The 72,089-nt window shown below is 44.8% G+C and overlaps 2 protein-coding genes across 2 annotated transcripts; both read right to left on the bottom strand.

The window, feature by feature from the left end:
* Positions 1-36,196: 36,196 nt before the first annotated feature.
* Positions 36,197-46,798, bottom strand: LOC100658583 (melanoma antigen preferentially expressed in tumors). The gene is given in 6 exon segments (XM_010593396.2): positions 36,197-36,763; positions 38,507-38,672; positions 38,674-39,126; positions 39,563-39,740; positions 39,743-39,881; positions 46,787-46,798. Coding segments are annotated over 5 exon segments (1,476 nt in total). The 5' UTR covers positions 39,855-39,881; positions 46,787-46,798.
* Positions 46,799-54,181: 7,383 nt separating this feature from the next.
* Positions 54,182-61,075, bottom strand: CFAP107 (cilia and flagella associated protein 107). The gene is made up of 4 exons (XM_003413158.3): positions 60,662-61,075; positions 59,339-59,452; positions 57,561-57,738; positions 54,182-55,811 (listed from the first exon to the last, which is right to left on the bottom strand). Exons 1-4 carry the CDS (start codon positions 60,770-60,772, stop codon positions 55,630-55,632), a joined length of 585 nt encoding a protein of 194 aa, XP_003413206.1. The 5' UTR covers positions 60,773-61,075; the 3' UTR covers positions 54,182-55,629.
* Positions 61,076-72,089: the final 11,014 nt, after the last annotated feature.

Genomic DNA, 72,089 nt, shown 5'->3' with positions numbered 1-72,089 from the left:
GCCAAGCACGTTAACCATTCGCACCACCCAGAGACTCCACATCACAAATGAACCTGTCCTACTGAGAAGACAACACGTACTACCAGTACAGCCCTGGGCCTTGGGCAAGAGGGGTCCCTTTCTTGGGTCCAGCACTTCAGAAGGTGGCTGTGCTCCAGCTGTACTCTGCCCCATGTGGTGAGGAATCTTTGGGACCAAGGGCATGTGCCCACCCAAAGCCAGAGGCACCCTTCTAGAACATGTTCTGGGAACCTGGACTCTCAGAACGCCCTGTGCAAACAACCCAGGTTCACTTCCAGAACCAGTGTGGGCCTCTTCCCATCATGCCTCCCATGGGGCAGAGTGGTCAAGGGAAAGAAGCTGGCTGGGCATGTGAGTAGAGCTTGGATGTGCAGGCTGGTGCGTCCACACAGGTGTGCTCAGGACCCCTAGAGGTGCAGGATGGAGCCAGAGGTAAAGAGAAGGGGGCAATTCACAGGTACCTTGGTTCTCACCACACTGCCATAATCTGTACACATTTCCAAGAATTTAAGAATTTATGACTTCAACCTGGTCTTCCAAGTCATTAAGAAGTAATCTTTGGCCCAGACTTAATTGTCTGACTGAGACTAGAATGACCCCGGAGGTCATGGTCCCCAGACCTTTTGTTAGCCCAAGACAGGAACTGTTCCTAAAGCCAACTCTTCAGACAGGGACTGGACTAGACTATGGGATAGACAATGATACCGGTGAAGAATGAGCTTCTTGGATCAAGCAGACACATGAGACTATGTTGGCATCTCCTGTCTGGAGAGGAGATGAGAGGGTAGAGGGGGTCAGAAGCTCGCTGAATGGACACGAAAAGAAATAGGAGAGGGAAGGAGTGTGCTGTCTCATTAGGGGGAAAGCAATTAGGAGCATATAGCAAGGTGTTTATAAATTTTTGTATGAAAGTCCGACTTGATTTGTAAACTTTCACTTAAAGCACAATAAAAATTAAAAAAAAAAAGAAGTAGTCTTTGGCAAGGTGATTGGATAGAACATTTTCTTGAACAGTTTGCTGTATTCATTTATGAGTTTGTAAATGTTTAGCTACAGGTGTGCAGAGGAGGGTCTATATGTTCTTATCCTGGCTTCACTGATGTTACAGGTGGGCCTGGATACCACAGCAGGGACCAAAGACCATCTACGTGTCCTGGCTCTTGGCCCCAGGACTAGATACTGTTTCTACCCTGGGGAGGCTGGCCCACGGGGACCTTTACAAGGAAGAAAGACTGAGCCACCCACATCCCATCGTTTTCCTCCGTGAGGAGGAATGGTTTGCACTGAGCTTCTCTGTTACCCCCTCCTTCTCCTCTTTCCCTCTTCCCCTCCTTCTCTCCCTACTCCTCCCCTCCTCCCCTCCTCCCTCTCCTCTGTTCTCCTTCCTCTCCTCCTCTTCCTCAGGCTTCCCTCCACCTCACTCTCCTCATTCTCACTCTCCTCCTCTTCCTCTCTCTCTCCCTCCTCCTGTGCTCTCCTCCCACCAGGTCCGTACAGGCTCAGATGGACAACATGACAGGCATGAATTCTAGGTGCAGTTGGTGGCAGGGAGTGGGTGGAGTTTCCTCCTTATGAAATTTAACTGGGCTACCAAGCACATCAAGACTTTTCGTCTCACCAACAACCTGCCCAGTCAGCTGAGCCAACCAGTCCGCCAGCCCTGTGCCTTGGCTGTAAACTCCTTTTTAGTGGCCTCCAGTGGCCTTGAGAGTTAAGTGATTTATTAATTGGCAAGTGGGCTCTTCAAACCCTGTTCTGTGAAACCACCTGAAGCCTACCCCTGAGGGTTTCATCTGCCTGCAGCTGACAAGGTGGCCTTGTTCCTGAAGACGCCAAGCCAGTAAACGTACATTCAGATGTTATATTCTTTTTCCACGTAAAAGATTTTTTAATCGGCTATTTGGAAACAAGGTCTATTTTTGAAAACATGCCTTGCCAGGGTGTAAGTGAGGTATCATATTTTGGCCTTGGGAAAAGCGCAACATGCTGTTTGGGTCAAACGTCACACCCACGTTTAGGATCATTACTCATGAACTTGTCACCGTGGCGGAGTTCCTGTAAGGGGACCCGAGCCAGGACTGGTTTTCCTAGAATCCGTCTTACAGAGTTTGCCGCTCAGTATGAACTCACCATTCCCTTCCCAGCCTGATCGTGAATAACCGCATGCTATTGTCGTTGTTAGTGCTGCTGTTAGCTGCTGTTGAGTCAGCATTGACTCATGGCGGCTCCATGTGCAACGGAACAAAACACTGCCAGGTCCTAGGCCATCCCCACGATTGCTTGTGGATCGGACCGTTGTGATCCATAGAGTTTTCATTGCTTGATTTTCAGAAGTAGATCACCAAGCCTTTCTTCCTAGTCTGTCTTAGTCTGGAAGATCCACTGAAAGCTATTCAGCATTATAGCAACACATGAGCCACCAATGACAGGCTGTGCATGAGGTATATTGGCCAGGAATCAAACCCAGGTCTCTTGCATAGAAGGTGAGACTTCTACCATAGGACCATCACTGCCATCTAATCACAAGGGAAATGTTACCAGGTGGAAACCCCAGGTTCTTGCTCAGCATGTCCAATATTGGCCCATAAACGAGAGACTGAGGTGGGAGAACAGGAAAGGCACATTTATTTTGTTGTACAAGGAGATGGAGTCAGTGGGAGCTGCTGCCGCCAAGACTGCTCCCCAAGGGTGGGCAGGCAAGTTACTTTTAAAGGGGTTTACAAGTAGGGAGTTCATATAAGTTATGTCAGCAACATTCTTAATCATAGTACGCACCATGGGGTTTACATAAAACCTCCAAGCAAAAGCAGGATTCAGATGCAAAGCTGGGGAGGGGGAAGGAAGCCAAGCAAAGGAAACAAGATTTTTAATACAGCACTGTGGGGTCTCTCTCTCACTAACCATTCTCCAAAAGAGCCCCTGGAGCTGGAGGGCCAGCCCTACTGCCCGTTTTGATCACTAACAGTGGAACATCAACTCCACCCATCACTAGCTGAGTGACCGTGGTCATGCCACAGCCCTTCCCCTCCACCCTGTGACACAGAGCAACCCTGACATCTTGGTGGAGTTGATGAGAACACAATGGCATGATGGGAGGGGACACCCCAGCTCAGTACCTGGCACATAGGACTCACCCAGCAAACGAGGGTTTCCTCCTTTCTTTGCCCCCTGGGGGTTCATAGGTGCACAGAGGAGGGCACTGTTTGAAGAGAACTGTGGAACCAGAGTACTGCGTTGCAGTCAGGGTATCAGGGGCTGAGCCCACAGCCTGAAGACCTCGGCAGGAAGAAATTTGTTTCTTCTCTTTAAAAACCAGTTGCCATCAAGTTGGCTGCAACTCGTGGCTGCTCCATGTGTCAGAGGAGAACTGCGCTCCCTAGGGTTTTCAATAGCTGAGTTTTTTGGAAGCAGATCACCAGGCCGTTCTTCCGAGATGCCTCTGAGTAGACTCAAGCAACCAACCTTTCAGTTAGCAGCCAAGCATGTTCGCTGTTCTCACCACCCAGGGACTCCTTTGTCCTCTTCACCATTTCATAATTAGCCCCTGGCTCACTGCTTTTGGCCTCACTGACACCGCTGCTTTTTCTGTGCTCATAAATCTGCATAAATGTCAGAGGCCGCTCTTACAAGTGTCACCTACACGTCCCCAGAGTCCCTTCATCTAGGAATACAAATGAGGCTATATAAATTCCCAATTTATGTTGTTCTGGTGGATCCCACACACCTGAACACAAGATTTCAGCCCAATTAATGTAGCCCCGTGCTGTCCCCCAGCACACAGACACTAAGGATTCTACCAGATGCCGTGGAGTTGATTCCGATTCATGGTGATCCCATTGTATGTCAGAGTAGAACTGAGCTCCATAGGGTTTTCAGTGGCTGATTTTTTGGAAGTAGATCACCAGGCCCTTCTTCCAAAGTACCCCTGGGTAGACTCGAACCTCCAGCCTTCTGGTTAGTAGCTGAACGTGTTCATTGTTTATACCACCCAGCAACTCCAAGTAGTTTTAGGGATGGGGAGCCTTTCGCTCGGGCTTACAAACCAGTCTGAACTGGCACCTGCTAAGTGTCCATTGCATTTGCTGGGGGTTACGGCTTCCCTGGGCAATGTGGCCTCCAACTGCCCTGCTACAGCTCCTTGGGGATGGCCTCCCCAGACCATCCTTGCTCTGCCCACTCTTTAATCCCAACCTACCAGTCCCTAAGGTGCTCTCACCGTGTGGCCTTCTCTATATCCCTCCCCCTCCCCGCTAAAGCCACACTGTTCTCACAGAAATGAGGACAGTGTCCCCTCCACAGGGTCGGACTAGTCCCTAGGCTAGCCTTAGGACCAGGCCCCATAATATCCTTCCAATTCCCCATCTCGTTGGCTCTTCCCCTACACCAAAGCCCCCCTTTGATCAAGCCTCCTCCATCCAGGCATTTCAACGTGAGCAAATAGCTTCCCTGGGCAGAGTTGCCACTGCCTGCAACCATGGCAGCCAGCCAGCGTCAGAACCCCGGATCAGGCTGCAGTAGGACAGGAGAAATGGACGTCTCTGGAACTCAGGGCCTCTGTTCCTACCCAATGGTGGAGGAGGCTGTGGAGTCCTGCTGGCAGCCAAGGGGTTCGCTGGACTCCACTCCCTGTTAGGAGCTGCCTAATAAGGCAGGTAAGATGTGCAGGTGCCAGTGCACCCCACTGTGGGATCTAGGCTGGCACTGTGAAACATTGCCCTCCATCCCCACCCAATCTTCTTTTCCCAAAGACACCTTCTAAACTATAAACTCCATGAGGTCAGGGCTAGTCGGGGTCATCCATCACTAAATACCTGACCTTTGACCCCGGCCTGGCAGACAGGAACCCCCAATTGTCAATGATGAACAAATACAGTTCCCTCCTGAAAAGGGCCACACCATGGCCTCCCTGAGAGAAATAAGTCCATGGGAGTGAGGAAGCAGAGTCCAGGCTGGGGACCTTGTCAGGAACCCACAGCCATTGACGTAGTTCTCCCCATCCCCCTGGAAAGCATCATTACCCCATTTTATTCTCTTCACAGAGAACTCATCACTATGTGGGTTTCTTGAGCTTTGTTTGCTTGTGTACTGTCTGTTTCCTGCTTGCTCTATTGTAAACTATGAGAGTGAGGTCAGTGTTTGTCTTGTTTATCCTCTATCCTTGAGCCTAGAACTACCTTGTGCTTGACAGGACCCAAGACATATTTGTGAAATGGATGAATGAATGGATGGATGGATGGATGGATGGATGGATGGATGGATGGATGGATGGATGGATGGATGGATGGATGGATGGATGGATGGATGGATGGGTGGGTGGGTGGGTGGAGGGGTGGGTGGGTGGGTGGTTGCGTGGGTGGGTGGTTGCGTGGGTGGGTGGATGCGTGGGTGGGTGGATGCATGGATGCACGGATGTGTGGATGCGTGGATGCATGGATGTGTGGATGGATGGATGTTGTTGTTCTTGTTAGGTGCCTTCCAGTCAGTTCTGACTCAGCGACCCCACATACAACGGAATGAAACACTGCCTGGTCCTGCACCATCCTCATGATTGTTGTTATGCTTGAGCCCGTTATTGCAGCCACTGTGTCAATCCATCTCATTGAGGGTCTTCCTCTTTTCTGCTGACCCTGTACCAAGCACGATGTCCTTCTCCAGGGACTGGTCCCTCCTGATAACATGTCCAAAGTATGTGAGATATAGTCTCGCCATCCTTGATTCTAAGGAGCATTGTGGTTGGATGGAGAGGAGGATAGATGCACAGATGGACGGACATGTGGATGGATGGATGGTAAATTTTTTACCCTTTCCAAGGACTTGGAAGCCACACATAGCATGTGAGGACTGTGGCCAGAGAAGACAAAAAATGAAAGTGTCAAAGGAAAATTCCACTTTCCCTTGCAGAGGGCACAGATCCAGCCCAGGGGTACAGAAATGTCAAAACAACTTGCGATGTTTCCTTCCTTAGCAGTTGTCCATTTCTGTCGTAGCTCGGACGCCTTTCCCTCTGCCCCAGCGTGGGCTGCAGATGACTGATGGGCATGCCTGCACTTCACATCTTGCCTTTCCTCTGAGAAGCCAGTAGAATAAGATCCTTTGTCCAGATTGTGAGGTCCAGTTAGATGCTGGCAGTTGCCTCCCCGCCTCTCTGAGCCACCGTCCCCCTCCTGTCCTCTTCTCCTTGGCATAAACGGCTGGGCACTGGGTGATTTCCATTCGTGACCATCTGACCCCTAATTACTTCAGTTAATTACTTGGACAGGCTTTCCCTGCAAAAAGGGCTGGATGTGTTTTTGTTTAAAACCCACGGATGGGGAGAAGGAGATGCTGTCCACCTGTCCTTGTCTCCTGCCTGCACGTGTAGAGGGAGGAGAGGCATTCACTGCTCAGGTTATTCGATTTCCCAAAGATTTGCTCTCTTGGGGATTCTGAGTGGTGGAGATCAGTCTGGCTTTGATCAGTTCCCTCAAAGAGCTTATTCTCTCACTAATCCTGAATCTTATAAAGGGACTGATTGCTTGTTGGGGAAACAAGTGTAATGACGGGGCGGGGGGAGGTCATCCTCATCTGTGCAACATGGGATTTATCACTTTTGTTATTTCTGGTCTCTCACTCTGACTCCCCAGGCCAAGAAAAGCCAGCATGAGGGACCCCAGCCCACAGTACGGAGTCGTAAGGGATCTAACAGCCAACAGCTCTCATCACCCCTCAAACCATCACACCCGTCCCCACTCTTTTCCTGGGTCCTAGGGAGGATACAGGTCCCTAGGTGATGCAAAAGGTTTTCCCTCAATTACTAAGCTAAAGATTGGCGGTTCGAACCAACCCAGTGGCACTGCAGAAGAAAGTCCTGGTGACCGGCTTCCATTACCCAGGAAACCTCTATGGAGCTCCGTTCTACGCTATAACATGTGGCATGACCATGAGTCAGAATCGATTAGACGGCAACAGATTTTTTTTTCCTTATTTTTTTTAGAGAGGGTACAGGAGTCCCTGGGTGGCACAAAGAGTTAAGCCCTTTGTGAAAGGTTGGCGGTTCAAAGCCACCCAGAGGCATTTTCTGAAGAAAGTCCCGATGATCTGGTTCTGAAGGTCACAGCCATGAAAACCCCATAGAGCGTAGGTCTACCCTGTGGAGTTAGAATCAACATGACAGTGATCTTTTTTTTAAATTGTACTTTAGGTGAAGGTTTACAGAGTAAATTAGCTTCTCATTAAACAATTAATACACATACTGTTTTGCGACATTGGCTGCCAACCCCACGACATGTCAACACTCTCCCCTTCTCGACCGTGGGTTCCCCATTACCAGCTTTCCCAACCCCTCCTGCCTTCTCATCTTTGCCCTTGGGCTGGTGTGCCCATTTGTCTCGTTGTGTTTTATGGGCCTGTCTAATCTTTGGCTGAAGTGTGAACCTCAGGAGTGACTTCAGTACTGAATTAAAAGAGTATCTGGGGTCTATACTCTCTGGATTTCTCCAGTCTCTTTCAGACCAGCAAATCTGGTCTTTTTTTTTTTCTTTATGAGATAGAATTTTGTTCTACATTTTTCCCCACCTCTGTCTGGGAACCTCTATTGTGATCTCTGTCAGAGCAGTTGGTGGTGGTAGCTGGGCACCATCTAGTTGTGCTGGACTCAGTCTGGTGGAGGCTGTGGTAGTTGTGGTCCATTAGTCCTTTGGACTAATCTTTCCCTTGTGTCTTTGGTTTTCTTCATTCTCCCTGGCTCCAGATGGGATGAGACCAGTGAAGTATCTTAGGTGGCCGCTCACAATCTTTTAAGATCCCAGATGCGACTCACCAAAGTAGGATGTAGAACGTTTTCTTTATAAACGTTTTCATTTGAGCTAGGTGTTCTCCAAGGCTATGGCCCCCAGCTCTCAGCCCAGTAATTCCATCCCTCAGGGAGTTTGGATGTGTCTATGGAGCTTCCATGACCTTGCTTTGGTCAGGTTGTGCTGGCTTCTCCAGTATTGTATACTGTCTTAACCTTCACCAAAGTTACCATTGATCTATCGTCTAGTTAGTGTTTTTCCCTCCCCACACCTCCCCTCCCTTGTAACCATCGAAAAGATTGTCTCTTTTTGTGTATAAACCTTTTTCATGAGTTTTTATAATACTGGTCTCATGCACTATTTGTCCTTTTGTGATTGACTTATTTCACTCAGCATAATGCCCTCCAGATTCATCCATGTTGTGAGATGCTTTGCAGATGCATCATTGTTCTTTATTGTTGTGTAGTATTCCACTGTGTGTACGTACAATAGTTTGTCCATTCATCTGTTGGTGGGTGCTAAGGTTGTTTCCAACTTTTTGCTATTGTGAATAATGCTGCAGTGAACACGGGTGTGCACATGTCTATTCGTGTGACAACTCTTATTTGTCTAGGATATAGTCCTAGGAGTGGGATTGTTGGATCGTATGGTATTTCTATTTCTAGCTTCTTAAGGAAGCCCCAAATTGTTTCCCAAAGTGGTTTGTACCATTTTGCATTCCCGCCAGCAGTGCATAAGAGTTCCAATTTCCCCTCAGTCTCTCCAACATTTGTTATTTTCTGTTTTTTTTGATTCATGGCAGTAATGTCAGGGTGAGATGGTTTCTCATTGTGGTTTTGATTTACATTTCTCTAATGGCTTTTTTTTTTTTTTTTTAATGGCTAGCGATCGTGAGCATTTCCGCTTGTGTCTGTTAGTTGCCTGAATGTCTTCTTCGGTTTTTTTTTTTTTTTTCAGGGAGGGTATAACAGGTTCCCAGGTAATTTGTATTTGTACTCGTCCCCCATTCTCCCTGTTTGTTCTACCTTCATCCTCCTTATCCTAGATGCTTCTTACCTGGGATTCATTCATTCAGTTACCTCCCTCTACAAAAAACAAACAAAAAAACCCACTGCTGTTGAGTCAATTCCAAACCATAGCAACCCTGTAGGACAAAGTAGAACTGCCCCATATGGTTTCCAAGGAGCGGCTGGTGGATTCAAACTGCCGGCCTTTTGGTTAGCAGCCGAGCTCTAACCACTGCACCACCAGAGCACCATTCATTCAGTTAGGAAGTATCAGTTACATATTTATCATGTGCCAGGCACTGGTCATACAGCAGTGAACAAGACAAACACAGCCTCTTACCACAAGCAGCTTTTATCAGAAAAGACGTGTAAACAAGGAATCACAACAAACGTGATGATGAGTTATGACAGGACGCGCGGGCGGTTCGGGGGGCATAGAGTGGGGGCCATGTCTGAGCAAGGGATCAGGAGAGGATCCCTGTGGGAGCGATGTTTAACCTGAAGCTGGAGAGTTGAGCAGGAGTTAGCCAGGTTAAGTGGATGTGTGTGGGGCATGGGGGTATGGAGATAATGTTCTAGGCAGAGAATAGGGAGAAGCCAAAAGAAGCTTAGAGGGGCTGGGCTGGAGAGTGAAAGGGAGGGAGGTCTTGGGCCCATCTTGGCACCAGGCAGTCCTAACCCTTCTTAGGCCCAGCCTGTCCATTTGGAAGCATATCATCAGGATGTCTTTCTTCCACGGAGCCGCTGGGTTTGAATGGACAACCTTTTGGTTAGCAGCCAAGCGCTTAACTGTTGCACCATCAGGGTTCCTTAAGAAAACCCCATGGAACAGTTCTACTCAGTAACATGGAGTCAGCACGAGTCAGAATAGGCTCAAGAGCAACCGGTTTGGTTTTTGGTTTTCTTTCTCGAAGAGTAATGTTTTCAAGGTTCATTCATGTCGTAGCATGTATCGGTACTTCATTCCTTTTTATGGCTGAAAAACATTCCGTTGTACAGGTATTTTTTGTTTATCCATTCATCAGTTGATGGACACTTGGGTTGTTTTCACTTTGGGCCTATTAGGAATAACTCTGTGAACATTTATATACACACTTTTATGTGAACATATGTTTTCCTTTCTCTTGGGTGGAATTGCTGTGTTTAACTATTTGAGGAACTACCAAATTGTTTTCCAAAGTAGCTGCACTATTTTATATTCCCTCCAGCGATGTGTGAGGGTTCCAGGTTCTCCAAATCCTCACCAACACTTGGCATTGTCTGTCTTTTTGATTATAGCCATCTTTGTGGGTGTGAAGTGGCTCATAGCTTCTTGTCCCCTCGTTTCACCCACCCCTCCCCTACCTCTGGCTCTGCCTACACAGTGTCTCCAGACTCCTTTCCAATTCCTCCTGGCGGCTGGTGAGAAAACCTCACAAGTCAACAAGAACCCCTCAAATCCAGGGACTCTGATTCCAACCCCCTGATCTTTTCTGTGTCACCGTAGAGAAACCCCTCCCCAGGACAGATGATGAGAACTGCTTGGGCCCATGTGTGAAGCTATAAGCTGGGTTCTTTCATATAAAACCTGCTCAATCAAGGCACACATAAAAACCTTCCAGCAGCGTATTTCTACTCCTCAACATCACAGTCTCTTCTTTTTTTTTTTTTTTTAATTTTTATTAAGCTTCAAGTGAACATTTACCATTCCAATCAGTCTGTCACATGTAGGTTTACATACATCTTACTCCCTTCTCCCACTTGCTCTCCCCCTATTGAGTCAGCCCTTACAGTCTCTCGTTTCGTGCCAATTTTACCTTCTTCCCTCTCTCTCTATCTTCCCATCCCCCCTCCAGTCAAGAGTTGCCAACACACTCTCCTGTGTCCACCTGATTTAATTAGCTCACTCTTCATCAGTATCTCTCTCCCCGCCACTGACCAGTCCTTTTCATGCCTGATGATTTGTCTTCGGGGTTGGTTCCTGTCCTGTGCCATCAGAAGTTCTGGGGAGCATTGTCTCTGGGATTCCTCTAGTCGCAATCATACCATTAGGTGTGGTCTTTTAATGAGAATTTGGGGTCTGTATCCCATTGGTCTCCTGCTCCCTCAGGAGTTGTCTCTTGTGCTCCCTGACAGGGCAGACATCGATTGTGGCCGGGCACCAACTTGTTCTTCTGGTCTCAGGATATTGTAGGTCTCTGGTTCAAGTGGCCCTTTCTGTCTCTTGGGTTCTTAGTTGTCGTGTGACCTTGGTGTTCTTCCTTTGCCTTTGCTCCCGGTGGGTTGAGACCAATTAATGTATTTTAGATGGCTGCTTGTTGGCATTTAGGACCCCAGGTGCCACAATTCAAAGTGGGATGCAGAGTGTTTTCATAATAGAATTGTTTTGCCCATTGATTTAGAAGTCCTCTCAAACCAAGTTCCCCAGACCCCAGCCCCTGCTTCGCTATCCTTTGAAGCTTTCATTTTATCTCGGAAACCTCTTTACTTTTAATCCTGTCCAATTAGGCTGACCTTCCTTGTTTTGAGTGTTGTCTTTCCCTTCACCCAAAGCAGTTCCCATCTACAGATTGATCAATAAAAAGCCCTCTCCCTCCCTCCCTCCCTCCCTCCCCCCTTTGTAACCACAAAAGTATGTGTTCTTTTCCGTTTTTTCTATTTCTCAAGATCTTATAATAGTGGTCTTATACAATATTTGTCCTTTTGCAACTGACTCATTTCGCTCAGCTAAATGCCTTCCAGATTCCTCCATGTTATGAAATGTTTCAGAGATTCGTCACTGTTCTTTATCGATGCGTAGTATTCCATTGTGTGAATATACCACAATTTATTTACCCATTCGTCCGTTGATGGACATCTTGGTTGCTTCCAGCTTTTTGCTATTGTAAACAGAGCTGCAATAAACATGGGTGTGCATATATCTGTTTGTGTGACGGGTCTTGTATTTTTAGGGTATATTCCGAGGAGCGGGATTTCTGGTTTGTATGGTAGTTCTATTTCTAACTGTTTAAGATAACGCCAGATGGATTTCCACAGTGGTTGTACCATTTTACAATCCCACCAGCAGTGTATGAGAGTTCCAGTCTCTCCGCAGCCTCTCCAACATTTATTATTTTGTGATTTTTGAATTAATGCCAGTCTAGTTGGTGTCAGATGGAATCTCATCGTAGTTTTAATTTGCATTTCTCTAATGACTAATGATCGAGAGCATTTTCTCATGTATCTGTTGGCTGCCTGAATATCTTCTTTAGTGAAATGTGTGTTCATATCCTTTGCCCACTTCTTGATTGGGTTGTTTGTCTTTTTGTGGTTGAGTTTTGACAGAATCATGTAGATTTTAGAGATCAGGCGCTGGTCTGAGATGTCATAGCTGAATATTCTTTCCCAGTCTGTAGGTGATCTTTTTACTCTTTTGGTGAAGTCTTTAGATGAGCATAGGTGTTTGATTTTTAGGAGCTCCCAGTTATCGGGTTTCTCTTCATCATTTTTGGTAATGTTTTGTATTCTGTTTATGCCCTGTATTAGGGCTCCTAGGGTAGATCCTATGTTTTCTTCCAAGATTTTTATCGTTTTAGTCTTTATGTTTAGGTCTTTGATCCACTTGGAGTTAGTTTTTGTGCATGGTGTGAGGTATGGGTCCTGTTTCATTCTTTTGCAAATGGATATCCAGGTATGCCAGCACCATTTGTTAAAAAGACTATTATTTCCCCAATTGACTGACACTGGTCCTTTGTCAAATATCAGCTGCTCATACGTGGATGGATTTATATCTGGATTCTCAATTCTGTTCCATTGGTCTATGTGCCTGTTGTTGTACCAGTACCAGGCTGTTTTGACTACTGTAGCTATATAATAGGTTCTGAAATCAGGTAGGGTGAGGCCTCCCACTTTCTTCTTCTTTTTCAGTAATGTTTTGCTTATCCGGGGATTCTTTCCTTTCCATATGAAATTAGTGATTTGTTTCTCTATTCCCTTAAAGTATGACATTGGTATTTGGATTGGAAGTGCGTTGTATGTATAAATGGCTTTTGGTAGAATAGACATTTTTACTATGTTCAGTCTTCCTATCCATGAGCAGGGTATGTTTTTCCATTTAAGCGTGTCCTTTTGAATTTCTTGTAGCAGAGTTTTATAGTTTTCTTTGTATAGGTCTTTTACATCCTTGGTAAGATTTATTCCTAAGTATTTTATCTTCTTGGGGGCTACTGTGAATGGTATTGATTTGGTTATTTCCTCTTCGGTGTTCTTTTTGTTGATGTAGAGGAATCCAAGTGATTTTTGTATGTTTATTTTATATCCTGAGACTCTTCCAAACTCTTCTATTAGTTTCAGTAGTTTTCTGGAGGATTTCTTAGGGTTTTCCATGTATACGATCATGTCATCTGCAAATAGTGATAGCTTTACTTCCTCCTTACCAATCTGAATACCCTTTATTTCTTTGTCTAGCCTAATTGCCCTGGCTAGGACTTCAAGTACGATGTTGAATAAGAGCGGTGATAAAGGGCATCCTTGTCTGGTTCCCGTTCTCAAGGGAAATGCTTTCAGGTTCTCTCCATTTAGAGTGATATTGGCCGTTGGCTTTGCATATATGCCCTTTATTATGTTGAGGAATTTTCCTTCAATTCCTATTTTGGTGAGAGTTTTTATCATAAATCGGTGTTGGACTTTGTCAAATGCCTTTTCTGCATCAATTGATAAGATCATGTGGTTTTTGTCTTTTGTTTTATTTATGTGATGGATTACATTAATGGTTTTTCTGATATTAAACCAGCCTTGCATACCTGGTATAAATCCCACTTGATCAGGGTGAATTATTTTTTTGATGTGTTGTTGGATTCTATTGGCTAGAATTTTATTAAGGATTTTTGCATCTATGTTCATGAGGGATAGAGGTCTAAAATTTTCTTTTTTTTGTGATGTCTTTACCTGGTTTTGGTATCAGGGAGATGGTAGCTTCATAGAATGAGTTGGGTAGTATTCCGTCTTTTTCTATACTTTGAAATACCTTCAATAGTAATGGTGTTAAGTCTTCTCTGAAGGTTTGGTAGAACTCTGCAGTGAAGCCATCTGGGCCAGGACTTTTTTTTGTTGGGAGTTTTTTGATTACCATTTCAATCTCTTTTTTTGTTATGGGTCTATTTAGTTGTTCTACTTCTGTATGTGTTAGTTTAGGTAAGTAGTGTTGTTCCAAGAATTTATCCATTTCTTCTAGGTTTTCAAATTTGTTAGAGTACAATTTTATGTAGTAATCTGATATGATTCTTTTGATTTCATTTGGTTCTGTTGTGATGTGGTCCTTCTCGTTTCTTATTCGGGTTATTTGTTTCCTTTCCTGTTTTTCTTTAGTCAGTCTAGCCAATGGTTTATCAATTTTGTTAATTTTTTCAAAGAACCAGCTTTTGGCTTTGTTAATTCTTTCAATTGTTTTTCTGTTCTCTAATTCATTTAGTTCAGCTCTAATTTTTATTATTTGTTTTCTTCGGGTGCCTGATGGATTCTTTTGTTGCTCACTTTCTATTTGCTCAAGTTGTCGGGACAGTTCTCTGATTTTGGCTCTTTCTTCTTTTTGTATGTGTGCATTTATCGATATAAATTGGCCTCTGAGCACTGCTTTTGCTGTGTCCCAGAGGTTTTGATAGGAAGTATTTTCATTCTCGTTGCTTTCTAAGAATTTCCTTATTCCCTCCTTGATGTCTTCTATAACCCAGTCTTTTTTCAGGAGGGTATTGTTCATTTTCCAAGTATTTGATTTCTTTTCCCTAGTTTTTCTGTTATTGATTTCTAGCTTCATTGCCTTGTGGTCTGAGAAGATGCTTTGTAATATTTCGATGTTTTGGATTCTGCAAAGATTTGTTTTATGCCCTAATATGTGGTCTATTCTAGAGAATGTTCCATGTGCGCTAGAAAAAAAAGTATATTTTGCAGCAGTTGGGTGGAGAGTTCTGTATAAGTCAATGAGGTCAAGTTGGTTGATTGTTGTAAGTAGGTCTTCCGTGTCTCTATTGAGCTTCTTACTGGATGTCCTGTCCTTCTCCGAAAGTGGTGTGTTGAAGTCTCCTACTATATATGTGGAGGTGTCTATCTCACTTTTCAATTCTGTTAAAATTTGATTTATGTATCTTGCAGCCCTGTCATTAGGTGCATAAATATTTAATATGGTTATGTCTTCCTGATCAATTGTCCCTTTTATCATTATATAGTGTCCTTCTTTATCCTTTGTGGTGGATTTAAGTCTAAAGTCTATTTTGTCAGAAATTAATATTGCTACTCCTCTTCTTTTTTGCTTATTGTTTGCTTGATATATTTTTTTCCATCCTTTGAGTTTTAGTTTGTTTGTGTCTCTAAGTCTAAGGTGTGTCTCTTGTAGGCAGCATATAGATGGATCGTGTTTTTTTATCCAGTCCGTGACTCTCTGTCTCTTTATTGGTGCATTTAGTCCATTTACATTCAGCGTAATTATAGATAAGTAAGTTTTTAGTGCTGTCATTTTGATGCCTTTTTATGTGTGTTGTTGGCCATTTCATTTTTCCACATGCTTTTTTGTGCTGAGACGTTTTTCTTAGTAGCTTGTGAGATCCTCATTTTCATAATGTTTAACTTTGTGTTTATTGAGTCGTTACGTTTTTCTTGGCTTTTTTCTTGAGTTATGGAATTGATATTCCTTTTTGTGGTTACCTTTTTATTTACCCCTATTTTTCTAAGTAAAAACCTAACTTGTATCCTTCTATTTCGCCTTGTATCACTCTCCATCTGGCAGTTCAATGCCTCCTATATTTAGTCCCTCTTTTTGATTATTTTGATCGTTTAGCTATTGATTTCCATGATTTCCTGTTGTGTGTATTATTTTGTTTATTTATTTATTTTTTAGAATTAGTCTTAATTTGTTTGTTTTTGTGCTTTCCCTGTTTGAGTTGCGTTGATATCAGGAAGTTCTGTTTTGTGACCTTGTATTGTGCTGGTACCTGATATTATTGGTCATCAGGCCAAACAATCTCCTTTAGCATTTCTTGCAGTCTTGGTTTAGTTTTTGCAAATTCTCTAAACTTGTGTTTATCTGTAAATATCTTAATTTCGCCTTCATATTTCAGAGAGAGTTTTGCTGGATATATGATCCTTGGTTGGCAGTTTTTCTCGTTTAGTGCTCTGTATATGTCGTCCCATTCCCTTCTTGCCTGCATGGTTTCTGCTGAGTAGTCTGAACTTATTCTTATTGATTCTCCCTTGAAGGAAACCTTTCTTTTCTCCCTGGCTGCTTTTAAAATTTTCTGTTTGTCTTTGGTTTTGGCAAGTTTGATGATGATATGTCTTGGTGTTTTTCTTTTTGGATCAATCTTAAATGGGGTTCGATGAGCATCTTGGATAGATATCCTTTCTTCTTTCATGATGTCAGGGAAGTTTTGTGTCAGGAGTTCTTCAACTATTTTCTCTGTGTTTTCTGTCCCCCCTCCCTGTTCTGGGACTCCAATCACTCGCAAGTTATCCTTCTTGATAGAGTCCCACATGATTCTTAGGGTTTCTTCATTTTTTTTAATTCTTTTATCTGATTTTTTTCCAGCTATGTTGGTGTTGTTTCCCTGGTCCTCCAGATGTCCCAGTCTACATTCTAATTGCTCGAGTCTGCTCCTCTGACTTTCTATTGCGTTGTCAAATTCTGTAATTTTATTGTTAATCTTTTGGATTTCTACATGCTGTCTCTCTATGGATTCTTGCAACTTGTTAATTTTTCCACTATGTTCTTGAATAATCTTTTTGAGTTCTTCAACAGTTTTATCAGTGTGTTCCTTGGCTTTTTCCGCATTTATCCTAATTTCATTTGTGATATCTTTAAGCATTCTGTAAATTAGTTTTTTATATTCTGTATCTGATAATTCCAGGATTGTATCTTCATTTGGGAAAGATTTTGATTCTTTTGTTTGGGGGGTTGGAGAAGCTGTCATGGTCTGTTTCTTTATGTGGTTTGATATGGACTGCTGTCTCCGAGCCATCACTGGGAAACTAGATTTTCCAAGTAGTCAGCTAAAAAAAAATGCAGTCAGATCCCTATCTGAATTCTCTCTCTGGCTCCGGGTATTCGGATGTTAATGGGGTCGCCTGGGGAGGGTGGGGGAGGGATCTGAGAGCTAGGAGTGTAGCACCACAGAATATAGAGCTGAACACCACGTTCACGCTCTGCCCCCGTTCGCCAAAATCCGGGCTGGACGGGTCCCTGGCTAGGACACTGCTTTCCTTGCTCGGAAACCAGTCCCTTCCTCCTGGGGACTTCCTCCGGTGCGCGGCACCGCTCGTGGGCACTGGGTGGGCGTTTCCCGCACGAACGGGTGGGCCCGCCCCCAGGGTCTATTCAGGCGATTATAATTAGATCCCGCGGTCACGCCCCGCCTGTGCGCGAGCCCAAATCCCAGCGGGATGACTGCCGGGTTGAGACGCTGCTTTCCCTGTTCGGGAACCAGTCACTTCCTCCCCGGGACTTCTCCTTCCGGAGCGCCACACCTCTCGCGCGAACTGGGTTGGCGTCACCTGCACGGCCAGGTGGGCCCGCCCCCTGGGTCAATTCAGGGCAATAAAAATGGACTCCGTGCTCACGCCCCGCTCGTGCGCGCGCCCAAGCCCCGGCAGGACGGAACCCCGTCTGGGACGCTACTTTCTGCGCTTTGGGACCAATCAGTTCCTCCCGGGGACTTCTCCTTCCAGTGTGCCACACCTCTCGCGCAAACTGGGAGGGCGTCACTCGCACGACCAGGTGTTCCCGCCCTCTGGGTCAATTCAGGGTAATAAAAATGGACCCCGCGCTCATGCCCCGCCCGTGCGCGCGCGCGCGCGCGCGCGTGCCCAGATCGCAGCGGAATGGCTCCCCGTCTGGGATGCTGCTTTCCCTGTTTTGAGACCAGACACCTCCGGGGATTTCTCCCTCTGGTGTGCCGTGCCACACGCGCGGACTGGGTGCGCGTCCTCCCGCACGAACGCGTGGGCCCCGCCTTGGGGTCACTCCAGGGAAACACAGCTGACCCCCCCCCCCGCGCGCGCCCCGTCGGCTTCTCGCCTAACTCCCGGCGGACGGCACGGCACCCCAGCTGGGACGCTGTTCTCCCCCCTCTCAGATCAGTCACTGCCTCCCGGGTGTTTCTCCCTCCGGCTGCGCCCCTACGCCGCCCGCGCCAACCTGCTAGGCTTCCTCCCGGGATGGGTTCGGGGGGGAAGGGGTGGGCCCCCTTTCTGTGCCGTCTGCCCCCCTGGGCTCTGTCCCAGATCGAGCTCCGAAGGTCACCTGCCTGGTGCGCTGGCTCCTAGTTCTGAAAACAGTTGCTGTCTGCCCGTATTTGTTCGTCCTCCGTCTCTAAGTCTGTGCTTGTTGTTCAGAGTTCATAGATTGTTATGTATGTGATCGATTCCCTTGTTTTTCCGAGTCTTTGTTGCAAGAGGGATCCGCGGGAGCGTCCACCTAGTCCGCCATCTTGGCCCCCCCCCCACAGTCTCTTTTGAATATGGTGTCCTGCCCTGAAAGGGAGATCAGAGGCCTGGAGAAAGGAAAAGAAGCTCTCGGAACATCTGCTTTGAGCTGGCTGGGGGGAAGGTATATTTGCTTCTGGGAGGGTGGGCTTGGGGCAGGGAGCAGCCAGTCTCAGCCAGGGTTCTGGTAGAAAGGACACTATCCAGAATCTGTCAGGGACGTACTTCCCTGCTACTGTCTGCTGTCACCAGATGCGGGAACCCTGCGGGGCCGTTCTAATCCACCAGGCACTTCTTGGAAACTTTATGGGGCAGTTCTACTCTGTCCTACAGGGTCATTATGAGTTGGAATCGACTCAGAGGCAACAGATATGTATAATCTATGTATCTGTCTATCAATCAATTTATGTGTCTGTGTATATATACATATGAATATATGTATATATATTTATCTGTGTGAATCAACTCGACGGCACTGGGCTGGTATATATATATTTATATAGGCCCCTGGGTGGTGCAAGTGGTTTGTCATCAGCTACTAACCTATAGATTGGCAGTTCAAACCCATCCTGCAGTGCTGAAGAAAGGCCTGGTGATCTGCTTCCATGAAGATTGTAGCCCAGAAAACCCTATGGAGCTCAGTTCTATTCTGTAACACACAGGGCCACCATGAGTCGGAACCAACTCCATGGCAACAGGTTTGGTTTTTGTTTTTGAACATATGCATATATACATAGAGAGAGAGAGAGAGCCCTGCTGGCACAGTGGTTAAGAACTGTTTAACCAAAAGGTCAGCAGTTTGAATCTACCAGCCACTCCTTGGAAATCCTATGGGGCAGTTCTACTCTATCCTGTAGGGGTTGCTATGGGTTGGAATCAACTCTACGGCAATGGGTAGGTTATATATATATGTATACACCCTGACGCGATAGTTAAAGTGTTGGGCTGCTGACCAAAATGTTGGTGGTTTGAACCTGCCAGCTGCTCTTCAGGAGAAAAGACCTAGTGATTTTCTCTCTTAAAGATTACAGCCTAGGAAGCCCTCTGGAGCAGTTCTACTGCGTCCTACAGGGTCGCTGACTTGGAACAGAATTGACGGCACCCAACAACAGCATTATATGTAGTCATTTGATCCCAACAGTTCTACGAGGGTCATTAATGAGTTCTTTAAGCTCTTTTGATAGGTGGGAAAATCACCTCAGAGAGATTAAGTGGCTTCCTCTAAGTCACACAGCCAGCAAGTGGGTTTGAACTCAGTTCTCTCCAACCCAAATTCTCCCTCTTGCCCCTCTCCAGGCTGGACAGAGAGGTGAGACAGGGTCAAGAGCAGTATGGAGGTGCCAAGGTAGAGAATTTTGCTCAGAGATGGAGCATCCAGCTACTGAGCAGAGACCCAGCACCCCCTCCCACTGTTCCGGCCCCACCCTTTGCAGAGCTGCCTCAGGGAAAGGGAGCAGGGCTGCCTAGGGCCGCCAGGGCCGAGCTGAAGAGCACATTCAGTGTGGGGCTGGCTCCCCTGTAGGTCAGACAGTTATATATAACCGAGGATTGATAGTTGCTGTCTCTCACTCCCTCTTTCTACCTCACAGAAGTCCTGCAATCCTTTATCTTTTCACAAAGCCAGCAGCTGGCAATCTAACCCCAACTCCAGGAGTTAGCCAGTGACAGGACAGAAAGACATAGAAAAAATATAAAAACAGCAGACAGTGAATGCAGGAAGAAGACTTGGAGGAAACACTGAGATAGAAGTAAAATGATTTTGTTCTGTGGAGCCCCGAGCCAGTGAGTAGAAGACAATGGCTCTATATGATTCAAAGTATTTCCAGTTCTCGGAAGTTTGCCTCCCCCCACCCAAGTGAAACAGGCTGCCTTGCCCGTTGGGAGCCCTGCGGGTTTGTTTGTCAATGACTGTAGATGGGGTAGTTTCTGCTCCACATCTGCATTTTTTAAAGCAGCCCATTCCACATGGGACCCTTTCTAATTGTTAGAAATCACTGTGGAGATGGGGGAACGGTTCTCAGACTGGGGACTCACATCACTCAGGTCTCTTCACATTCTGGCTATTCTTCAAGTAAAGTGGCTGTGAGAGATGTCCTGGGTGATGCCGGCCATGAAGTTGAATAAAAAGAATACTGATCATAATTATCTATTGTAATTAATCACCAACTGTCTGTCAGTTTGTTGTACTGTGGTGGCTTGCATGTTGCTGTGATGCTGGAAGCTATGCTACCAGTATTCCAAATACCAGCGGGGTCACCCGTGGTGGACAAGTTTCAGTGGAGCTTCCAGACTAAGACAGACTAGGAAGGAAGGCCTGGCAATCTACTTCCAAAAATTAGTCAGTGAAAACCCTACTGATCACAACAGAATATTGTCCAAGATAGTGCTGGAATGTGAGCCCCCTAGGTTGGAAAACACTCAGAATACACAGTGGCCACAACAATGGACTCAAGCATACCAACAATTATGGAGATGGTGCAGGATCAGGCGTAGTTTCATTCTGTTGTACATGTGGTTGCCATGAGTCAGAGCCTACTCGACGGCAACTAGCGATAATTATCTATTGAGCACCTAGCATGTGCCAGGTTCTTTCCATATGTCTTCCATACGTACATGCCAGACAGATCACATTACCCCTATTTTTCCTTTGAAGGGCACCAAGGCCGAGGGAAACACAGCTGGGCAGCGGCCATATCTTTCCCGTTATACCACCCTGTCCTACCATCAACACCCAGAACCTTCTGGAAGCCCATAACTCTGGATGGGGTGGGCAGGAAGACCAAAATTCTTGATAACAGCAAGTTCTTTTTAGAAACAGTTCCTCAGGCTTCCTGAGATGAAAAGGGGACTACCTCAGTTCTACCAATGATTGTTAGTCATCTATATTTTCAGCAAAAAATAAATTAAAAAAAATCTTCAAATAGAACTTGATCCAGAACTCCTGATACAAATGGGACAAGAAGAGGCCCAGCAGCGCAGGAAGCCTCTTGGTAATCTGTCTTCGGTCTCCCCTCCTGCAGGCTGGGCACATCCCTCACTCTCCCACTGGGTGTGTACATGATTCTCCCCCCTCCCCTTGATATTGACTAATCAACAGCATTGACCACGAATGGGACCTGGGCCTTGGGAGACTCATTTTTTCCCTTGCATTGACACCACCCTCCCCCACTCAAGCTCTCCCTGCCTGGCACCAGGATGACAGGCAGAGCCTCTTACCTGGTCTCTTGGCCTCCTCTCTCCTCTGTCTCACCCACCAGACCCCTGTAAAGCACAGCAGTGATCCCAGCATGCCAGCACCTCCCCTGACTCTGTAAAGGGTCGTAAATTAAATATTTTAGACTTCACAGGCCACATACCATCTCTGTCATATGAGCTTCTTTTGTGTGTTTGTTTTATTTTTTTCTTGTTCTTAACCAAACCAGTTGATGTCTAGTCAATTCCAACTCATGGTGACCCCATGTGTTTCAGAGTAGAACTGTGCTCCATATGGTTTTCATTGTTGTGACCTTTTGGAAGTAGATTTCCAGAATTTTCTTCCAAGGAACCTCTGGATGGGTTTGAGCCTCTAACCTTTCAGTTAGTAGCTGCATGCTTAACCATTTGTACCACCCTTTTAAAGCCCTTTTGGAAACCCTGGTGGTATAGTGGTTAAGAGCTATGGCTGCTAACCGAAAGGTCAGCAGTTCAAGTCCACCAGGTGATCCTTGGAAACCCTATGGAGCAGGACAGAGCAGAACTACCCGTTTTTGTTCTTATAATCCTTTAGAAGTGTAAAAACAATTTTTAGCCCACAGGCTATACCAAACCAGACTGTGGACTAGCACAGGCTATAGTTTGCTGACCCCTGGGGTATAGAGAGTAAAGCGCAGTTTGAGCCTGGCATTCAAAGCCTCCTGTGATCTTCCCTCAAGCCACTTTTTGAGCCTTCCTCCATATTATTGCCATTCCCACTCTATACTCCCACTGAACTGGAGTGCTCAGACTCTAAGCTCTCTCACCTCCATACTGCTCCCTATACAGTTCCTTCTTCCTGGAATGCCCTCCTACCAACCTCTCTTCCATCTGTCGACATCCTGCATCTCAAATGTCACCTCCTCCGTGAAGCTTTCTGCATTCCCCTCGGCAGGGAATGTCATTCCTTCAAGCTCTGCAGTATGCAACCTGTGCAATGAAATGTGCGGGTCCGCCTTGCCCCTAGCTACAAGTAATCTCTCCCTTTTTTTTTTTTTAGCCGAATTTTTTAAGTTGTGGTAAATATATATGTGACAAATTATATGCCATTTCAACGTTCTGCACTTACACAATTCAGTGATATTCGTTGTATTTATCAAGTTGTTCAACCATTACCATTATCCATCCCCAAATTTAATCTTTCCCTACTTTGAATTAAAAAAAAATTTTTTTAGTTTGTGAAACACTGTTTCTACCTAGATTCATTGTTCTCTGCACATGTGTGTTCATATCTCTAGCTCGTCTTTCTTTACTACACTATCGTCTTATTGAGTCTACCTCCAGAAACTACCTTGGATGTGTCCACTTCTGTCTTCTCCACTTTCTATGTGGCAGCCTGGAGTTTCTAAAAGCGTCTGCAATGTATCTCCTACCTCACATGCCCTTCTGCAATGTGACTTTGCCGTGTCCCCATCAGGAGGTGGATGGGCCCTGAGACAGCTCTGAGGACTAGAACATGGTAGAAGTGATGCTGGACCAGTTCCTGGGGGAGATTTTTACCTGGCCTGGTAGGCTCTGCTTCCTGCCCCTTGGAAGCCAGTTGTTATATATGAAGTGCAACTACCCTGAGACCATCCTATTCTGAGAAGCTCAGCCTTGTGGAGAAACCCTGAAGGGTGAGAAGCCACATGGAGAAAGAAAGAAAAGAAGAGGCCAGGAGCACCAAGGCACCAGACACGTGAATGAAGGAGCCACTTGGACTTCGAACCTGCAGACCCTTCGTGGAGGAGAACTGAGGCCACAGACATATGGCCTCAGTCGAGTCATGTGAGCTCCCCAGGTGAGGCCCCAAACTTTGTGGAGCAGAGAGAGCTGTCACCACTGTACAGGCTGGCATTCTTGAACCATGAGCACAATTAAATGGTTGTTGATTTATAGCACTAAGTTTTAATTTGTTACACAACCGCAGACAGCCAGAACTTCTTACATCCAATTCAGGTCAACACCATCTCTTGAACTTCTGAAAGAACCTGTTAACTGGTCTCCCCTAGTCCATTTTCCACACAGGCACCAGAGCAATATTAACAGTCAGATGACACTACTTCCTGCTGAGAAATCTCAAGATCCTTCAATGCATTCCCATTCGTCTTAGATCTGAGCCCTTTCCTGTGGCCACCATGGCCCTTCATGGTGTAACCCGAGATCAGTTCTCCAAATCACCTTCCTCATGCCATGAATGGCTTCAGCCACGTTCCATCAGGTGCCGGAATATTCCAGGTCTTTCCTGCCCCCAGCTTCTATGTTTGCTCTTCCCCCTGCCTTGACTGCTCTTCCTTAGGTGTTAAGAGGGTTGGTTTCTTCCCATCCATCAATCTGAATGCCATCTCCTGAGAGAGACCTTCCCTGGGCACCATATCCAAAGTAGGTCTTCCTACCCACTCCCTGATATTTTCCACCTTAGTTCCTTGTCTCTTCTCCCCTTTCTCACAATTTACAATCTCCTTAATTTATTAGTCTCTCTCCATCACTAGAATGTAAGCTCTGTGAGTACAGGGACAGCAGTTGTCATGTCCACCTTGTATCCCCAGCTCTGAGCACAGTGCTGGCAGATGTTGAGTTTGTAGAATAAGTGGCTGAAATGAATGAATGAAATTCCTCAGAGACTGCCTTATGTTTGATTCAGCTCCGAAATCCTACAGTGTTTACATGGATGCCTGCCTCTTAGCAGACATCTTACTGAATGAATGTGGTGATGCTCTAATATGGATCCCACATGTGCTCCTTGTGGTGGGAGCTGGTGTGGGTGAAGTAGAGGAGATGGGACTCATTTTCCCACCCCTCAGGACAATCCAATAGGCACCTTTGGTACTCTTCAGTAGCGTCCAGTTAAGAGAGCACTGAAAGAAGCAGTTCTCCCTCCTGCAGTGAGAAGTGGAGGAAAGAATGAATGAATGAATGAGTGGATGACATGACTGCCCAAGGCTGGCCTTTTGTATTCTGGTCTCTCTGCTTGTCATCCTTTCCTAAAACCTGCCCTGTGGGGACAGATAGCTCCACCACTTACTGTGTAACTTCGGCCAAGTTACTTAACCTCTCCAGGGTTCATTTGCCCCTTCTATAAAATTGGGACAATTCTAGCTTCAACCTCATCAAGCTATTTTGAGAATAAAATGAGATCATGGATGCAGAGCTGCCTGGTGAGTTAGAAGGCACTGCTGTGATCCTGCCGGCAAGTCAATGGATAACTCTCAGGAAATGTGACAGAGGAGCACCTGGCAAATAAGGAGTGAACAAATGTGGCAAACAAATAGGACACAAATAGGACAGAGTGTCTGTCTGCAAGGCTGCACGGAGCATCACTGGAGAGGTTAATTCCTTGCCACTCCTGCCCTTCTTTCTTCTCCGTCAGGCTCTTTTCCTCTTATTCTCCTTCATTTCCCTTTCTGAAGTCCATTGGAATTGTTTGGTTCAGCATCCAATTTCCTCTTCTGCACACATAACAGAGAGGGCCATTTCTGTCCCCTAGATGAACCGAAAGGCTCCCGGCCCCAGGTCCCATGACAGGAAACTCCATAAAATTTGCTAATTTGAAGATCAATAAATCATCATGTGTTTGGCCACTTGTTCAGGGTTGGCAGGAGAGAGCCTGGAGGGGAAAGAAGGGACCATTTTCTCCCCGCTCCTCAGGTTTCCTGGGGAAGAACATTGTTGCTCTACACCGAGCCCCTCACTTTCTCCCTTCCCCTCCTCCTCCAGCAACTCCACCTCTGCATCTTCAAAGCCTACAGAGCAGCCTGGCTAAGTAAGTTTAACTGGGAAGGGGAATTAGAAAACCCATTTAGCCACAGACCCAAGGTACATTCCCTGCTCCTAGCATTATAGCAACAAGGCTGACATTTAGATCTGAAATGCCAGACTGCTGCACCTTCTTCTCACTTGATTCTGAGTATGCAGGCAGGGGGAAAGAGAAATGATCAGTTATGGACCCTCAAGCCTCAATAACAACAATATCGAGAGTAGGTATCGAGCACCTGCATGGGCCAGGCACAGGTCATTGCTGGGTAAACATTAATGAACCAGAAGAGTGCCCCCTATCCTCCTGGAGCTGGCCATCCAGAATAAGCAAGAATATACATTATTATACATCGTGATATGTTCATTCAAAGGAGGAAACCAACAGTGAGTAATGGAGAACAGTGGGGGTGCTAAAAAAAAAAAAAAAATGGTGGTCAGGCAGAGCCACTCTGAGGGGGCGACATTGAAGCTGAGACCTGGAGAGGAGCCAGTCCAGAAAAAGCGGGTGGAGGCAGAGTAACCAAAAAAAAAAAAAGCAAACCCAGTGCCATCGAGTCGATTCTGACTCATAGCGATCCTGTGGGACAGAGTAGAACTGCCCCATAGAGTTTCCAAGGAGCGCCTGGCGGATTCGAACTGCCGACCCTTTGGTTAGCAACTGTAGCACTTAACCACTATGCAACCAGGGTTTCCGGGGGCGGGGTAGGGAGCGCTTTTCTCGCAGAGAGAAGTCCCCTTCCTGCCCCTCTCTCCGCCCCAGCCAAGGTTGACACAGCAAATTGTGGCTCCCCTTATTAACCCCTATCTCAGTGGGAGATTTTACCCCAGAGAGAGAAAGGCTACTTCTACTTCTGTCTTGTTTGGAGGCCAGTTAATGTCCCCTGTAATGTGCTGATGCGGAAGGTGACAGCTCTTTGATTTAGCTCTTGCTGACATTCCTCCCCGTAGGTGACAAGGCAGCACCTTAAATAGACCTGAAGTACGTTTGGACAAGCCAACCTGCATACTTATTTACTCAGGGAGCAGAAACTGCTTAGAACACAGAAGGACCTATTTGAGAGCAAAAAGAATTTCATTTGTTGAGGAACTGAAACGGTTTGGCCACCTCTACGTACAGAGAATTATAAAAAAAAAAAAAAAAGGCTGCCATTTTAAAGAACTTATTTATCACACTGACCAGACCCTCTTCAAGATGGCCGCAATAAATGAAATAAAAAAAATTTTTTTTTAACAACATGGAAAATAAATTTAGAGTGCCCCCCTTTAAAAAAACCCACCACAAAGTAGCTTTTTATAATACTCCTTGATTATGCCAGAATATAGACTTTTAACCTGCAGCAGTGTCTAACTTAGGTAAAAGGAAGTTATTATTTTTTTTACATTATTATTTTTAGAAACCTGGTTATATAGAACACTATAAAATTCTGAAGTGTCTACACTTTTTGATCTTTCTCTCTGACCTTGGAAATGGCAATTGATTTCTAGGAGCTAACATTTCCTTGTCGTTTCCCTGTACACACCTGGCAGATAAAACCTTTCACGCCTTCTCCTTTCCTTCTTTGTCTCTCTTTCAGCTCAGGTTTATTTCTTTGTCCTAAACGAGACGAGCATGGAAAATCAAGGATTCAAACCAGACAAGGTGGATATGTAGGTTATGCTCTGTGCTGACGAGGCATTAAAAATAATGCCCGTCTGCTTTGCTTAAGAACAGAGGGAGACAAAATAGTAAAACTTCAATCATCTTTTTCCTCTGTTGTAGTTTCTTTTTTTTCCGAGGAATAAGGGGTCTTATAAGGCTGAAAACTTTTCGGAGAAATTCAGCGGGTAGGACCCACTCGTTAAAGTCAACCAGAGTAGCTGCATGAGCTTTTTCCCTCCAGGGACGAGAGAGGGATTTGAGTGTTCAAGGAGGTTGAGCCCTCCGTCTGTAACCACATCAAAGTAGGTCACGTATCTGCTCTAACAGATTTCACTGTCAACCAGGAAGCTGGCGCCAGGCCCAGCCCCATGATGGAGAGTTAATAGAATATTTCTCATCCCGGAGTTTTCAGACCGCATGGAGACGTTGGAGACTTGGAGTCAGACCACAATGTTAAGCGGAAGAAAAAAAAATACCATGTTTTGACAGCAAGTTAGCTTTTAGACAGCCTCTCCCCATGCCCTGTCATGAATATGTATGTGTTAAGTGAGAATCGATTACCTCCTGCACATCGTTCATCTTTCTTAAATTGCCTTCTGGAAGCCCTGTCTCCCTTTTGCACTTCACAGCCATAGCCAACGGGCTGGGTGCCCAGCACCTAAATCCTGGAGGAACGTTGACTATTGCATCACTGTTACAGTTCTTTGTCCAGAGAATCTGGTGTCCACTCTCAGTCATTCCGCAGTGTCCATAGGACCTTCCCTTCATCTAGGAACTGCTTAGATTACATGCAGTGGACTGTTGAAAGGAGCTCTGGTGGCACAGTGGTTAAGGGCTTAGCTGCCAACCGAAAGATCATTGGTTCAAACCCACCAGCCACTCCACGGGAGAAAGATTATGGCCTTGGAAACCCTATGGGGCAGGTTTAGCAAAGACGTCACCTTGAAGACCAAGGTGCGCCTAACCCAAGCCATGGTATTTTCAATCGCATTGTATGCATGCGAAAGCTGGACCATGAATAAGGAAGATGGAAGAAGAATTGATGCCTTTGAATCGTGGTGTTGGTGAGGAATATTTACTACATAGCGGACTGCCAAAAGAACGAACAAATTTGTCTTGGAATAAGCACAACCAGAATGCTCCTTAGAAGCAAGGATGGCGAGACTGCGTCTTACATACTTTGGACATGTTATCAGGAGGGATCAGTAACTGGAGAAGGACATCATGCTTGGTAAAGTACAGGGTCAGTGAAAAAGAGGAAGACCCTCAACGAGATGGATTGACACAGTGGCTGCAACAATGAGCTCAAGCATAACGATTGTGAGGATGGTGCAGGACCAGGCAATGTTTCATTCTGTAGTACATAGGGCTGTTATGAGTTGAAACTGACTCAATGACACCTAACAACAGCAACAACATAGGGTCACTGTGAGTTGGAATTGACTCAATGGCAATGGGTTTAGTGGACTGTTAGTATCCCATCTAGTTATCCTGCACTGGCCACGCCCATCTCCCAATTGCTGTGAGTGTTGGCTGCTAATGGCTCCCAGCCCTTCCCTTCTTCTGAGTCACCCTCAGCAGAAGTGGAGGTCCCTTGTCGGGAAGGTGATGCAGCCCCACCCAGGCAGCCTACAGCCAACGACTCACTAACAAGGAGTACAAAAGCAGCCCCCTAGCCTCAAAGTGAGTATCTTAGTCGCCTAGAGCTGCTATAACACAAATACCACAAGCGGGTGACTTTAAGAACAGAAATGTATCTTCTCAAGCTCTGGAGGCTAAATGTCCAAATCAGGATCTTAGCCATGTCAATTCTTCTTTGTTGGTAACCTCAGGCATTCCTTGGTTCTTGGTGATCCTCACATGGCACCTGTCTTCCCCAGCATGTGCTCGAATGTCTCTGTGTCTATCTGCTTTTTACATAACTCAGAAGTGATTAGATTTTGAATCTATCCAACTCTAGTATGATCTCATCTGATTGATTACATAACATTAGATTGCATTATGGAAAGTGATTACATTACATCCACAGGTATAGGGGTTAGGACCCCAACACATAAATTGAGCGGCCACAATTTAATTCATAAGCTCCTTTGGGTAAAAAGGTTGACAGTTTGAATCCATACACCAGCACCACAAAACAAAGGTCTGACGATACGCTTCTGTAAAGATTATAGCCAAGAAAACCCTATGGCATAGTTCTACTCCGTAACACAAGTTGGAATCGACTTTATGGTAAGTTTGGTTTTCTTTAATTCAATCCTTAACAGTGGGACCAACTCTGAGGTGTAACTTCCACTACAGAGCCCCCGTGGGATCTGACTGAGGCTGTCTGTGGAGACCACACCCTTGCTAGGCTCATTCTCTTGCCCCATTCTGCTGCCCTCACTCTTCTCTTCTGGGAGCCCCTGCCATGCCATAAATCTTCTTCTTTGAATCCCTGTCTCAGGTTTTCTGCATCTAAGAAACCTGACCTAAGATATTTGGACATGCAGGTGCCCAAGAGAGACAGCCACACACACCAACCAACACAGATACAACTCTCATCCTCATTGTCTTTCCAGCCTTCCGTTATAATTTTGACTAAGTATGGTGAAGGATACAACCCTGACACACGCCTTCCCTGACTTTAAACCCCGCAGTATTCCCTTGTTCTGTTTGAACAACTGCCTCTTGGTCTATGTACAGGTTCCTCATGAGCACAAGTAAGTGTTCTGGAATTCTCATTCTTCCCAGTGTTATCCATAATTTGTTATGATCCATGCAGCTGAATGCCTTTGTGTAATCCTTAAAGCACAGATAAACATCTTTCTGGTATTCTGTGCTTTCAGTCAAGATCCATCTGACATCAGCAATGATATCCCTGGTTCTAAGTCCTCTTCCAAATGCGGCTTGAATTTCTGGCAGTGTACTGTCAATATACTGCCTACAACAGCTTTTGAATTCTCTTCAGCAAAATTTTACTTGTGTCTGATATTAATGATATTGTTTGATAATTTTGGCATTCAGTTGGATCACCTTTCTTTGAAATGGGCACAAGTATGGATCTCTTCCAATCGGTTGGCCGGGTAGTTGTCTTCCAAATTTCTTGGCATAGACAAGTGAGCACACCCATTCATTGAAACATCTCAGTTGGTATTCCGTCAATTTCTGGAGGCTTGTTTTTTGCCAATACTTTCAATACAGCTTGGACTTCTTACTTCAGTACCATCAGTTCTTGATCATATGCTACCTCCTGAAATGGTTGAACATCAACCAATTCATTTTAGTACAGTGACTCTGTGTCTTCCTTACATCTTCTTTTGAAATGCCGAGCAAATAATCTGATAACCTGGACTATATGAAAAAGAACAAGGCATCGGGATTGGAAGAAGACTCATTAACAACTTGCGATATGCAGATAACACAACCTTGCTTCCTGAAAACGAAGAGGATGTTAAGCCCTTACTGATGAAGATCAAAGACTACAGCCTCAGTATGAATTATACCTCAACATAAAGAAAACGAAAATCCTCACAACTGGACCAATAAGCAACATCATGATAAACAGAGAGAACTCAATCGGTGGTATTTTCAATCACCTCATATGCATTTAAAAGCTTGGCAGTGAATAAGGAAGACCGAAGAAGAATTGATGCCTTTGAATTATGGTGTTGGCGAAGAATATTGAATATACCGTGGACGACCAGAAGAACGAACAAGTTTGTCTTGGAGGAAGTACAGCCAGAATGCTCCTTGGAAGTGAGGATGGCAAGACTTCATCTCATATACTTTGGACAAGTTATCAGGACGGATCAGTCCCTAGGGAAGGACATCATGCCTGGTAAGGTAGAACGTCAGCAAAAAAGAGGAAGATCCTTGATGAGATGGATTGATACAGAGGCTGCAACAATGGACTCAAACATAGCATTGATTGTGAGCATGATGCAGGACCAGGCAGTGTTTAGTTCTGTTGTACATGGGGTCCCTATGAGTCAGAAACGACTCAACAGCACCTAACAACATAAGATCACACAGTTAATGAGGGCTGAGTCGGTTTTCAACCTAAATTAGGTAGTCTGGCTCTGGAGTCTCTGCTACTAACAGAATACCATAAAAGCTGCCTCTTAGAGTCTTTGTTTTATTCCATACTTCGGTGGGAATGTAGCTAACGTTTCTCTATCACCTCTGACGTTTAATATTAGTTTTCAGTATATGGCATTTCATTTTCCAAGCATTTTTATCAGAAATAAGATTTAAATTCTACCAACTTCTTTCTGAAATTTTGGGATAACGGTGCTTTTCCTTCTTTAGTCTGTCGATACGGTGAATTACATTGATTTTTTCCGAAGCTGTCTTGTATTCCTGGAATGAACTCTACTTGAGCATGATGTCTTACTTTTTAATACACTGTTAGAAGCAGTCAGCTAATATTTTATTAAGAATTTTTGCCAAATGGGCTTGTAATTTACTTTCCTTCTAATGCCCTCACTCAGTTTTTAAATATAGGTTACCACGAGTCTCTTAGTATCCTAGTGCTGCTATAATTTAAAAAATACCACAGTGTGTGGCTTTAAAGAGCGGAAATTTATTGATTCACAGCTCTGAGGGCTGAAAGTCCAAATCGGGGTCTTGGCCTTGTCAATTCCTTCTGTGTGACCCTCTCCTAGTTTCTGGAGTCTGCCAGCCATTTTTGGCATTCCTTTGCTTGTAGACAGCTCCTCACATGGTGTCTGTCTTACCCCGTGTGTGTGTCTCTGTGTCTATTCTGCCCTTTTTATGACATCATTTAGCAGTGTTTAGGCCTAAGACCCACCCTCCTCATCAGCACAACAAAAGAAAACCCCTGTTTTCAAACAGGATCATATTCACAGGTTGGGGCGTGCAGGACTTCCACAGTCTTTGTGGGGGACCCAATTCAATCCATAATAGCTAGCCTCATAAAACAAATTGGACAGCTTTCCCTGATTTTCTGGAACATCCTGTATAAGACAGGAATTACCTGTTCCTTGAAAGTGTGGAGAAATGACACGGTAAGTGTCTGAACCTGAAGCTTTGGAGGTCAGAGGTCTCTGAGTATCATTTTAATTTCTTTAATGCTTATTTGTCTATTTCCGTTTCTTCTCAGTTTTAAAGTCTCATTTGTCTTGAGGCTCTAAATCAAGTTAAACTTTTTAGAACATCCACATTCATTCTTTAATAGTGCTAAATTTCCTTCTTTTTTACAGTTGATTTTTTTGTTGTTACCGAGACTATACACAGCAGAACATACACCAATTCACAGCTTCTACCGGTACAGTTCAGTGACACTGATTACGTTCTTTAAGTTGTGCAAGCATTCTTTTCCTCCTTTTCTGCATTGTTCCTCCCCCGTTAACATAAACTCACTGCCCCCTGAGTTTCCCATCTAATCTCTCGAGTTGCTGTTGTCAATTTGATCCCGTATAGATAGTTCTTAATTTAAAAAAAAGGCAATGCGATCTTTAATATTCATATAAATCACAACACAAATATTTGTACAAAAATAGCATCTACATAATTATTCTTAGGAGCCATTGAGTTGAGTCTGACTCATGGTGACCCCGTGTATAAAGACCTGTACTCCATAGGGTTTTTAAGGCTGTGACCTTTTGGAAGCCCATCACCTGGTCTGTCTTCCAAGGCACCTCTGGGTGGGTTTGAAGTGCCCACCTTCCTGCTAGTCATACAGCGTTTAACCATTTATATCACCCAGGAACTCCTATTTACAAGTATTTACATAACAGCAGATTTTAAAAAATACCAGATACTGCTGTCCTGCTCTAACACTGATTTAGGTTTATATCATCTGGCCTCATCTACCAGCAGATGGCAGACAAATCCTGTGACTCGGAAGATTTTTCCTTAGTTGTATTAGCAAAGACCCTCATTCCAAATGAGGTCACTTTCTGAGGTTCTGGGTGGGCATGTCTCTTGGGGGCCTCTTTTCAACCCAGTAGAAATCCCGTGGGTCAGGGATCTTGCTCGCTCATCCACTCCTGTACCCATGTTGTCGTTGTTAGCTGCTGCTGTCGACTCAACTCAGACTCATGGAGACCTTATATACAACAGGACATCCTCACAGTAGCCAGCATCTTCAAGTCCATTATTGCAGCTATAGTGCCAATCCATCTCGCCCTCACCAAGGGTTTCCCTCACCCTCATGGCTCCTCTGCTTCACCAAACATGACACCCTCCTCCATGATTGATCCTTCCTGATGACAAGTCCAAAGCAAGCAAGCTGGACAATGCTCTATTGTGATCCATAAGGGTGTCATTGGCTAATTTTTGGATGCAGATCACCAGGCCTTTCTTCCTAGTCTTACTCTGGAAGATGTGCTGAAACCTGTCCACCATGGAGTATCCTGCTGGTATTTGAAAGACTGATGGCACAGCTTCCAAAATCAGAGCAACACCAACCACCACAGTACATACAACCTCTTCACAGGAGAGAGCTCCCAGGAAAGCACTAGAAGGTGTCACGTGCTTCTTGCAAAAAGCACATCTCGGGGTTTCTCCTCTGTGATCTCATATTACTAGGAGGAGATTTTTGATCACTCAGAGATACAGGAACCAACATCCTATTTAACCCACAACCCACAATATGACATCTCCCTTTTATTTGGATGGATCGCCCTGTGGAATGACCCCCTTCCACCCACAACTCCCAAGCCTGACATTCACCTGCTCCCACCTAGCTGCTTCCCAGGACCTGGCATGAGTTTGTTCACATGGGGATCCAAAGTCCAGGGCATCGCATGGGCTCAGAGTCAGCCTCCCACCTTTTTACAAGGCTGGGGAAGATCTTATGGGAAGAACGTCAATCTCTCAATGATATCACCTAAACCCCTTCCCCCAGAAAAAGAAAGTAATTTTTTAAACATGGAATAGAAATAATAAAACATGTTATATGCTTGTATTACTTTAGCATTTTGCTAAAAGAAATTTAGGTGTATTTTTTCTTGATTAGTCAAAGGACTAATGGACCACGTCTACCCCAGCCTCCACCAGACTGAGTCCAGTACAATTAGATGGTGCCCAGCTACCACCACCAAGGGCTCTGATAGGAATCACAATAGAGCATCCCAGATAGAGCTGAAGAAAAACATAGAGCAAAATTCTAACTCACAAAAAATGAACAGACTTACTCACCTGACAGAGACTGGAGAAACCCTGAGAGTATGGCCCCTGGATACCCTTTTAGCTCAGTAATGAAGTCACTCCTGAGGTTCACCCTTCAGCCAAAGGTTAGACAGGCCCATAAGATACAACAAGACTAGATGGGCACACCAGCCCAGGGGCAAGAATGAGAAGGCAGGAAGGGACAGGAAAGCTGGTAATAGGGAACTCAAGGTGGAGAAGGGGAGAATGCTGACGTGTCATGGGGTTGGTAACCAATGTCATAAAACAATATGTGTACTGTTTAATGAGAAACCAGTTTGTTCTGTAAACCTTCATTTAAAGTATAATAATAAAAAAGATGTATTTTCTCTTTATATCTTAAACTAAAAAAAAAAATTTGTTAATAATAGACGCAGCAAAACACATACCAGTTCAACAGTTTCTACATGTACAGTTCAGTGACGCTGATCACATTCTTCAAGTTGTGCAGCCATCCTCACCCTTCTTTTCGAATTGTTCCTCCATCATTAACATAAACTCACTGCCCCCTAAGGTTCCTATCTAACATTTTGAGTTGCTGTTGTCAATTTGATCCCATGTACATAGTTCTTCAAAAGCACAATAATTAAGACACATGGGATTCAGATGTCTTTACTAATCACAACTAGGGCCACCACCTGCAGAGGCTCCAGCTAATCTGCAGTGTGGACATCCCCATCCCATACATGGTTACTTGTGGACAGTGAAGCTCTTTCCTGATGTCTTAGTCATGTAGTGCTGCTATAACAGAAATACCACAAGTGGATGGCTTTAACAAAGATATTTATTTTCTCACGGTCAAGTTCAGGGCATCAGCTCCAGGGGAAGGCTTTCTCTGTCTGTCAGCTCTGGAGGAAGGTCCTCATCAATCTTGCCTTGGACTAGGAGCTTCTCCTTGCAAGAACCCCAGGTCCAAAGGATACACTGTGCTCCCAGTGTTGCTTTCTTGGTGGTATGAGATCCTCCACTCTCTGCTCACTTCTCTTCCGTTTTATCTCTTGAGAGAGATAAAAGGTGATGTAGGACATAGGACAATTCTTTTTTTTTAGAACATACCCCAGGGAAACTCCCTCTACAATGGAACAGAGATGTGACCTGGATAAGAGCGTTGTATCCCACCCTAATCCTCTTTAACATAATCTAATCTTGCCTCGTTGACCACAGGCAGACATTAGGATTTATAACATATAGGAAAATTACATCAATCACAAAATGGAGGACAACTACACAATTCTGGGAGTCATGGCTTAACCAAGTTGACACATATTTTGGGGGGACACATTTCAATCTATGACACCTGGTACAACCAAAGGCCAGGGATGGAGACTTATGGTTCACCTGGAGAATGAGGAGTCCTTGTGACGTGAGGAATGCCTTGGTGGAGCTAGCAGTGAGGGCCCTTGCCAAGAGCCCTTCCCTAAATTGGTGCCCACTCACTGGTCACTTAAATTCCATGCCCTGAGGATGCATGTTGCATGTAGTGACCCATTGAACAGCCACTGAAATAAGCCGGGCTAGGGTAAAAACCTGGCAATCTACTTCTGAAAATCAAACAATGAAAACCCTATGGGCCACAGTGATTTGATTTGCAACCAATCATGGGGACAGTGCAGGACCAGGCAGTGTTTCGTTCCATCTATCATGCATGGGATCACCATGAGTCTGGGCTGACTCAACAGCAGCAGACAACAACAGATGCCCCAAAGAGGAGAAACCATCTGGAGGGAGGGGAATGATAAATGGTGCTGTCATCTCCTGGGGCCCAACTCCATCTCCTCACCTAGAGCTTCTAAACGTCATAGGTTCTTGATGCCTTTTTTATTTAATCTGTAATTGGAGGTTTAAGCTAAGAATACAGGTTAATATGCAACAGAGGCCACTGGGTGGTTTCCATTGAAGTCCATTTATTTCTGCCCATTTCTTTACAACTACCCATGCAGGGATAACTCCCATATGTATTTCTCAAGCCCAGACTCCCCTTTAGAAATTCCACTTCCCATTTTGACTATAGGACACATCTCCCCAAAGGTCCCATCAACTTCCCAAGTCAGCATCTTCCCGCCTCCAGTCCTGCCCCTGCTGGGCCACCTTCTCTTTCCCCATTGACATTGACCAGTCATCTGAAATGGTCCTGTGCTCCTTCAAGATGCACTTCGGTCTGGTTCCAGTTTCCGAGTGCCCAGAATAAAGCCTTGGTATGTGCACACCAACTAGGCAGGCATGTGGCAGGGGCATAGGATGGGCTCTAGGCCATAGAATATTCTGGTGCCAGAGTCAGGACAGGCACTGGAATTGAACAAGACCCTGCTGGACCTTCCTAACTCCTGTTGAATCAGCCTCAGTTTGGCCAGATATTCTCGAAGAGTGCCCAGGTGGAGAGTACCTTGGATGCCCATGGAACACTCCAGAGGGGTAGGAAACAGCCCGAATCTGAACTTGATCAGTGGGATGGCGTGCCTCAGCAGGCTCTCCAGGACAGCCATGGAGACTGGGTTTCCACAGAAGCTGAAGGTGATGAGCTGGGAGCAGCGGCCCAGGGCAGGCAGGATGGCGGTGACCTGGGAGTCCAAAATCCCACACCCCTCAAAGTCCAGGTGCTGGAGGGTAGTTGAGGCTCTCTTTAGTAGAACTTGGATGAACTCAGGACTTAAGCTGGTCAGGATGACACCACTCAAACTCAGGTCCCTTAGGTGGCTGGTGCTCAGGCACAAGGAAAGATGTGTTAAGTCGGACTCCGAAAGCAAGCAATTAGTTATTGAGGGGGTCTTCGAGGGGGTCTTCAGGCACCTGCAGACAGACAGAGCAGTTAGTTCTGGGGATTGTGGTAGCGGGTGGCGGGTGGTGGGGAAGGACTCAAGGTGGAGACGACCATTTTACCCAAGCCCAAGGGGGTTCTGACCATCTGATGACAGTCCACACCCAGGATACAACGTGGTAAGGAGTATGACTTTCAAGTCAGTCCAATTTTAGGTGGAGTCTTTTCACCATCACCTATCAATGTGTGACGGGGTGAAGTTAATGAAATCTCTTAAGCTCCCTTCCTCATCTGTCAGCAGAGTGCACCCTACCCCTCCTACTGGTTGTGAGGATGAGATATTGATAGAACGTGCACTGGAGAGTCCAACCCCACGTCTAAGTCAACAGCAGACACCATTGAATTTTAACGCATAACCCGTTATCATTGAGTCAATTCCGACTCATAGCAACTCTATAGGACGGGGTAGAACTGCCTTATATGATTTCCAAGGAGCACCTGGTGGATTTGAACTGTGGACGTTTTGGTTTTGGTTAACAGCCATAGCTCTTAATCATTGTGTCACCAGGGTTTCCATGTGCTGGGAGACTTGACCAAAATGCTTTCAACTCAGGCTTCCAGTGCTGCATAGGCCCCAGCTGCTTGGGCCAGATGCAGCTGCTGGAGCCATACCCATAAAGGGGAAGCCTGGGCAACATCAACTGGGGCTGCCAGCCCACAGGGCTCACTTATACCTCTACCCCTGGCAAACCATCTGTTGCAGTTCTTCACTCCTGTGCACTCACTTTCATCTCCAGAATCATGCATTTCCCATGTATTACCTGACCAGGAGCTCAAAGCAACCCCTTTACAGGCAGGAAATTTGAGGCAGGTTTGGAAGGAGTAGCTCATGTTCACAAAGCTAATGGTGAGTGCAGGGCTCATATTTTGAGACATCCAGGTTAACATGATTTCTCTTCTTCAGTGCCTTCTTCACTTACTTAACTCAGATATCACTTCCTAAGAATTCTCAAACCCACACTCACCAGGCCTGAAACCCCACTATATAGTGTCCTAGCACAGTGTCCCTTATAGCATCTTATAAGAGACATACAGCATCTACATACTTATATGCTGTAGCATAACATCTCTAAGGAACCCTAGGAGCCCTGGTGGTACAGTGGTTAAGAGCTTGGCTGCTAACTGAAAGGTCTCCCACCATGTGAGAAAGACGTGCAAGTCAGCTTCCATAAAGATTACAGCCTTGGAAACCCTATGGGGCAGTTCTACTGTTTACACAGTGTTACTGTGAGTCAAAAATTAACCCGACGGCACCTAACAACAACAACACAGCATCTATATAACCAGTAACAAGTTGCCATGAGTCAGCACCAACCCATGGCAACCCCACGTACGTTAGAGTAGAACTGTGCTCCTTAGGGTTTTCAATGGTTGCGTTTTCAGAAGTAGATCACCAGGCCTATCTGAGGTACATATGAGTAGACCTGAACCTCCAACCTTCCAGTTAGCAGCAGAGCATATTAACCATTTACATCACCCAGGGATTCCAGCATGTATATAGGTTTATTCTTATAGCATTTATCCCAGTTTACCTCTACCTTTATGTGGGTTATGTGACAGCATGCTTGGGGATAGAGCAGTGAAATGAGATTGCTTTGAAATGCTAGTGTCTCATTCACTGCCGCGTCACCAGCAGTTGGCACACAGCAGATGACCATTCACAACATGGAAGAAAGGCCTGCTCTGGTCTGCAGAGAAACCATGCCATCCCTTGCCTGAGTACCTGGTCCAGGCAGCCTTTTAGGAAGAGGACAGAGTCCAGGTAGAGCTCCTGGAGCTGGTGCAGACTGAGGAACTGAGATGTTAATTGGGCAACTCGCTTCTCCTCCAGCGCAGGGGAAATGCAGGAAGTCAGGTAGATGTAAGAGACAGAGTCTGCTCAGGGTAACCATCTGTCCCAGGTGAGGAGCAAACCTGGTGAGGGTGGACAGTTTCTAGCTCCTAATTACCACCTCCTCAACACAGTCCAGCTGCACCATTTTCAGGATCTTCTCAATATTTTGGAGTGGCATTGCACTGATCATCACCTTCCTACTAAACAAGTGTAGAAGACCTTTTCTCTGCTTGACCCTGTTAATGAGGAAGGTGAGGAATTCATCCAGGCCACCTTCCAAAAAGCACAGGTCTATGAGCACCTCCAGCGGGGTCAAGGGCTGCCTCTCCCCAGTCCTTAAACTGTCCACTTTTCCCCTCTTAGTCCTGGGCTGGGCGGCCTCTGGCTCCTCTAGTGAGCACAGAGAGGCCCTGGACCGGGTTCCAGACCATACGCTCCAGAAGTTGGTACAAGTGTTCTCCCGTAAATCCAACACTTTCAGTTTCCATCTCCTGTGGGGAAGACAGGGGATTGGATGAGATTTACGAACAAATCAAACCTAGACCATGAATGCAGAATCTAAGTGAGAACCAGACTTCTGACCTGTGCTTTTACCCCATATTCCAGGCTCCTTCCCCCCTTCTCTCTGCCTTCTTTTACTCCATCTCCTCTTTCCCTGCGATCTTGCCTGGTCCCCACTTCTAGTACCTTTCAATACCACTGGGAGGTGGTGGGTACGTTCCCTCAGTCACCCCTGCATCTTAATCAGCCCTATACTTCTGGAAGCCCCATCCCAGAGTGAGCCCAGCCTCCGCCCCAAGCCTCCCAGAGCGTTCACATTGGCACCATCAGAAGCCCCTGGTCCACCCTTTGGCCTCCATTCTCCCTGATCCCAGCTGTTTCTTGCTCTGATTCCCAGGGTCCCACCAGGCTATTGATTACGCTCACCTGGGACGAATCTTCTGGGCAAGCAGGACATCAAGCCCGTCCAGCACAGCCTTTAAGATGCCCTGGTGAGGCTGTTGAGACTTCATCAGAGCCCCCAGACAGAGGCGGGTAAAGGGCCAGGCCTGCACCATTGCCTTCAGTGTCTCGCTGTGTCTCCCGGCAACGGCTGCCACGAACAGGGCGGGAAGAGCTCCATGGGCAGCAATTCCAAAGAGGCGATAGCCGAGGCCTCATGCCACATCAGGCTCTGATTTGCAAGGTCTGAGAGCCTGGGTGGGCTCCAACTATTCATACTGATGAATCTGCTCCAAAAGGAACCCTGCAGAAACATCTAGGGAAGGAAGCATTCTCCTAAGGCCAAGCGTAAGCAACCCCATCTTTTCCCCACCGTGCACAGGAACCAACTTAGCGCAGAAGTCACTGCCCTGGCAATGGTGGGATTCCCCAACACCTGCACCAGGAGTGTCTCAGTGGACACTGAGGAGGGGCCAGGGCTGTCATGGGCCCCATCCTGTTCTATCCACTGGTCCATTTCATCCTAGACCCACTAGGAAGAGGGTACAGAAAGCTGTCCCCTGCCATTTTGAGGGAAAGCTTTCTGAACTCCCTCAAGGCCCTAAAACAGTGGGAAAGGGAATGTCATGTGGCCCAGCACAGCCTATGTTTTGAGTTCCAAAAAAAAAAAAAAAAAACCCATCTGGGAAAGATTAAAGGGACTCTCATAAAATAAGTGCCAGTATTTTCAATTTAAAAAAATTTGAACAAGAATTGTAAAAGCAGCCAAACAGTACCATATAGCATTTGGAAGTTAGAGATGAAAACCTCTTACTCTGAGATGTCCATTTCAATACATGGTCTCATTTAATCTCTAAGTAATCTCATTTACATGTATTATAATTACCACTTTGGGATGGAGTTCAGGGGAAGAAATAGTTCACATTCAGAACAAACACTCCAGTCTTTAAAATGGTCTATGGAATATTCTTTAAGCTTTTAGTTAAGAAAGGAAACCTGACTAGCAATATCACAAAACCATGTAAATTATATGAACTAGGAGCCCTGGTGGGGCAATATTTAATCACTTGGCTGCTAACCAAAATGTCACAGTTAAAACTTGTCAGTGGCTCCTCTAGAGAAAAGACCTGGTGATCTGCTTCCATAAAGATTATAGCCTAGGTTGTATAGCTCTACTCTGTTTTACAGGGTCCCTAGAGTTTGAATCAACTCGACAGTACCCAACAACAACAACATAATATCTGGACATGGAATTAAATTTCATTTTTTTTATTTCCAAAAGATCTGTTTGGTAATGAAATAAATATTTTAAACATCTATGAAATGACATAAACCAAAATGTGTGGGATTAAGGCAAAACTGCATGTCGAGGCAAAAGCAAAGCCTTAGATCAGTTCGTTTATGAAGAAAAAGGATAATCTTGTGCAACCTTGGCCTGCAAAAACCCAGAACCCAAGCTTATTGCTTTCAAGTCGGTTTCCACTTAGAGTGACCTGATGGAACAGAGTAGAACTGCCCCTTAGGGTTTCTAAGGCCATAATTTTTACGCAAGCAGACTGCCACATCTTTCTCCAGTGGAGTGGCTAGTAGGTTCAAACCACCAACATTTTGGTTAGCAGCCAAGCACTTAACCGTTGCGCCACCAGGGCTCCTTTCCTTGGTCTGTATAAAAAAAACAACAACAACAAACAAACCCATTGCCGTCCAGTTGATTCTGACTCATAGCTGCCCTATAGGACAGAGCAGAACCCATGGGGTTTCCAAGGAGCAGCTGGTAGATTCAAACTGCCAATCTTTTGATTAATAGCTTAGCCCTTAACCATTGTGCCACCACGGCCTGCAATTTAGGTAAAATGGTGGTGTCCTTACCTGAGGTTCACAGCCTATCAGCTCTGTGCTGGCAGGGTGGGTCTGCTCAGACCTCAGGCAGAGCTAAAGAGGTGGCGACTCCGGCTTTCTAGGTTCTGCGTCCCTCCTTGGCTCTTCAGAAACCTTTATAGAGATTTCTGGTCATACTCCTCCCCTTCTCAACTCCCAACTTCCAAACAAAGATAGAAATTTGATTGTATTTCTGAATCTCCATCTGTTTATCCTGATTGGATCTTTGGCTTTCTCTATAGTGAATTGGTTGGATCAGGGACCTGTTCGTTGAAGTACTCCACAAATCTTTACTGAGGTTTTACTAGCATGTGACTGTGAAAGCCCTGGCTGTGAGACAGGAAAGGGTTTGATCTGTTCCTGACATTAAAAAACCCATTGCTGTCGAGCCAATTCTGACCCATAGCGACCCTACAGGACAGAGTAGAACTGCCCCATAGAGTTTCCAAGGACCAGCTGGTGAATTAGAACTGCTGACCTTTTGGTTAGCATCCATAGCTCTTAAACACTACGCCATCAGGGTTTCTAAGCCTGACATTAGCCAGTCAAAACTACAATTAGAAGTTGGTCTCGGGATGTAAGGGTGGGGGCTGGGCCAGGTGGGGCTGCGTGTTGATAATGGATGTTGTGAATGACCCAATGTAAACAATGTTTGCTGAGGGAAATTGAAAGACTTTTGTCTGGGTAGAGTTTGGAAATGAACCGAAAGTAGCTAAAAATGAGACAATGTAGACGCTTTAAGAAGGTCCCTAGGTGGCTCAAAAGGTTTGCACTCGACTACTGACCAAAATGGACAGCTAGAAGAATGAACAAATCTGTCTTGGAAGAAGTACAACCAGAATACTCCTTAGAAGAAAGAACGGCAAGAACTTCATCTCACATACTCTGGACGTGCTATCAGGAGGATCAGTCCCTGAAAAAGGACACCATGCTTGGTAAAGCAGAGGGTCAGGGAAAAAGAGGAAGGCACTCAATGAGATGGATTGACACAGTAGCTGCAATAATGGGCTCAACAGTAATAATGATTGTGAGACTGGCGCAGGACCGGGGAAATGTTTCATTCTGCTGTACGTAGGGTGCTGTGAGTTGGAACTGACTTGATGTTGTTGCTGTGGTTAGGTGCCATTGAGCTGGTTCCGACTCATAGCGACCCTGTGCACAACAGAATGAAACACTGCCTGGTCCTGCGCCATCCTTACAATCGTTGTTATGCTTGAGCTCATTGTTGTAGCCACTGTGTCAATCCACCTCGTTGAGGGTCTTCCTCTTTTCTGCTGACCCTGTGCTCTGCCAGGAATGATGTCCTTCTCCAGGGACTGATCCCTCCTGACAACATGTCCAAAGTATGTAAGACGCAGTCTCGCCATCCTTGACTCTAAGGAGCATTCTGGCCGCACTTTTTCCAAGACAGATTTGTTCATTCTTCTGGCAGTCCATGGTATATTCAATATTCTTCGCCGACACCACAATTCAAAGGCATCAATACTTCGGTCTTCCTTATTCATTGTCCAGCTTTCACATGCATATGATGTGATTGAAAATACCATGGTTTGGGTTAGGTGCACTTTAGTTGTCAAGGTGACATCTTTGCTTTTCAACAACATTGACCTAAAAGTTGGTGGTTCAAACCTGCCCAGAGTACCACAGAAGATAGGCATGGCAATCTGCTTCCATTAAGATTACAGCCAAAAAAAAAAAACCCTATGGACCACTGTAACACATGGGGTCTACTCTGTAGCACATAGGATTGCCATGACTCAGAACCAACTGGAGGACACTACCACCCAACAGATCCTTTAAACCCATGGCAATCACTGAGGGCAGGGAGGGAGATTGAGTCTTGGCTCCCACCCTGGAGGTGAAGGGTTTTTCCTCCCAGAAAAATGGGATTATCTCAGCAAACTCTTTTGAAAAGATTAAAATGAGGAATGTGAGTGTGGGAGGGGCCGGGGGCAGTCTCTAAGTCTGAAAACATTGACGAGGACAGCTATGGACTCTGGGTCCTTGGAGCTAGGGAGAGAATGGACATGGCCCCAACACACAGGTCCCAGTCGTCCTGGAAGTGCTACCAGGAGACGTTCTCTTGTAGGGCCTGGGATCCTCTTCCCACAGCAGAACAATTCCCAAGCAGAAGGCAGCCTCAGGCATTTTCCGAGGGCCTTTAGCCTAACCACCATTTCCTTGGGCTCCTCCTTCATATATTGTGCTAATCACTGTTTCGTCAACCTTAGGTAAAAAATGCTGCAAATGCACCTTCAACACCCTCCCCCCACCAGCTTCTCCGACATAGAGACTGATCAGAGAAACACCATCAGGCATATAAATAAAATGTATTTCTGTCTCTTTCCATATTAAGCACAAAATACCAATACCTTTTCCCCTACAGAATTCAAAGGCTCTGTTGGCTGTTTTAGAAGCCCTGGTGGCACAGTGGTTAAGAACTACAGCTGCCAACCAAAAGGTCAATAGTTGGAATCCACCAGCAGCTTCTTGGAAACCCTATGGGGCAGTTCTGTTCTGTCCTATAGGGTCGCTACGAATCGGAATCGACTCGACGGTAACATGTTTGTTTTTGTTTGTCTGTTTGTTTTGGTTTATTGGGTGGTTGGAGGCATTGGTGGTTCAGTGGTAGAATTCTCTCTCGCCTTCCATGCAGCAGACCCAGGTTCAATTCCCAGTCAATGCATCCTATGCTCAGCCAACACCAATCTGTCAGTGGAGGTTTGTGTGCAACGCTGAACAGGCTTCAGAAAAGCTTCTAGGCTGAGACTAGGAAGACAGGCCTGGCTATCTGCTCCCAAAAATCAGCCGGTGAAACCCTATGGATGACAACAGTCCAATCTACAACTCCCACAACTGACCATGGGGATGGTGCAGCCCCAGGCAGTGATTCATTCCGCTGTGCAAGGGATCACCCTGAGTCAGGGGCCCAGTCAATGGCAGCTAAAAACAACATTTGGCGTTTAAGGACCTGCTGGATTTAGGGATGATTCCCGTCCTGGGCTGGATCACACCTCAATTCTTTTGAAGTTTTAGAGCACAAAGAAAGAGAACCTCTTCTCATTACAAAGCATTCCCCGTGCCTTTCTCTCTCCCATTCAACATGTGGCCCAAACAATTGTATACCACACTAGCTCTGTGTTCAGCTTTCCACCAAGACTTGAATTCTTTGAAGGACATTCTTCATCTGGGGTATCTTTCTGAAATATTCCTTTCCCCACATTTCTACACTCAGTACAAATGGCTTTTGCATAAAAGTGGGTTAAACTGGAATGTGCTCTATAAACATTTTACTTCCTTTACAGTGTCATTCACCTTTACAGTGTCAAAAATAAACAACTCAGAACAGCGTGAACAGATTGCTCTGCAGGTTTGAAATTTCAAAATGTTCTTTTTGGTGATGAATGTGACACCACTGCTCTTCAATTTTGTTATTCCTGGCATAGTAGACCATAAGATTGTCCAATTCGAAAAGGTCAATACCAGTACATTTCACTTACTAATGCCTAGGATATCGATCTTTATGCATTTCATTTTGATGACTTCCAATTTTCTTAGATTCATACTTTGTACATTGCACGTTCTGATTATTCATGGATGTTTGCAGCTATTTCTTCTCATTTAGAGTCATACCACATCAGCAACAAAGGTCTTGAAAGCTTTACTCCATCTACATCATTCAGGTCAACTCTACTTGGAGGAGGCAGCTCTTCCTCAGTTGAATTTTGAGTGCCTTCCAACCTGAGGGGCTCGTTGATATGCCTACAAGGAAGACCAGTTAATATGGCTATTATTCAAATTATGAACAAACCACTAATGCCAAAACTGAATTGAAGATCTTTACCAACTTCTGTAGTCTGAAATTCATCAAACCTGCAATCGAGATGCAGTGATAATTGCTGGTGATTAGAATGTGAGAGTTAGAAACAAAGAAGGACCACTAGTTGAATAATAAGGCCTTGGTGTTAGAAATGACTCTGGAGAGCTCACGATAGAATTTTGCAAGAGCAATGACTTATTTACTGCAAATACTTTTTTTGGAAACATAAAAGGTGATTATATAGGGTCACTATGAGTTGGAATTGGCTTGATGGCAACAGTTTTGGTTTTTTTTTTAAAAATATACATGGACCTCTGCAGATGGAATACATAGGAATCAAATCTACATCTGTGGAAAAAGATGATGGAGAAGCTCAATATCATCACTCAGAACAAAGCCAGGAGCCAACTGCGGAACAGAGCATCAATTGCTCATATGCAAGTTCAAGTTGAAACTGAATCAAATTAAAGAAGTCCACAAGAACCATAATACGACTTTGAGTATATCCCACCTGAATTTAGAGACCATCTCAAGAGTAGATTTGACACAAACACTGATGACCCAAGATCAGACGAGTAATGGAATGACGTCAAGGACTTTAAATGCGAAGAAAGCAAAAGGTCATTAAAAAGACAGGAAAGAAGGAAAAGGCCAAAATGGATGTCAGAAGAGACTTTGAAACTCAATCTTGAATGTAAAGGAGCTAAAGCAAACAGAGGAAATGATGAAGTAATAGAGCTAAACAGAAGATTTCAAAGGGCAGCTCAAGAAGACAAAGAAAAGTATTATAATGAAATGTGCAAAGACCTGGAGTTAGAAATCCAAAAGGGAAGAACAGGCTCAGCATTTTCAAGCTGAAAGAACTGAAGAAGATATTCAAGTCTCAAGTTGCAATATTGAAGGATTCTATGGGCAAGATGTTGAATGATGCAGGAAGCATCAAAAGAAGATGGGAGGAATACACAGGATAACTGTACCAAAAAGAATTGCAATATGTCCAATCATTTCAGTAACATATGATCAAGAACTGACGGTACTGAAGGAAGAAACCCAAGTTGCATTGAAGGCATTGGCAAAAAACACGGCTTCAGGAACTGACAGAATACCAACTGAGATGTTTCAACAAACAGATGCAACGCTGGAAGTTCTCACTCTTCTATGCCAAGAAACAACGACCCCCTCTTTCCCTCTCACCCCACCCCTGGTAACCACTAATAAATGTTGGTCTCTATACCTTTGTCTCTTCTAAATATTTCATGTAAGTGGGCTCGTATAATATTTGATCTTTTTGACTGACTTATTTCACCCAGCATGCTTTCAAGGTTCATCGGTGTGTAGCGTGCATCAGAACTTCATTTGTCTTTATGGATGAATAATATTCCATTGTATGTAGGTGTCACATTTTGTTTATCTAGTCATCTTTTTTTCTTGTGATAAAAAATATTCATCAGTATAACAGTTCCTATAAGCACAACCCAATGACACTGATTACATTCTTCATGTCGTGCAACCCTTATCCTTCTCTTTTTCCTAATTATTCTGCCAACATTAACATAAGCTCAATGCCCCCCAAGCAAAAAACTCCACATTTCCCCCCTCTCTACTAGCCCTGGTAACCACTAATAAGCCTTGGTTTCTATATATTTGCTTATTTAATATAAATGAGGTCATATAGTATTTGTCCTTTTGAGAGGACATTTTGCTTAGCAAAATGGTTTCAAGGTTTATCCATGTTGTGGCAGCAAAATGTTTTCAAGGTTCATCCATGTTGTGACATACATTAGAGCTTCGTTTCTCTTTAAGGCTGTGTAATATTCCACTGTATGTATGTACTGTATTTTGTTTAACCATTCAGCATTTAATTTAGGTTGTTTCCATTTTGGGGGTTTTGTGAATAGCCTTACAATGAACATTGGTTTACAAGCATCTGTTTGCGTTCTTACTTTCAATTCTTTTGGGTATATACTTAGGAGTGGAATAGCGAGATCAGATGGTATTTCTATATTTAACTTCTTGAGGAAAGTCAGGTGTCTTCTTATCCTGAAATTGTTTGCCCTCTATGGCTTCCTGAAAGTCAAAAGTCTCTGTTGGGCCTTTGCCTTGTGCAGGACTCAGCAGGCCCTGGCTTCACTTCAGATTCTATAAATCTAGCCGTGAACAAAGGGCTGCCCCTGTTTCTTCCCCACTAATCAAGATCAGATGTCGGGATTGCCCTGTTATTGTTAGGTGCCGTTGAGTGTTGAGTTGATTTTCTACTCATAGAGATCCCACGTGACAGAGTATAACTACCCCATAGAGTTTTCTTGGCTGTAGTCTTTATGGAAACAGATCACCAGGTCTTTTCTCAACAGGAGCAGAGAAGCCAACCTTTCAGTTAGCAGCTCCTGGGTATAGGCAGTTAATCCCTAGGAATTTGCCCTTAGAGGCCTGGGGGAGGGGTGTGTGGATGCCTCACCCTGGCTGGGTGGCTGAGAGAGAGTAAGGAAGGGAAGAGGGATGGTGAGCAGGGGATAGGCCAGAGGAGCTGATAGGGAGCCAGAGACAAGATGGGAGGAGGGAAATGGCAGGTCTGTTGGTCTCCCAGACCTGGGCCCTTTAATGTCTGGGAACTTGTATCTGAGGCCACTGGGAGGCACTGTGGGCCTGGATTTGGTGACTAGGGGTGCTTGCCCTCCGCCCTACCCCACTCCAAAAAACAAACAGTTGCCTTGATGGCGCAACGGTTAAGCATGGGGCTGCTAACCCATAATGATTGTTGTTAGGTGCCATGGAGTCAGTTCTGACCCATAGCGACCCTATGTACAACACAAGAAAACACCCCCTGGTCCCACACCATCCTCACAACCGTCAATAAAAACTACAGCCTAGGAAACCGTATGGGGCAGCCCTACTATGTCACAAGGGGTTGAGATGAGTTGATAGTCAACTTGATGGCACCCAACAGCAACAACAATATTTATTTAGTACTTTGAGTTTAAACACTGAGAATTAAAGTGTTTTATTTGTTAAAAAAAAAAAAAAAGTATCAACATTATGCTGCATGAAATAAGTCAGCCACAAAAGGACAAGTGTTTTATGATCCCACTTACATAAAATATCTAGAATAGGCAAATATATACAGACCAAAGTTTATTAGTGGTTACCGGGGGTGAGTTGGAGGGAAGGAGGACAGGAGGGTTCAGTGCTTAGGGGGCAGTGAGTTTTTCTGTTAAGGGTGATGGTATAATTTGTCTGCTAACTGAAAGCTTGGCAGTTTGAACTCACCAGCGGTTCCCTGGGACAAAACCTGGCAATCTGCTACTGTAAAAATTACAGTCTAGGAAACCCTATGGGACAGTTCTGCTCTGTCACATGGGGTCACTATGAGTCGAAATCAACTCAACAGCATACAACAACATAATTTGGGAACTGATAAGGATGACAATGTTAAAGAACGTGAGGAGCTTAATGTCACTGAACACTAAATGTGAAGATTGTAGAAATGGCAAATGTTTATTTACCACAATTAAAAAAATATATCAAGAGAAGTTTGAACAGAGATTGCCTTTTTTCTTCTCGTCATGTAACTTATGATACAGAGTGAGCATCGCATCTATGCCTTACTCAACTGCCATATGGATCAGCTTCCAACATAGTACCATTTGTGTTTTCAATGTGAAATATTTCTGAGAGTTCCATTAATATAAAGACTTTGTTGGTGTCACTTCCTCTGGGACATCTTCACCCTTTTGTCACAACCACTCTCCTCATTTATGCTTCTCCGGGACACGGGGAGTGTGAGGCTTGACTACAATGGGTTTGGTTTAGTTGTTGCTATTAGGTGCCGTCGAGTCAGCTCTGACTCATAGTGACCCTATGTACAACAGAATGAAACACTGCCCAGTCCTGTGCCATCCTCACAATCGTCATTAAGCCTGAGCGCATTGTTGCAGCCACTGTGTCAATTCATCTCGTTGAGCGTCTTTCTCTTTTTCACTGACCCTGTACTTTACCAAGCATGAGGTCCTTCTCCAGGGACTGATTCGTTCTGGTTTGGTAGAACTTAAGACCTACCAAAGCAATTCGCTTTCCTTGTCTCACCCTGAGCAGAGGTTCTGAACATAACTGTGGCTTTGTAATCAGAGGCCCCAACACACTTCAGTTGTTTCTTGTAAAGAGGCCACTGGAGAAATGCTCTCACGAAGAAAACGAGTTGGAAAAAATAAAGACTGCTCCTGCTTATTTCCTTCCCCCTGCAGGGTGGCCCTCAGGGCACAGACTCCATCTAGCTCTTTAGTGTAAAGGACAAAGAAATTGACAGGGGCTTCCCTGGGCACCGGAGATGGTTCATGGGACCACCTTACCTGAATACCACTTCCATCCACTCTGGTTCAGTTTGTCGACGTTGTTGTTGTGAGTTGCTGTCAAGTTGGCCCCCAACTCATGGTGATCCCATGCACCACAGGAGGAAATGTTGCACCATTCCCTGGTGGGTTGTCGATCGAATCATTGAAAACCCTTAGCTGATATTTGAAAGTAAATAGCCAGGCTTTTCCTTCTAGTCCATCTTAAACTGGAAGCTGTGGTGACACTGCTGAGCCTCATAGGAACATATAAGCCTCCACCGACAGACAGGTGGTGCTGTGCATGAGGTACACTGGCTGGGAATAGAACTCAGGACTACTACACGGAAGGTGAGAATTCTACTGCTGGACCACCACTGCTCCGTTAGAGCACGGAGCAGACGCCATTCCAGCTGGCATTCAGTTAAAAATCTTTTCTCTCAGAATGTACACTCCTGGTCTTAATGTTTTTCTCTTCCAGGGTCTTTTTTAAATCCAGTTTCTTGTCATTGTTTAGCTCTCCTACCTTTCTCCAGTCCTATTATCTTGTTAGGAAACTTCAGTGGCGTAGTGGTTAAAAGCTACGGCTGCTAACCAAAAGGTCGGCAGTTCAAATCCACCAGGCGCTCCTTGAAAAAACTCCATGGGGCACTTCTACTCTGTCCTATAAGGTCACTATGCGTGGGAATCAACTCCGTGGCAGTGGATTTTTGGGTTTTATTACCTTGTCTGGTTTTACTGACGATATTGCATTTCGGCCACCAGGGTACGCTGTGGAACCAGAGCAGTCAGCTGTGAAAGAAAGGTGAGAGGGCCTGGCTCATAGTTAACTAGAGGACTGTCTAGGCGGATGAGACTGGCAGGGACCGGTTTCTCAATAAGCAATGTAAGCACATGCTTAGGGCATCAACAAAACAGTTGTACAAAGCAAAGGCCCACAGATGTCAAGTAGACAAGACACAAGGAAAAGCGAGTGCCGCATTAGAAGGAACTAAGAGGGCACTAGATGAAATTGGTACCAGCTCCAGTGCCTGACAACATGCAGGCCAGAAATAAAGTTCACGCAGGCTCACGAGGGCACCCACGTTGAAGACTGTTTAAGCTATGAGGCCTCCCTACCTCTTCAACACCTTCGTTGACATGTGTCTCCTATGGACTCCTCCCATGTAACTGAAACTCCTTACTGTGGTGGGTCTCTTGGGAGTATACTATTTCTTTCTAATAAACAAGAGGTGGGATTGACTGTGGAGTCTACCTCTTGCTACATTCATCCAGTATGCAACTGGATCCAACATGAGAGGACAACAGGTCTCTGATTCATTTTGAGAGAACGCTTTCGTAAATCTACATCTGATGATCCAGCAACTCCAGCCAGGAGGGCCAGCAATGCTCTTGTTATACAAACACACGTGCTCTTGTGCACATTCTGGTAAACAACCAATGGGCACTCCAGCCCCAGATGACATGCAAAAGCAAGGGAACTCAAATAAGTCAATCATTGTGATGAATTCAATCAAGTTACTTTTTAACTGTGTAGCATTTACATAGAGTTATGTCCTAAGTATTGTAAACAATAGTATGTGTAACTTTAACTTTAAAATGTTTGGCATACATGCGGACACAATCTAGCCTACATTTAATATAATACTAATATGAGTAATAATTTAATGTAATACTAACATAGCAAATGTGCAAAGAATACTGAAAATATTAATATTTATCTAACATAAAGAGTTTTAATTTATGTATCAAGCAAGTTTCATTTTTTATTGTCTGTTGAATGGGACACCGTGCTTGATATTACTCTCTATAGGCTAATAAACAAGGTATTAGGCACAGAAACCGAAACCAACCTCCTTGTCAACAAATCGATTTCTACTCATAGCTACCCTATAGGACAGAATAGAACTGCCCCATAGGGACTCCATGGAGTGGCTGGTGGATTCAAACTGCTGATCTTTTGGTTAGATGCTGAGCTCTTAACCAATGCACCACCAGGGCTCCATTAGGCACATTAAACCAAAAAACCAAGCCCGTTGCCTTCGAGTCAGTTCCAACACATAGTTACCCTATAAGACAGAGCAGAACTCCCTGCTATAGAGTTTCCAGGGAGCACCTGGTCTATTCAAACTGCTGACCATTTGCTTAGCAGTTGTAGCACTTAACCACTACGCCACCAGGTTTTCCACAGGGACATTAAGAGGACGCAAAATTCGATATTTATTTATCGTGCAAAATGTGTTTCTGTTTTGCAACAATGAGTGTGTTTTTAATTTCATCTTCCAAGAAACTAACAAAAGGCATGGATATACCTGATGAAGAATGAATGAAGGCATCTAAGAAATTAGTGTAGGCTTGTCCTGATAACTTAAATACAAACTTGTGCGACAGTTTCATTCTTACATGAGAACTAAGTTTACAGATTCAGGAAAGGCAAATTTTATTCATGTAGGCACATATGATTCCAAAACAGAAGATAAAATACAATGCATATTTCCCAATGTTGAAATAGCTTTACTCATATTTCTACTTTAATGATCACAAACTGCACAACAGAACGTTCATTTTCATCCCTAAAGAGACTCAAAAACCCTCAGCGTACAACGATTCAAGAAAGACTCGATTCATTATCCTTACTGTGTATGGAACTAGATATCGTTCAACAGTTTGTGATGAAATCATTGAAGAATTTGTAAGAGCAAAGAATAGATAACATGTTAGAGGTGGAAGATTTATCTAAAAATAAAATATAGTAATTTGCTGGAATACTTGTTTTCTGACCATTAAATTCTACTTTATGACATCTTTTCATTGCTCATTTATAATTACAGTATTTATTACAAAACAAGCATCAGAATTGAAGTATGAACTATTTAAAGCAGAACTGGTAAAAGTCAATTTTTCATTGTGGGGGATCAACAGAATTTTACATTGATTGTTGAAACAACTAAATTCACTGACTCATTTTCTTTGTTGTAGAATACGTGGAATAGTTTTTTTTTTTTGTAGAAAATGTGGTCTATAGTAAAAATCTTAGTACCCTGCATCGACTAAAATTTTTATAGTCTGGTTCATCTCATTTCGCTAAATGGCATATACCACTTTTGTCTTCAATTGCTAATATTATAGTACCATTTAAAAAGAAGTTGCATCACGGATAGCTAAGGCACACACACATACATATGCGTGTGTGTGTGTGTGTGTGTGCGAGTATATATATAACTCCATAGCCATTTCAAGTGAATAGGGAAAAGGGTACCATTAAATAGACACTTGGAGAAATAATCAAAAGGACCAGAGTACGTGCTGTGGTCAGGCTGGAGTGGGAGACCTGGGGCAATAGATGTCCTGTGAAAAGGATGGCACAAATCCAGGTTTTTTTTCTCAAACTTTGAATGATATTACATGTCTGTGGTATCAAATCACCAATGTGCCCAGAACTCAAGCAAACAGAAGCCCCAGACGTGCCCAGGTGGTGCTGAGTGTTTCTGCTGCTGTATCTTTGGAGAGGCAGTTTTACACAGTGGCTAATTCTGCAAGCTCTGGGGCCAGACTGCTAGGGCTCAAATCTCAGCTCAAGGACTTAGTAGCTGTGTGACCTCAGGCCAGTTGATTAAACCCTCTCTGTCCATTTCCTCCTCTGTAAAACTGAAATGATACTACTAGTCCCTGCCTGGGGAGACCTAGGTAGCCCCTGGGTGATGCAAACAGTTAACTTGCTCAGCTGATAACTAAAAGGTGGGAGGTTCAAATCCACCCAGAGACACCTCAGAAGAAAGTCCTGGCAATCTGCTTCTGAAAAATCAGTAATTGAAAATCTTATGGAGCGCAGTTCTACTCTGACACACAAGGGGTTGCGGTGAGTCAGGGTTGACCCTACAGCATCTGGCTATCTGGAGGCACATACCCTGGAGCATAGCAGAACCATTCAGTGAGATCATCCCCATTAGCCTCAGATCCTGGCACTTAGTGCTTGCTCAACCCACAACAACAGATATTTTATCTGCCTTTTTTTTTTTTTTTGTCATATACTAGAATGTTGTAGCAGGTATCAAAAATGTGAGGAAAATATTCATGAAAGAATGGTTTATTTTTTCTGCAAAGCAGGAAAACATCTGTTCATTATTTGTTATTTGTTCTTAGTGGCCAAACAAGTCAGATCAGCTGACAGCATGAAATTATAGATTCTCATGAGACCACTGGGATAGAAAGAAGACCAGATTTTAAGTGATGGAAAATCAGAGAGGTGACTTCCTCTCTGAAAGTGGCAGGGGGAACCCACAGGAGGTTAATTTCCTCTGCATCACGGGTAGGAGAAGCTGTGCTCTTGGAAGTATACAGGGAATCTGGGGGCCCATGTTGATTGGGGCCTGCAGATGGAGGTCCCCATTGGAGCAGGGGTTCCATGGGGTGCAGCTGGGTAGAGGCTCAAAGTGAGAACGAGAGTGGGACACAGTGACTGGGAGAGGGTACGAACCCAGAGAGGAACAGCAAAAGGGATGATGGTTCATTTACTCATCTAGTCGACAATTATTAAGCACCACCTGTATACCAGGTGGAAACCCTGGTGGCGTAGTGGTTAAGTACTACAGCTGAGAACCAAAGGGTCAGCAGTTTGAATCCGCCAGGCGCTCCTTGGAAATTCTATGGGGCAGTTCTACTCTGTCCTATAGGGTCGCTATGAGTCGGAATCTACTCGATGGCACTGGGTTTTGTTCGGTTTTATATACCAGGTGGAAACCCTGGTGGTGTAGTGGTTAAGTGCTATGACAGCTAATCTAAAGGTCTGTAATTTGAATCCACCAGATGCTCCTTGGAAACCCTATGGGGCAATTCTGCTCTGTCCTATGGGGTCGCTATGAGTTGGAATCTACTCGATGGCAACAGACTTGGTTTTTTGGTTTATATACCAGGCAGAGTTTCCCTGGGTGGTACAAACAGTTAACACGCTCGGCTGCTAACCAAAAGGTTGGTGGTTCTCATCCACCCAGAGTCATCTCAGAAGGAAGGCCTGATGATCTACTTTTTGAAAAATCAGGCATTGAAAGCCCTGTGGATCACAGTTCTACTCTGATACACGTGGGGTCGCCATGAATCGGAATTGAATTGATTGGCAACTGGTTTATATACCAGACACTATGCCTAAAGCAAGGAATGCCAACAACTGGGGTGGAGGCATATGGCAGAGAAAGGCCATTCAAAGAAAAACCGGTTTCCACCGAGATGATTCAAAGCAAAACAGGCTTTAAATCCTGAAGGCCAAAGAGGGTAGATTAGGGACATGTTCTCAGTCCAAGGCTGGCCTCGGTCCACGTCAGGTGGTAGAACATGAAGCTTCTGTCCTGAGTGAGGACAGTGCCCAAGTTCTTCTATCTTCACTTCCCAAACCACTGATCAAAGGCCCCCCAACCCCAAACACAAAAATCTTTTTCAGAATCTAGAGCTCAGAAGTGAAGAGAGAGAAATGTTGTTTCTTCCCCTTCTCCTCGGTAAGTGTCTTCTTCCTGTCTCACTAACTACAGCAGGCTGGATTCTTCTCCAGCATCAGCGTTTTCAGCTCTGCCCTCACTGTAAACACATATGACTACCTCGCTGAGTTTTCAAAATGGGTCTTGGTAGAGAAATTTCTCCCATTGGACCAGACACTCCTTGAGAGTACGTTTCAATTTGTGAGGACGTGAGGGGGTCGTGTTACCTCTCTGAGTTTCAATTTCCCCTCCAGTGAAATGAGGGGGTGTAACTTAAGAGTCCTTCCAGTTTTTTCTGGCATTCTAAGTCTGTCTTCTGTACACACACAACATTCCAATGGTGTCAAAAAGATTTAATTATGGATGGAAAAAAAAGTAACCTATGGGTTTGGGGGAGGAAGAAGAGAAGGGTCACCTAAAAACCAGGCCAGAATTCTAAAGACCACTCTGATGGGCTGGGTTGCATACTCCTGGTACATCTGTTGCCACTTGCGGTCTGGCAAGTCCCGTGAGCTGTGGGTCTCCAGTTGGTGCTGCCTGAGTGACCAGGGCGGGTGGCAGTTCTCAGAAACTTGGAAGAGGGTGCAGGCGACGGGGAGGGACCAGGATCGCATGCTCCCGCCTAGACATGGCGGACTCAGGTGGTCTGGGGTAAGATGAAGTATAGATGCTCTCCTTGGGGCTGGCCTCAGGTCTGCACCACCTCTGCTTCAGCTGTTCGTACAGTCCATAGTTTGTAGGGGGAGCTGCAAGAGAAACCAGGGCTTAGAGGAGGGGTCCTGCTCTGGCCGGCACTGAGTGGCCGGCAAGGGGTCCTGGTGTTTCTCTCAGCCTGCTGTATCAGGTACCCTTGTGGCTCTGCATCAGAGGGAAGAGATGGGCTTCTAGGAGGGTCTTGGCACAGCAAACCCCTGAAACCCCCAGGGTGGAGGCCTGCCTCCTAGGCACTTGGGAAGGACCAGAACACTGATACAGAGGCCTTGGGAAAGTCTGTCTGGTAGCTTGGCTTGAGGGTGGGTCTTGTGGAACCATCCCACCCACCGGGGATGGAGTAGTGTTGGCTTGTGACCATGATGCTGAGGAGAAGGCCGTGCAAATGTAACACAGAATGACAAGCAGCTTACTCTCTGACCCATATCCCTTTGCATCAAAGGACTAAAGAGACAGCATTGTTCCGTGTCCCTGGTAAGGTGAGTGTAGCTTGAAATATAAATCAGATCAAGGCACTCTCCTACATAAAAAAAACTCTCCTGCATACATTCCTCTAAAGCCTCACACGTTTGGGTGCACAACACAATCCACACCCCTTATTATGGTCTATGAGCCCATGCAGATTCCTCCCCAGTCCTGCCCTACAGGTTTTGTGCTTGCTCTCCCCTCTCCTAAGGAGTCCTGGTGGCATGGTGGTTAAAGCATTCGATTGCTAACCAGAAAGGTCGGAGGTTCGAAACCACCCCTGGCTCCATGGAAGAAAGATGTGGCAGTCTGCTTCCATAAAGATTTATAGCCTTGGAAACCCTGTGGGGTTGCTATGAGTCGGAATCGACTTGAAGACAGTGGGTTTGGTATTTTTCTTCCCTCTCCTGGAATGCTCTTTCCCCTAATCTTTGCATGGCTCCCTCTTTCTCATCAGTCACAGAAGGGTCACAGAGACCCTGCCTCACTTTCTATCCACTACCCCTCTCCCAGATCGTCTAATTTATTGGATCTGAAGTTATAGTATACATTAGTGGTGTCTTATCTGTCTCCCCCATTGGGATGTCAACTCCTCTAAGGAAGCAATTTGCTGGTGTTTGTCATTGCTATGTCCCTGGGTCCCACAGCAAGGTGTGACACATGGGAGTCATTCAGTCCCTATTTATGCCCTGGTGACACAATGGTTAAGCACTCAGCTGCTAACTGAAAGGTTGGTGGTTCGAACCCTCCCCCCCGGCTGCTCTACAGAAGAAAGACCTGGTGATTTGCTCCCATAAAGATTACAGCCTAGGAAACCCAATGGGGCAGTTCTGCTGTCATATAGGGTCACTGTGATTGGTTGTGGATAAGACTGTTGTGATCCGTAGGCTTTTCACTGGCTGATTTTCAGAAGAAAATTGCCAGGACTTTCTTCCTAATCTGTCAGTCTGGAAGCTCCGCTGAAACCTACTCAGCATCGACTCAATGGCACATAATAACAGAACATTTATGGCATGAATGGTCATGGAGTGTGCGGGCTGTGGCCCTCTGCCACCTGTGCTCCAGGTAAACGTGCTGCTACGTCCCCAGATGGAGTTATCATAAGGTGGCCATGATTATCCCTGGTAGTGTGGGAAGGGGGTAGGTGGCAGCCCTGCAGGAAAAATATGATTCATTCCCCTAGAATCTTCTTTCAACACTCTTCTGGAGCCCATGGCCACCCATGTGAGGTCCTTCTGCAGGACTTGGCCCAGCTCTACTTCTAAGCAGTCCTGGGCCCTGCATAGCCCAATACAGGAAAATTCTGATCACAGAAGTACCAAGAAGAGGGAAGTCTGCCTTCTCTGGTAGCCACAGCAACTTATGCCCACTCCAGGAACGGTGCAGGGGCAGGTCTGGGTTGTAGTTATGCCGGTTGTAATGGTCGTCATAGGTGCTGATAAGACAGCGGTGCGACGGCTCCTGGTGGTGGGTGATCAGATGTCTGTATGGGAGCCCCTGGAAGGACAGACATATTGGGCACATTACTGACCAAAGCAAGCCAGTCCACCAGCAGTGGAGGGAGGCAGAAGCTGCTGGCTGTGGGGGTCTATGGTACCGATGGGGAAGGCTGCCCCTGAGTCAAACTGGTGTGTCCACCTGAATTCTCGGGGGAGACACACTTGCTTGTCCCACAGCAAAAAGCCACCTTCAAACACATGTCCCAACATTGCTGAAGTCAGTTCTCTGTAAGACCCCTCCCCTAATACCAAGTCAATTCACCCCTAGAATGAACTATGGTGACACATTGAAATTAAAGTCAGGGCTTCCAGCTGAATGGGAAGGGGGTCAATGCCACCAAGCCACCCACCCTTGTGATCTGAAATGATGCCCTTTGATTTGTTTCAAGTCTCATTCCAGCCAAGAGTAGATTTCCAAGGGGAGAGAAAGATGTTGAATACCAGGCCTGACATTTGCACTTTATATTTCAGTCCGTTACTATGGGAAGAATCAGAGAGCACGTCATAAATTGTCTTCACTCACAAAGGATTTATGGGTCCCTCAGCTGGAAACTGGGAGAAGGATTGCTTTGTTGAGGGGGGAGTTATTTACGGGGAGAAGAAAGCCAGGTTCTGCTTTGCTCTGGGACATTCGCCTGAATCAGTGATTTTCTTAAGAAAATCCTTTGGCCATGGAAGGGCGTCCTGGGGAACCAGGCTGATTTACAGGGGAGGCTAATGTTGATTTGCATGCCAGTCCTCTTGTCTGGAGCAGACAGGGAGGGCTGTGTCTGCTACAGTTGGGAAATACTGGCTGGATCCAATATTTCACGTGATGCTTCCATAAATAAGTCAGGTCACAATGCCCGAGGGAGACAGGGGGATGGGCACAGACAATGAAGCAGGGGTTCCCAAGATGTACATCACCAGGTGCCCCTCAGTATCTTCCCAGTGCCAGAGAAAGTGACTTGGAGGGTTTCCCATCAAGAAAGAGTAGTGCTGAGAAGGCACAGTGGCTCAGCCTAGGGCTTGGTGGGGTGAGGAGAGAGGCCAACAGGGACTTTCTAGCCCCTTCTCTTGGTTTCAGGTGCCACAGTGGTGGTTCAGTAGTAGAATTCTCACTTTCCATGAGACACAAAACCTGGGTTCCATTCCCAGCCAATGCACCTCATATACAGCTACCACCTGTCTGTCAGTGGAAGCTTGCATGTTGCTGTGATGCTGGACATGTTTCAGCAGATCTTCCAGACTAAGACAGACTAAGAAGAAAAGCTTGGTGATCTACTTCTGAAAATTGGCCAGTAAAAACCCTATGGATCACAATAGTCTGATCTGCAGCCCATCACGGAGATGGCACATAACCGGGCAGCATTCATTCCATTGTGCATGGGGTTGCCATGAGTCGGGGGCAACTCGACCGCAGCTAACAACACCAACTCAGATCATCTACTCGCACGGATAATGAAGAGTTAATGCCACTGTCAGCCTCTGTGCTGGGGGATGATACGAGTGAGACAAGTCTTGTTTTCCTAAGAGCAGACTGGGCCTACAAGAAGTAGGTTCCATGTTCCCTGGGCTATGTGGGGCCATCGGAACCAAGGGCTGCCACTCCCTCTTACCTCCACTCTCCTCTTTCCGTACCACCTGGAGATCTGGTCAGGCCTATGGTCTGGAAAGGGGATGTACTCTTTTCTGTAAATGCACTGGGGTGTTTTCTCAATGGCTCTGGTGAACTGGAAAAGACCAAACATTCTGGAGAACCCTGTGATGCCCTTTCTCAGACATCTGCTTGGCCCCTCACCTCTCAGGCCCCTGGAAGATTGGTAGAGAAAGAGTAAATATGGGCCCCAGGCATCCTGCACAATGCAGGCAGGCTGAATTCTGCCTCCCATGGGCTGGGACCACCCTCCAGGACCTCTCAGAAGAGCCATGATTGGCGCTACTTGACCACTTCTTACTGTTGGCATGTGTTTCCTTCCTCATCTTCTCTCTCCTGCTTGCCTCTGGCCTTCCTCTCCTGCTTTGTTCCTTGCACTCTTTAAGCCATCCCTTTTGGTAGCTTTTTTTTTTTTTTTTTGGTAGAAGACCAGCTCGTAATATCCCTGGGGACTGACTAACCCACAGGAGCCACAGGGGACTGCTCAGACAACTTTTTCCTTTGTCCTTCTTGCCTTTAGAACTTCCCTTACACAACCTGTCCACCAACAGGTGCAATTAGGGAGAACAATAACCATAGGCCATATCAGGCCAGAGGAGAGGTCAGTGCTAATGTTCCCATGACAGCAGCCTCTTTGGGTTCTCAGAGGTCACCACCAACATTCCCCAAGCCTGTGCTCTCGCACCCTCTTTTCCTTGCCCATTTCCTAGGAACTCGGGAGGCTACCCAGGTGTCTGCATACATGGTTCAGTCTTGTTGGCCACAAATGCAGATGTTCAGCTTGAAGTAGGCCAGGTCAGACAGGGTATTTTCCAATGGCCTTTAAAGCACAAAGGAATGCAGCCTATTTGTTCCACTGGGAAAATAAAAATTGAAATACATGGGAAGGCAGGGTTGTGGACCATGTGCCAGAGAGCAGCAGCACCACCCTGGACATCAAGGCAGGGAAGTGCCAAGCCTGCCTTGGCAGGTGCCGCATTCTGGAAGGACCAGGCCAGGAGAACGGACATTCTTCAAATCAAGGTGCAGAAGAATTGGGGACAGTCCTGAGAGGCATGGCTTCCTTGATGTCACAGCTATGGTATTTTTGAGACAGAATGGGGACAAGCGTGATGACTTGAACATGATCCCCTAAGTCGAGCACAGAGACCCTGATGCCACATTTGTATGATGGATGCACAGCCATCTGTAGCTCTGGATTTGGACACAGTGATGACCCTCTCCCTCTGCCTCTCCCTGCCAGTCCCCCCTCTGCACCCTCTACCCCCCTCCTCTCTCTTCTTACCTTCCTTCTCTCTTCCACCCAGTTCCCAGTGAGCACGCGGGTGGAATACTTGGGCTCGATACACCAGCTGGGAGTGGAGTACGACTGTGGGCTCAACGCCCTCACGAACATGGCAAGGCTTCACCCTTACTTCCTTTAACTTGGTGCACTTTCAGGTTTCTAGAGGGGTATGATGAAGTGGCCAAGTTTGGGATGCCCTTTCCTCAGCCGCCCTCTCGAGTGAGTAGAAGACACCCTGCTAATTTTGTGGACAAAAGGGTGCTGAGAAGTCCACTTTGGGCCTCCAGGGACAGGTGCTGTGGTCTTGGATACCCTACTGTTGACTGTCTCCATGGTGACAGACTCTGGGTAAAAATACTCTCCTTGAGGGAACAGCTGATTCTGCACGAGAAAAACTGACCCCATGAAAACAAATCAAACCAACCACCACCACCACGAAATCAGAGGCCACAGGGGTCTGGTATTCCTGCTGTCACCCTAGGAGGGCCATCATCCTTGCTGCATTTTTACAATTAGGGTCAGTTGAAATGACCCCGTTCTACTACTACTTAATGAGTACTGATGTCTAGGCCTACGCTAAGATATTTGCAAGTATTCACTGGTTGAGTCCTCACAGTGGGGCAGGGCTCTTATTTTACCCATTTTACAGATGAGGCCGCTAAAGCAAAGAGAGATTACATGGCTGCCTAAAGCCCCACAGCTACCACAAGGAAAAGCTGGAATGCAATTTCAGTCTGATTCAGGGCTAAACTAGTGGGCCCCATTGCCTGTCTGCACTTTGTCTAAGGGGCTTCCACTAAGAATCCTCCACGCATAGTTCATTGGTCAGTGCGTCTTCACTTATTTATCCCACAAACATTTTACTGAGCACATTGTAAGCACTGAGCTGGAGGCTGCAGTCCATCAGTGACTAAGACTTGGGCCTCACCCTCCCGGAGCACGCGGCCCATCTTCTCGCTTACTGATTAAGCAAAGAGTCAGGAGCCACCTAAATATCCACCAACAGAGGACTGATTCAATAAATTGTGTACATCCATAAAATGAAATATTCTGCAGCTGTTAAAAAAAAAAAAAAATCCTGACTTAGAAGGATGTCTCTATCACATAGTTAAGTTAAAGAAGCAGGAATATGTGTGCTGTGTAGTCTTGCTTGCCACAAATGAAGACATTCATTTTTAAGTAGGCCAATTCAGAAAAAGTATTTTCCAAAAGCCTTTAAGAAAAACTAGAGGAACTCCAGGAATCTATTTGTTCTATCTTGAAAGTAAACTTGCAGCAGAGAGAGGCCATGGGATGTGGAATAGAAAACAATGCAAACCTCTAATGATCCGGGACCACAATCTGGGCAGGCTGGAGCCAAGAAGAAGAAATACTCTTTCAATCAAGGCAGAGGGAGCCATGTGTACTAAATTATTTCACTTTTAAAATATTCTCTTGTAAAAGGTAACACAAACATGAAAAAGTGCATTAAAAATGTACAATGGAGGTGGAGCCAAGATGGCGGAATAGACAGACGCTTCCATCAAGCCCTTTTTACAACAAAGACCCGAAAAAACAAGTGAAACAAGTATATTTGTGACAAGCTGGGATACCTGAGCATCAAAGGCAAGCTTAGACAACGAATTGAGGGGCAGGGGAAGACCGGTCAGAAGCGGAGAGGAGTTACCGGACCTGAATTGCAGGGAGCCCTCAGGCACCATTCCTGGAGGAGTGGCACTGGCGGCAGCGGGGGCGGGCTGGTCCTAGCTTTCGGCCCCAGTTTTCTCAGGGAGAAGCAGCAGCCACATAGCCCACTCACACCTCCAGAACCTGAGGAGAAGGGCACTCTCGGCAAAAGCTAAGTACTTGCGTATATTTTGCCACGCCCCCACCCCACCCCCAAGCCGGCTTCAGCGGCTGAATCCCTGGGCCTGAGACAGACCCTGGTGAGCACCTAGAGCCAACCTCCCGGCCTTGGGGAAGGAAAAAATTTCCAACTGGGGGGAAAAGATAACTTGCTAGCTCCATTAACTGGGGGAGCTCAGGACAGGATCAGCTCCTGTCCAGGCATAAACCGTCCGAGAACCTTGAGCACCTTTCCCTTCTGCATGGACCTGTGTGGGTCTATTTCCGGAGAATAGGCCCTTGTTGGCAAACTCCAATCATTTCAGCAGTGCAGTGGAGAGGTGGGTGTTTGACATTTGACATTGCTTTGCCTATTAAACAAGGTCCTCACCTACCCACAACAGGGACCTAAGGACTGGTGGCTCCACTTGGGTTGCCCAGCCACCCACGACAGGGGCCCAGGGATAACTGGTACCTCCCAGTCCTTACAACAAAATCTTTGGGTGCCCATGGTCCCTCTGCAGAGCCCACCCACCAGTATGCTCTAGGGAACAGAAACGCATTTTCCTCAGAGACACGTGGAGGTCGGTTCTCAGCCCCCTGCCTTATTCAGAGCATGACCCCCTGCTGCACTCAGATATGGGTATATACGCCAATCACTCCTGCCCCTCTAAGACTGTATGACAGAGCCTGTACCACACACTTGATAGCAGCTACCTGGAAACCTGAGCTGAATTCATACAAGAAAATCAAATGGACTCCTAGACTGATATACCTGATAACAGCTCTAGCCAGCTGGGGACAGGACACCAGAGCTCCAAAGGTGAAAATAATCAAGCTAGCTCACTCAAGCAACCCATAGGGGTATACCAAAACGAAACAAAGCAAGCAGCTACGACACAGTAAGCAAGCATAAACTAATACAATAACTTATAGATGGCTTGGAGACAACAGTCAATATCAAGTCACATAAAGAAACAGGCCATGATTACCTCAACAGGATCTCAAAATAAAGAATCCAGGGATCTTTTAGATGAAAGTGCATTCCTGGAATTACCAGATACAGAATACAGAAGTTTAATGTACAGAGCCCCTCAAGACATCAGGAAGGAAATGAGGCAATACGCAGAACAAGCCAAGGAACACACAGATAAAGCAACTGAAGAACTCAGAAAGATTATTCAGGAACATAATGAAAAGCTTAATAAGCTGGAAAAATCCATATACAGACAGCAATCAGAAATTCAGAAGATTAACAATAAAATTACAGAATTAGATAACTCAATAAAAGTCAGAGGAACAGATTGAGCAAGTAGAAGCTAGAATTTCTGAACTCGAAGTTAAATCACTTGGCATTAATATATTTGAAGAAAAATTAGATAAAAGAATTAAAAAAAATGAAGAAACCTTAAGAATCATGTGGGATTCTATCAAGGGAAATAACCTCGGAGTGATTGGAGTACCAGAACAGGGAGGGATAACAGAAAATACAGAGAAAATTGTTGAGGATTTGTTGGCAGAAAACTTCCCTGATATTGTGAAAGATGAGAAGATATCTATCCAAGATGCTCATCGAACTCCACATAAGGTAGATCTTAAAAGAAAGTCACCAAGACATATTATAATCAAGCTTGCCAAAACCAAAGATAAGGAGACAATTATAAGAGCAGCGAGGGATAAAAGAAAAGTCACCTACAAGGGAGAGCCAATAAGAATAAGCTCGGACTACTCGGCAGAAACCATGCAGGCAAGAAGGCAATGGGATGATATATTTTAAAAATTGAAGGAAAAAAATTGCCTGCCAAGAATCATATATCCATCAAAACTGTCTCTTAAATATGAAGGTGAAATTAAGACATTTCCAGATAAACACAAGTTGAGGGAATTCGTAAAAACCAAACCAAAACTACAAGAAATACTAAAGGGAGTTCTTCGGTTAGAAAATCGATAATATCAGATATCGCCCCAAGACTAGAACATTGGGCAGAGCAACCAGAAGTCAACCCAGACAGGGAAATCCGAAAAAAAAAAATACAAAGCGAGATTAAAACAAAAAAAAAAAAGCCCAACACAGGGTAACGGCAATGTTATTATATAAAAGAAGACAACATTAAAATAATAAAGAAGGACTAAGAAATGTAATCACACACCTTCCATATGGAGAGGAAGATATGGCGATACAAAGAAATAAAACAATAAAAATTATTAAAAAAAAGAGCAGACTAGGCAGAGAGAAAGAAGCACAAACAGGAAGATACTAGCCACATGAAGATCTGCCTAGGAACCGAGGAGCAGAAGCTGAGGAGAGACAGTGATCTTCCCTCAGAGTTGACAGAGAGAGAGTCTTCCCCTGGAGCCGCTGCCCTAAATTCCAACTTCTAGCCTCCTAAACTGTGAGAAAATTAATTTCTGTTAGTTAAAGCCAAAAAAAAAAAAAAAAAAAAAAGTACAAGGTACAAATGGCCAATAAACACGTGGAAAATGTTGAACGTCATTAGTTGCTGTTGTTGTTAGTTGCCGTTCATTCGATTCCAACTCGTGGTGAGCGCATGTATTATAGAGTAGAACTGTTTCATAGGGTTTTCTTAGCTGTACTAGTCATGGAAACAGACCACTAGGTCTTTTTTCCGCAGTACTGCTGGGTGGATTTGAACCACCAACCTTTTGGTTAACAGTCAAAAGCAAATCATTTGTATCACCTAGGGAAATGCAAATGAAAACCACAATTAGATACCACCTCACATGCATTAGGATGACTATTATCAGAAAAACAGAAACTAACAGTGTTGGCAAGGATGTGGAGAAATTGGGAGCTTCATGCATTGCTATTAGAAATGTAAAAAGGTACAGCCGCTGTGGAAACCATTTTGGTGTTTCCTCAAAATCTTAAACATAGAATTACGATATGATCCAGCAATTCCATTCCTAGGTATATATACCCAGGAGACTTGAAAGCAGAAGTTCAAATAGATACTCGTACTCTGGTGTTCACTGCAGCGTTACTCACAATAGCCAAAAGGTGGAAACAGTCCAAGAGTCCATTAAAGATGGTTACATAAACAAAATATGGTATATACATACAATGGTATAGTATTCAGCCGTAAGGAGAAATGAAGCTCTGATGCATGCTACCACGTGGATGAGCCTTGAAAACATTATGCTGAGTGACATAAGTCAGACACAAAAGGAAAAATACTATATGATCTCGTTTACACGAAATATCTAAAATAGACAAATGTATAGAGACCAATTTATACTAGTGGTCACCGGGGTGGGAGGGAATGGGGAATGGGAAATGAGGACTCGTTGTTTAGGAGACAGTGAACTTCTGTTTCTAGCAAAGGGAAATTCGGCAACAATTACTGGTGACGGTTGCATAACATGATTAATGTAATTGATATCACTAAATTTACACCTGAGAAATGTTGAATTGGCAAACTTTGTGCTCTGTATAATTTCACCACAATAAAAAAATATTGTATGATCCCACTTATATGAAATATCTAAGAATAGGCAAACGCACAGAGACTAACGTTTATTAGTGGTTACCGGGGGCTGGGGAGAGGTTATTGCTGAAGGGGTCCTGAGTTTCTGTTTGGGGTGATGACCAACTTTTGGAAATGGATAGTGGTAATGGTGGCCTAATATGGTGAATGTAATTAACGTCACTGAATTGACCACTTAAAAAGAGTTAAAATGGAAAATTTTTTATATGTATTTTACCACAGTAAAATTTTTATTAAATGTAGAGATAAATTAATTATTGTAAAGCAAACCTCACAAAACCACAATGCAGGTAAAAAATAATAATAATAAAACATTGCTAGAACTACTGTATGACCGAGCAATTCCACTGTTAGGAATATTCCCAAGGGATTTGAAAGCAGTGACAGGAACAGACATATGTACACTAATGTTCGTTGCAACACTATTCGCAATAGCCAAAGGTGGAAATAATCTACATGCCCATCAACGAACGAATGGATAAACAAACTGTGGTACATACATACATACATACAATGGAATACTGCTCATCCAAAAAGAGAAATGAAGCCTTGGTGCATACTACAACATGGACAGAATTTGAAGACGTTATACTGAGTGAAATAAGTCAATCACAAAAGGACAGATATCGTGTGACCTCACTTTTTCATACTGTGGGGGCTTGCATGTTGCTGTGATGCTGGAATTTCAAATACCATCAGGGTCACCCATGGTGGACAGGTTTCAGCAGAGCTTCTAGATTAGACAAACTAAGAAGAAGGGCCTGGCAGTCTACTACTGAAAAAATTGTACAGGGAAAACCTTATGAATGGCAGCAGGATATATAAAGATATGATGCCAGAAGATGAGCCCCTCAGGTTGGAAGGTATTTGAAATTCCAGCAAAAAGTAGAGTAGCTAAAGCAAAAGGAAGAAATGATGAAGTAAAAGAGCTGACCAGAAGATTTCAAAGGGCAGCTCGAGAAGACTAAAGTATTACAATGAAATGTGCAAAGACCTGGAGTTAGAAAACCAAAAGGGAAGAACACGCTCAGCATTTCTCAAGCTGAAAGAACCGAAGAAAAAAATTCAAGCCTTGAATTGCAATACTGAAGGATTCTTTGGGCAAAAAATTGAATGACTCAGGAAGCATCAAAAGAAGATGGAAGGAATACAAAGAGTCACTGTACGAAAAAGAACTTGTCAGCATTCAGTCATTTAAGGGGTAGCATATGATCAAGAACTGATGGTACTGAAGAAAGAAGTCCAAACTACAATGAGGGCATTGGCAGAAAAAGAAGGCTCCAGGAATTGACAGAATACAACTGAGATGTTTCACCAAATGGATATCAATGCTGAAGTGCTTACTCTTATATGCCAAGAAATTTGAGAGACAGCTACCTGGCCAACTGATTGGAAGAGAACCATATCTGTGCCCATTCCAAAGAAAGATGATCCAATGGAATGCAGAAATTATCAAACAACATCATTAACATCACACACAAGTAAAATTTTGCTGAAGACAACTCAAAAAAGGTTGCAGCGGTACATTGGCAGGGAACTGCCAGAAATTCAAGCCAGATTCAGTAGAGGATGTGGAACATGGAATATCATACTGGTGTCAGATAGCTCTTACATGAAAGCAGAGAATACCAGAAAGAGATTGACCTGTGTTTTATTCGACTGTGTGGGTCATAACAAATTATGGATATCATTGCAAAGAATGGGAATTCCAGAACACTAATTGTGCTCATGAGGAACCTGTACATAGACCACCAGGCAGTCGTTCAAACACAACAAGAGGATACATCATGGTTTAAAACCAAGAAAGGTGTGCATCAGGGTTGTATTCTTTCACCACACTTATCCAATCTGTATGCCGAGCAAATAATCCAAGAAGCTGAACTATACGAAGAAGAACGGGTTACCAGGATTGGAGGAAAACTCGTTAACAACCTCTGATGTGCAGATGGCACAACCTTGCTTGCTGAAATCGAACAGAACTTGAAGCACTTACTAATGAAGATCAAAGACTACATTTATATAGCCTTCAGTATGGATTACGCTTTAACATGAAGAAAACAAAAATCTTCACAACTGAACCAATAAGCAATATCACGATAAATGAAGAAAATATTGACTTTTCGAGGATTTCATTTTCTTGGATCCACAATCAACATACACAGAAATAGCAAAAAAAAAAAAAAAATTCCCAAACCAAAACTCTTGCCTTGGAGTCGATTCTGACTCATAGCAACCCTATAGGACAGGGCAGAACTGCCCTGTAGGATTTCCAAGGAGTGCCTGGTGGATTGCAATTGCTGACCTTTTGGTTAGCAGCTGTAGCTCTTAACCACTATGCCCCCAGTGTATCCACATAGAAATGGCAGCCAAGAAATCAAACAATGTATTGCATTGGGCAAAACAACTGCAAAAGACCTCTTCAATGTGCTAAAAAGCAAAGATATCATTTTAAGGACAAAGGTATGCCTGGCCCAAGCCGCAGTATTTTTTTTTTTAATTGAACTTTAGATGAAGGTTTTCAGAACAATCTAGTTTCTCACCAAACAGTTAGTACACATATTGTTGTATGACATTGGTTAACATCCCCACGACATGTCAACACTCTCCCTTCTCAACCCTGGGTTTCCTATTACCAGCTTTCCTGTTCCCTCCTACTTTCCAGTCTCTGCCCCAGGGCTGGTATGCCCCTTTAGTCTTGTTTTGTTCCATGGGCCTGTTCAATCTTTGGCTGAAGGGTGAAATTCAGGAGTGGCCTCATTACTGAGCTGAAATGGTGTCCAGGGTCTATACTCTCAGGGTTTCTCCAGTCTCTGTCAGGCCAGGAAGTCTGGTCTTTCTTTTTGAATTATAATTTTGTTCTACATTTTTCTCTAGCTCTGTCCGGGACCCTCTACTGTGATTCCTGTCAGAACAGTCAGTGGTGGTAGCCAGGCACCATCTCATTTTACTGGACTCAGCCTGGTGGAGGCTGTGGTTGATGTGGCCCATTAGTCCTTTGGACTAATCTTTCCGTTATGTCTTTAGTTTTCTTCATTCTTCCTTGCTCCCGAAGGGGTGAGACCAGTGGAGTGTCCTAGATGGCCTCTCACAGGCTTTTAAGACCCCAGACGCTACTTACCAAAGTAGAATGTAGAACATTTTCTTTATAAACTTTGTTATGCCAATTGAGCTAGATGTTCCCTGAGACCATGGTCCCCACAGCCCTTAGCCCAGCAATTCGGTCCCTCAGGGAGTTTGGGTGTGTCTGTGGAGCTACCATGGCCCTGCCTTGTACAGGCTGTGCTGGTTTCCCCAGTATTGTGTACTGTCTTAGCTTCACTAAAGTTACCACTTATCTGTTGTCTACTAAGTGTTTTTCCATTCTCACCCCTCCCCATCCTCGTAACCGTCAAAGAGAGTTTCTTTCTGTATGTAAACCTTTGCATGAGTTTTTACAGTAGTGATCTTGTACAATATTTGTCCTTTTGTTACTGACTAATTTCACTCAGCATAATGTCCTCCAGATGCATCCACGTTATGCGATGCTTCACAGAGCCATCGTTGTTCTTTAGCGTTGCGTAATACTCCGTTGTGTATATGTACCACAGTTTGTTTATCCATTCACCTGTTGATGGGCATCTAGGTTGTTTCCATCTTTTTGCTGTTGTGAACAATGCTGCAATGAACATGGGTGTACATACATCTATTCATGTGATGACTTTTATTTCTCTAGGATATATTCCTAGGAATGGGATTTCCAGATCATATGGTATTTCTGTCTCTAGCTTTCTAAGGAAGTGCCATATCATTTTCCAAAATGGTTGTATCATTTTGCATTCCCACCAGCAGTGCATAAGAGTTCTGATCTCCCCACAGCCTCTCCAATGTTTGTTATTTTATCTTTTATTGATTTGCCAAGCCACAGTATTTTCAATGGCCTCATAGGCATGTGGAAGCTGGACAATGAATAAGGAAGACCAAGGAAAAATGGATGCCTTTGAATTATGATGTTAGGGAAGAATATCGTATATAACATGGACAGGCAGAACAAACACATCTGTCTTGGAAGTATAGCCAGAATTCTCCTTAGAAGCAAGGATGACAAGACTTCATCTCACATACTTTGGACATGTTATCAGGAGGGGCCAGTTCTTGGAGAAGGACATCATGTTCGGTAAAGGAAAATGTCAGTGAAAAAGCGGGAGACCCTCAACGAGATGGAATGTCACAAACTAGCTGCAACAAAGGGCTGAAACATACAACAATTGTGAGGATGGCGCAGTACTGGGCCATGTTTCATTCTATTGTACTTAGGGTCACTATTAGTCGGAAATGACTCAAAGGCACCTAACTACAACAAGAACCCGGGAAAAAAAACAAGAAAAGGCCATGTATAGAAACCAAAGTTCTTTAGTGGCAACCAGGGGTGGGATGGAGAGTGGAGGTGGGTTTATTGCTTAAGGAGCACTGAGATTAGGTTTACAGTGATGGAAAAATCACATTGATTAAGGGTAGGGCTGCACAGCCAATTAATATAATTGCTGTCAATAAGCTGTACACCTGTAAAAAGTTGAATTGGCAAAAGTTGCATGAGAGATATATTTATAACAACAACAACAGAGTACCTGATGATTACGCTTATATATAACCAAACACCTTCTGGGACTTCCTTCTTTGGTTTGGAGGTTTAGGGTCATAGTTTCATGGGACATTCCAGTTAATTTGCCTAAAATTGTGTTTAGTGTTTCTGTTCTCCCTCCTAGTTCATTGTGTAGTACCTAGGGTCTTAAAACCTTGCAAGCTTCCACCCAAGGTATAACAATTGGTTACCATTTGCCTGGAGCATCAGAGGAAGAAGGCGAGTCAGGAGTAGAGGGAGGAAATGAAATGTGTGGCTAATTGCCTCCATTCAAAGCTGTCTTTTTGCCAGAAAAACTGATGGTGCACAGCTACCATTACTGAATATTTTGACCAAAGATTCTATAGAAGAATCCTGATCAAAAGGGGGAGATGTAGAACAGAATTTCAAATTTTCATGGACTCCAGACTTTCTGGAGCCATTGAGGATCGATGAACCCCCAAAACTATTGCCCTGAAATAATCTTTAAACCTGAAACCAAAAATCTTCCCTGAAGTCTTCTTAAAGGCATAGTTTAGCTAAACTGGTAAAGAATGTCTGCCTTGGGCATTGTTCTCTTTTAAGAACTACAGCAACTTGGAAGATGAGATAGGAAACTTAAGGGGCAGTGAGTTTATGTTAATGGGGGAGGAGAAATTAGGAGAAGGCGAATGAGAATGGCTGTACAACTTGAAGAATGTAATCAATGTCACTGAATTGTAAGTGTAGAAACTGTTGAGCTGATGTGTGCCCTGCTGTGTATATTCTCAACAATGACAAAAGTAAAATAAATTTCAAAAGAAAACATTGCCAGCATCCCAAACAAGTGTCCCACATGACTCCTTCTACTCACCACCCCTTCATCCCACAAAGATAATTACTATTCTGCTTTTATAGCAATCACTTTCTTGCTTTTCTTAATATGCTTAGCCCCAAAGTATGCATCCCTAAACAATAAATGTTTGATTTAGCCTGCTTGTTAGCTTTATATAAATGGAATCCTGCAGCATGCATTCATGACTGGTTTCTTCTCCTTGGTATAAATGTTTTTCAGATGCATCCGTGTCGTTACATGTATCCATGGTTACTATGACTGTCTCATACACGGTACATGTCTCCTGTTGTGTAGGTATAGCCATTTGTCTATGGTAGCTGTTCTCAAACTTTTCGGTCTCAGGATCTCTTTACTCTCTTAAACGATATTTAGGACATAGACGACTTTTTTTTTTTTTTAATTGTGTTTTAGGTGAAAGTTTACATCTGAAGTTAATTTCTCATACAAAAATTTATACACGTATTGTTTTGTGACAGTAATTGCAATCCGTATAATGTGACAGCACACTGCCCCTTTCCACCCTGGGTTTCCCCTGTCCCTCCAAGCAGTTCCTGTTCCTTCCAGTGGTCTTCATACTGCCTCCAGACAGGAGTCACCCATTTGGTCTTGTGTTCTTTTTTTTATCTGCTTGAACTAAGAAGGACACTTTTAATGAGTTTGTTTTAT

The sequence above is a fragment of the Loxodonta africana genome, chromosome 3 (assembly GCF_030014295.1).
Source record: "Loxodonta africana isolate mLoxAfr1 chromosome 3, mLoxAfr1.hap2, whole genome shotgun sequence".
Lineage (NCBI taxonomy): Eukaryota > Metazoa > Chordata > Mammalia > Proboscidea > Elephantidae > Loxodonta > Loxodonta africana.
Note: the sequence above shows the minus strand (reverse complement) of the source record. Positions and strands in the feature narration are given on the sequence as shown.

Excerpts from the sequence above, each read along its gene's own strand:
- CFAP107 (XM_003413158.3), bottom strand. The coding sequence starts at position 60,772 with ATGTTCGTGAGGGCGTTGAGCCCACAGTCGTACTCCACTCCCAGCTGG. Across the intron at positions 59,453-60,661 it reads GGGTGGAAGAGAGAAGGAAG|TTCACCAGAGCCATTGAGAA; the intron begins GTAAGAAGAGAG and ends GGTCTTTTCCAG. Across the intron at positions 55,812-57,560 it reads GGCAGACTTCCCTCTTCTTG|CTCCCCCTACAAACTATGGA; the intron begins GTACTTCTGTGA and ends TTTCTCTTGCAG.